This window comes from Lactuca serriola, chromosome 4, assembly GCF_051521515.1.
Source record: "Lactuca serriola cultivar US96UC23 chromosome 4, Lser_US96UC23_V15, whole genome shotgun sequence".
Lineage (NCBI taxonomy): Eukaryota > Viridiplantae > Streptophyta > Magnoliopsida > Asterales > Asteraceae > Lactuca > Lactuca serriola.
In genome coordinates, this window is record NC_136411.1 from 118,762,669 (window position 1) to 118,834,757 (window position 72,089).

The 72,089-nt window shown below is 35.6% G+C and overlaps 3 protein-coding genes across 3 annotated transcripts; 1 reads left to right on the top strand and 2 right to left on the bottom strand.

Moving 5' to 3' along the window:
• Nucleotides 1-15,049: 15,049 nt before the first annotated feature.
• Nucleotides 15,050-16,675, bottom strand: LOC145098765 (uncharacterized). The gene has a single exon (XM_079036372.1). The coding sequence runs from the start codon at nt 16,673-16,675 to the stop codon at nt 15,050-15,052; it is 1,626 nt and encodes a 541-aa protein (XP_078892498.1).
• A 10,224-nt stretch (nt 16,676-26,899) lies between these two features.
• Nucleotides 26,900-30,471, bottom strand: LOC145098767 (uncharacterized). Its single transcript, XM_079036373.1, has 6 exons — nt 30,421-30,471; nt 29,890-30,099; nt 29,143-29,302; nt 27,917-28,819; nt 27,639-27,805; nt 26,900-27,556 (listed from the first exon to the last, which is right to left on the bottom strand). The coding sequence occupies exons 1-6, from the start codon at nt 30,469-30,471 to the stop codon at nt 26,900-26,902; spliced, it is 2,148 nt and encodes a 715-aa protein (XP_078892499.1).
• Nucleotides 30,472-36,739: 6,268 nt separating this feature from the next.
• LOC145098768 (uncharacterized) lies at nt 36,740-37,447 on the top strand. The gene has a single exon (XM_079036374.1). The coding sequence runs from the start codon at nt 36,740-36,742 to the stop codon at nt 37,445-37,447; it is 708 nt and encodes a 235-aa protein (XP_078892500.1).
• The last annotated feature ends 34,642 nt before the right edge of the window (nt 37,448-72,089 follow it).

Consider the following 72,089-nt stretch of genomic DNA (forward strand, 5'->3'; position numbering starts at 1 on the left):
TAGTTTACGGCTGAGTTTACGGCCGTAAACACCTTACGACCGTAAACTCATTTACGGCCCATTTGTTTTTTCCGGCCCATATTCAAGTATAAATAGAGGTGTTAGGGTGAGGAGTAGAGATTGATGAACTAGAAGGAGTTTACGGCCAGAGAGAATAGAGAGCATTTTGTGTGAATCTTTTGTATCTAGAGCTTTAATTCATATCAATACATACAGAGATTCATAATATTCTTCTTCTCCTTTTCTTCTATTTGATATGATATCATCCGTTTGATTGGGATTCCGCACCATCAAACGGATCTGACTGATACACGGGCAAATTAGGGACTTACAACTCGATCCAGTCCTCAGCTGCTACAGACCCCCTTGTAATGCCAATTAGCCATACCCCGAATACCATCACATGTGACGAGGCTCAGATAATCCTTCGAGTACCCAACTCGTCCCTACAACGGTTGGACTCAAACAAGAGCTGCACACTAGGATCAAATCCGGTACTCTAAGATTATTCAACCCTGATCACATGTGACGTGACGTATTTGCCTAATGGCTAATTCCGATTATTCAGAGTCCCACATAGCACGAAGCAAGCAACATTCAGACAAGGGTAACAATCTCAATCAACTCTATCTGCTTACAGGAACTGTACTAGCATAAAGTGCTAAGCTCATACTATCAGGCATAACCTAATCAGGCTATCCTACTTGCTGTCTAATCAATAACTAGCATGCAATTCTCATACAACTGAACACATAAAGCAGGCACATAAGGCATCACTCCTAGATCCTTAGTCCTATTCTAGCATACTATTCTACAAAAGCTGATATACATAACATAAACTTGTATGGGTACTTTGGGGAATACTTACTTGAGCTCGGCCGGTCACGCACATCACACACTTCGTTCTTTCTCGAAACTCTTTTCTCAATTTTTTTAGAAAACATTTCCTTTTAGAAAATCTTTTAATCCCTCGATTTGAGTTCAGACACCCCGAAGGTGTGTCCGAATCCCTCAAACCAGGGCTCTGATACCAACTTGTAACGACCCAATTTTCACGTCCAAAAATTTCGTTTTAAAACATTACTTTAAAAAACATTAATAATTAAAAGCATTGTTTGATCAAACCACAACACAACATAAACCATGTATAAAAGCCAAATCATACAACCAATCGAAATATTAGAGTATAAATCCCAGAGAAATCTCGTAAATGCAGAAACCAGTGTGTGTGCATGATGTGCCGCTACCGCGCCGGCTCCTTCCCCTTTGAAGAAGAGGTACCTGAAACCAAAATTGTAAACTGTAAGCACATAGCTTAGTGAGTTCCCCCATCGTACCACATACCAAACAAACACATAACATACATACTGCCAGGCTATTCTGGGGTGCCTGACTACCCGATACGGCCATTCTAGGGTGCCGACTACCCGTGCGGCCATTCTGGGGTGCCGTCCTACCCGTGTCACGCCATTCTGGGGTGCTGACTACCCGTGTCAAGCCATTCTGGGGTGCTGACTACCCGTCGGTCCTGACAACCGATCCTCGGGGACTATTTCATCCCCTACTGCTATTATTATCACATATCAATCATAATATATTATCAGACATATCTGGGGTGTCTGAACTACCCTTCAGTACTAGCAACCGAACTCAGGGACTGCTCCCCTCCTACTACCTCTAATGCATATAACGTAACAAGCCAGCATGCAAATATATCATCACGTACTATCAGACATTTCTAGGGTGTCTGAACTACCCTTCGGTCCTAACAACCGATCTCTACTTCTATCACATATAACATATCATGCTAGCATATAACATATCAGGTAGTAGTAAACCTAGATGATATTACAAAGACAATCATCTAACATACGACTCCTACTGGTGGGTCGGCATTGTGGCCGTAGACCCACCGCTACTGGAAGGTAACTCACCTCGAAGTAGCTGCTGATCTGATCGGGAACTGACTGTCTACTGCTGTTGCTGCTGCTCCGGAAATCCTCCGGCTACAATTTCCACAACATACTCAATCAATCACTGCTAACTGACCTCTAGGTAAAATGACCATTTTACCCCTGACCATGTCATAAGTCAAAGTCAGAGTCAACTTTCAGTTGACTCGACTCGCCGAGTTGTCCCTCCAACTCGCCGAGTCCCTACCCAGACGATTGACCTGAATCCCGTTTCTACTCGTCGAGTTAGGCGATGACTTGACGAGTTCTCCTTCTAAACCGATATTCAAGTCCTTCATCCCACTCGCCGAGTTGTATGAACAACTTGTCGAGTTCATCTTCATCTGATGAACACTTATGCTGCGACTCGCCGAGTTGTATGAACAACTCGCCGAGTCTGTTCTTGATCTAATGAGATTGCCTTGAACTCGCCGAGTCAGGGCATTGACTCGCCGAGTTCCTCCAGGGATGAGTTCAGCTTCCAACTCACTGAGTCACACTCCGTGACTCACTACATCCACTCGACACAACGAAAAGGGGACAACTCGGAGACTCGCGAACAGACTCGCCGAGTCAGATGAACGACTCGTCGAGTCGTCGCCATGCAATCACTGAATACGCGATTTTGCTCGATTCCAGTCCATGTCATTTACAGATCTAGGTTCCTAGAGCATGAATGACACGTAAAGTTTCCAACTTTACATGTAGATACTCACCAATGAGGGATTTAGGGCTCAAAGTGCCTCAAAAGGGTAGATCTATGGTGAATAACCAACATGGGTCCATAAAGGTAATAGATCTGAGCTCCTGGAGCTCAATCTTGCCTAGATATAAAGGCCAATCAACCTATTACGCCTTATATTGCACATACAAGTTTGGGGATTGGCTCAAGAATGACTTAAATGAAGTAATAAGCATAGAAACAGGGGGAAAACGGGTTATACCTCAAAGGAACTGCTGAGAGAGCACAAAGATGCTTGGATTCCTTCCCTTCCTCTTGGTCTACTTCCCTTTTTGCCTCAAAACCTTCAAGAACACACAACAATTGCTTCAAACTCTCAATGAACAAGCTTAGAACGAGGGTTGGAAGCTCTAGGGGGAATGGGGGCTGGCTTGGGGCGGATATGTTGTTTAAATTGGGTGCAAACCCCTAAAACTTAGGGTTTCATCCAACAGCGGCGACTTGTCGAGTCCGGAATATGGACTCGCCGAGTCACCAACTTAAACGCGTCCCGGGGTCCCGTCCCTACTCGACGAGTCGGACCTATGACTCGTCGAGTCCAAGGCTAAAAAGGAAAATACTCAAATAAGATTTATGTACTAGGAACCAGGTGCTACATATATAATGGGAAGTCTAGACATGTAGGTCTGTGTCACAATTTTTTAAGACAACTAATTGAAAGTGGTACCTTCAAGGTTGTCTATGTCAAGACAAGTAGGAACTTGGCAGATCCGTTTACCAAACCTTTGACGAGAGATTTGGTTACATCTACCACGAGAGTCATGGGTCTAAAACCACAATAGAATCGTTTAGTGATGGAAACCTAACTTGTCATTAGTGCTCCTAATTTTTCAAGTTTAAAGGGTAACAACGAAATCACTAACGATAGAAGGTACTATCATTCATGATAGATCCATGTGAGGTAGGATAGTACGTCGTTGCCGAGAATGAGGTTGAGTTACGACTCTTAACATAGTTTTGGAGACATCTAAGCAACGAAGATGTTGTAAAACTTTGCCTATATGATCTAGAGGTGGTGCCGCCTCAAGTGAAGATTAGTGGTTTATCTGATGGGTTTTGAGCATTCTAACACTTCCTAAGTGTACATGCAACCCTAATAACCTTGGATCTATGTTTGTCTAATTATCATGCAAAGTTGAATTCCAAGGTTATATTCCTATCTAGCATACATGGGGAACAATTTTAACTTGAATCATAGATAGAATAACTTACCTTGTTGTTGCTTGTGTTCCTTGAAACCTTGTGAGCCTAGCACCCCAAGTGTGATGCCTCAAATGCTTCACACAACACCAAATGCTCTTGGAAAAACTCTTGAGATAACACACACTTCTCAAAATCGGCCAAGCCCTCTAGTTTCTTAGTGTTCAACTTGTGTGTCACTTGTGTAGCCAATTTTGTGGAGAATGGGACTCTTATATAGTGTTGGCACATCTAGGGTTACACCATGTAAACCCTAATGTGTCATGACTCTTCATTTCCATGACCCATGGGTTTGTAACTCCCATGGAGCATCCATGGAGCATCCTATGGGTAGAACCCAACTTGATAATCCATGGAGCCTCTTAGCCCACTATACAAGATATGAATGATTTACATAATCAACCCATATATTTAATTAGTTATCCTTTGATCACTTAATTAATTCCAAATTAATTCTTTGATCAACTAATTAAATAATATTATTAATATATTAGAACTTATAATATATTAATAATCTCCAAGTGTTATTTCTCTCATTTAGTCTATCCAATTGCATGGTGCCATGCAACCCAAATGGACCATGCCAGGTCGGGTCAAGTACAAGCCCGAAATAGTTATGGACTTAGACACCTTATCCAACAGTCTCCCACTTGGATAAGTCTAATAACTATATCTCTAGTACTTCAGGAACCGACCGGCAATCGTAGCTCTTTCAAGGTCTCTCGGAACTGAGAAGATGATGATACGCCATTTAAGATAAGTGATCATATAATCCTTTGTTCTAGATATCAGCCGGACAAATACATGGAACACGTCTTGCTTATTGTCCAGCATTTGTTTCCCTATTTCCGATTTGTTTGACATAGAACTTAATTGAACACATCAACTTAGTTCTGACCGGGCCCGGTACATGGGTCAAAACAAAATCATCGAGGGGCCCAGATATCAGCTTCTAATCCAAGAAGGAACAGATAAACTTCGACTCATATGTTTGTTCTACCACTTATTGAATTACACACAAAAGTACGTTTTATAACATCGAGTTACCAATGCGGTTTCGTACAGTCAATGCATAACCAGCTTGTAAGTAACAAATCATATCTCTAGGTTTGAAGACTTATATGATATTACCGTCTCACAATCACTCGAGATAAAATTCCATGAAGTGATTCCAGTGAGCGTGGGTTGAATCCAATGCTCAGAACTTATGAGCACTCATGATTGTTGTAGCCTTGTCCAAGACCTCTACAACCAAACATGACAGTCTTGATTCATATCTACTTCCAACATATGACCGACTGTGGAGGTTTGAATAATATGTTATACCGAACAAAATTATTCTGGAAGTCAAAACATGCAAAAAGAAATATAGTAAACGATTGACAAGAGATAGCAACACTTTACTCATAAATAAAACATGTTTTATTCATCATCTAATGTCAATTACACTTTACAAATTTCAAGATTATCTAACTACTAAATCTAATATCATCCTTCAGCCCTATGCTCCGAGCATGCTGAAGATGCTTAACCCTACTCAGTCCCTTCATGAGGGGATCTGCTGGGTTCTCATCTGATGATACCCTCTTAGCCACGAGGTGTCCTTCTTCGATCCGATGTCTAATGAAATGGTATTTTCTGTCGATGTGTCTGGATCTCCCATGATCCCTTGGTTCCTTGGCTAAGGCAACAGCACTTTCACTATCACAGAAAATTTCCATTGGCTCTTTAATAGCTGGTACAACTCCAAGGTCTCCAATGAAGTTCTTCAGCCATATCGCCTCCTTTGCTGCTTCACTAGCTGCAATATACTCTGATTCACAAGTAGAATCTGCCACTGTCTCTTGCTTGGAACTCTTCCAAGAAATTGCTCCTCCGTTTAGGGTAAAGACCCAGCCCGACTGAGAGCGGAAATTATCCCTATCAGTCTGGAAGCTAGCATCACTATACCCAACAACTCTCAAGTCATCACTCCCACCGAGGGTAAGGACCCAGTCCTTAGTCCTCCGCAGGTACTTGAGGATATTCTTTACCGCAGTCCAGTGTGCCTTGCCAGGGTTCGCCTGATACCTGCTAACCATGCTCAAGGCAAAAGCTACATCGGGTCGAGTACACGTCATAGCATACATGATCGATCCTACAGCCGAAGCGTAAGGTGTTCGACTCATTTCTGCTATCTCAGCCTCAGTGCTAGGGCTTTGTGTCTTACTCAATCTGGTGTTACTCTGGATGGGTAACTCTCCTTTCTTGGAGTCCTGCATGCTGAATCTCTTCAGCACCTTATCCAAGTAGGTACTCTGACTAAGTCCAATTAGTCTTTTACTCCGATCTCTCAAGATTCTTATCCCTAAAATATAGGCAGCTTCACCAAGGTCCTTCATAGCGAAACACTTCCCAAGCCAGGACTTTACTTCCTGCAGGGTTGGAATGTCGTTTCCTATGAGTAGTATGTCATCCACATACAATACCAAAAAGCTAACTATACTCCCACTAGCCTTGACATACACACAAGATTCATCTTCACTCCTAGAAAAGCCAAATTCCTTGACCTTTTCATCAAAGCAAAGATTCCATCTGCGAGGTGCTTGCTTCAATCCATAAATGGACTTCTCAAGCTTACACACTCTATTAGGGTACTCGTTACTGACAAAACCCTCTGGCTGACTCATGTAAACATCTTCAGCCAACTTTCCATTAAGGAAAGCGGTTTTGACATCCATCTGCCATATTTCATAGTCATGAAATGCAGCTATGGCTAACAGAACCCGAATAGACTTAATCTTGGCTACTGGAGAAAAGGTCTCATCATAATCCACTCCAGGAATTTGAGAGAAGCCCTTTGCAACCAGTCTAGCCTTATAAGTGTGTACTTTACCATCCATGTCGGTCTTCTTTTTGAAGACCCATTTGCACCCTACTGTCTTACGACCTGGTACATTTTCAACCAAGTTCCAAACTTGATTGTCATACATGGATTGTATCTCGCTATCCATAGCCTCTTTCCATTTAGCAGACTCGGGGCCTGCCATGGCTTCCTCGTAGCTGTTAGGGTCATCTTGACTTACTAGTGTTTCATCACTAATAAGTGTCTCACCTTCTGCAGTAATATGGAATCCATAGTAATGCTCAGGTGCACTCCTAACTCTCGTGGAACGTCTCAGAGGTACAGATTTGTCAATTGGCTCAACAGGAGTTTCCTCCTCAAGTTGAGGGCTAGAGTTTGAAGTTCCTTCACCGCTTGATTCTCGAATTTCTTCAAGATCAATTTGTCTCCCACTGTCTCCTTGGCTCATAAATTCTCTCTCTCGAAAGACTCCTCTTCTTGCTACAAAGACCACATTGTCACTAGGTCTGTAGAAGAGGTAACCAAAGGATCGCTGTGGGTAACCGATGAAAATACACCACTCGCTTCGAGGTTCGAGCTTATCATGAGTCTCGCGTCTCACGAAAGCCTCGCAACCCCAAATCTTGATGTGGTCTAGTTTAGGTACTTTACCAGTCCACATCTCGTGAGGAGTTTTGGCAACTTTCTTTGTAGGGACTAGATTAAGAATATGGGCGGCAGTCTCCAAGGCATACCCCCAGAATGAGATTGGTAGCATAGCTCGACTCATCATGGAACGAACCATATCTAACAAGGTTCGATTACGCCTCTCAGCCACACCATTCAACTGTGGTGTCCTGGGAGGTGTCAATTGTGAGACTATCCCACATTCCCTTAGATAGTCGAGGAACTCTGAACTAAGATACTCACCACCACGATCGGATCGAAGCATCTTAATGTTCCTGCCCAATTGATTCTCGACTTCCTGTTTAAATTCCTTAAACTTCTCGAAAGTCTCTGACTTATGCTTGATCAAGTAGACATATCCATATCTACTATAATCATCAGTAAAAGTCAAATAATAACGATTAGCATCCCTTGTGGCATGTTTGAATGGTCCACACACATCCGTGTGTATAAGGTCCAACAAACCTTCACCCCTCTCACACGAACCTGTGAAGGGTGACTTTGTCATTTTTCCAAGTAAGCATGATTCGCAACTATCATCTGACTTTAGGTCAAACGACTCCAAAACTCCATCCTTTTGGAGTTGGCCTATGCGTTTCTTGCTTATATGTCCAAGACGACAATGCCATAAGGATGCTTTATCCAAGTTATTATTAGTAGAATCAATACACAAAACATTATTTCCTAAGTTATCAACAACAGATACAGCTTCATACACACCATCACAAGGTAATGCTTTAAAATAAAGAACATTATTAAAGAAAGCATCAATAGAACCAACTTCATTATTAAATGAAAAGGTAAACCCTTGTTTGTACAAAGCATGAAAGGAAATAATATTTCTTGCCATTCCTGGCGAATAACAACACTTATTCAAATCTAAACTAAACCCACTACTTAGCGATAAAGTATAAACTCCAATCTTGGTAACAGGTATAGCTTTCCTATTCCCCATGATCAAGTTTATCCTTCCTTGCTCCACATCCTCACTTCTTCTTAGTCCCTGCAAGTCACAACAAATGTGAATACCACACCCGGTATCAAGGACCCAAGAATTAGAATGGGGTGAGTTATTAGAAATGATAGTGTAAATACCTGCATGGTTGGGTTTAACTTTCCCATCCTTCACATCTTGCTGGTATTTTGGGCAGTTCCGCTTCCAATGAGCTTTTTCATGGCAATAGAAGCATTCAGCCTCTTTTGGGTCAGAAGAAGGAGTAATGAAACCTTTCTTGGTTCCACTTGAAGAAGAGCCATCAAGGGTCCGAGCCTTGGTACCCTTAGAAGAGCTCTTTCTCTTCCTCCCTCGACTTTTCCCGATTGCCAAAACCGGAGTAGAGTTTTGAGTAGGAGTGATAGCAACCGACTTCCCCTTAAGACCTGTTTCTGCGGTCTTGAGAAGTCCCTGAAGTTTGCTGAGGGTGACTTCTTCCTTGTTCATGTGATATGTCATGCGGAATTGATCATAGCACGATGGTAAGGAATGCAAAATAATATCTATTGCAAGATCCTCCGGGAAGTTCACATTAAGCTTCAGCAAACGATCCACATACCTTTGCATTTTCTGCATGTGGCTCGTGACGGATTCCCCGTCCTTCATCATGGTTGTTATCATGGAGCAGATGATTTCATACCTCTCTTGTCTTGCACTTTGATGGTATCTTTCCATCAAATCTTGGTGCATGTCATAAGGGTAGAAATCCTCATAAGACTTTTGGAGTTCTGCTGTCATCATGGCCATCATGATGCAGGCTACTTTCGTAGCATCCCTTTCATGTGCCCGAAATTCAGCGATCTCCTGAGGAGTTGCAGTGGACTCATCAATCTCCTTAAGCTCCTTGTCAAGGACATATTCTTTGTCCTCGTAGCGGGTAATCATCCTGATGTTTCTGATCCACTCATTGAAGTTGGATCCATCAAAGGTGACTTTCCCACACAAGTTCATAAGGGTAAAGGAGCCATTAGGATTAGAGCCAGAAGCATTGTTGAAAGACATCTGAGGGAAGGAGGACAAGATTAGTTTAGATATAAGAGAGTCCTTAATAAAACACCCAAATGTAATATTAAGGCTAGGATCCAATCACAATATAATATAACTTAGAAGAGGTATGTCGTAATCTAAGCTATATCATATTTGAAAGGTAGGTGAATGACGATTCACCAATTTCCACCACGAAAACCGCAATATTTTAGTATTAGGTTTTGAATGGTTCTTAGAAATTCCTAGATTCTTTGAGATTCAATGAACTTTTCAAAGGCATGTTTCAATCTCGAGTGTGCCCTCCAAGTTTTGTGACTGGGATACCGAGGATCACAAAACGAGGTGTGAAGTAACCATGCAAATCACTTGGTACCCTTAAAGTTTATCACTCAATCGATGTGCCGGTTAACCACACACGCTCCATCGATACTATAATAAACCCTAAGTCACCCTTTACCTACCTTGTTAAGTCCAAGTTAGTGTGCCGGTTAACCACACACGCTCCACCAACGACTTAATCAAAGTGTAAAGTGTAATTTCATGGAATAGCACCTTATTCACATTTTTCCTAAAGTAACTAAGATTGGGAATTTAATAAAACATTTAGTTACTTTATAATATTCATCATACTTTGAATGAGAATTAATAAGTCCTTGTCTTACCCGTTCGGCTAACGACCCTCCACCGATCAAGCAAGCGGTGGGTGAGAGTGGACACCCATTAAGTCACCATTTTATAGGCAACAACCTTATACCCACCTTATAGACCGGCTTCGTGAATGAGGCGTACTAGCGGTAAGACGACTTTGTTCTTATACATATATATATAATTATTAAATCATAATAATATAAGTATAAGGGTTGAATTTTAACTTTTAAAATTCTAGGGGTTGGAACTAAAGTTTTAACTTAACTTTACTTGTTCCAAAACTTGAGGGCAAGTTTTGTAAACTTTCAAAACTTTTCATTTCTTGTAACTTATGAGTTTAATAGAGTAATAAAATGAGGACTTTTCATTTTTCCTAACTCTTGTGTTCTTTTAATGGTTTTTAATCCAAGAGACTTTTGGTTTTCCATAACTTGAGGACAAGTTATGGACTCCATTAAAACACATTATGATCATGAATTAATCTACCACATAGGTTACAAATAATTCCTATGATCATCTAAACATCATAAGAACAAGAATATGAATATGAACACTTTCAAGAATCAAAATCACATTTAATCTTTGTAATTTTGATAACTAGTTGTTGTAAATGAGTTAGAAAAGACATTACACCTTCTAAAATAAGTTTTCAAGTACCAAAACATTTTAGGGTAATGATTCTAATCCATTTCCAGCAACTCAAGTCGAAATTCTGCACTCTGTCGACCCTACTCGCCGAGTGCATAAACCTACTCGCCGAGTAGGTTGAAGATACACATGAACTCGACGAGTCCTCCCCATGGACTCGCCGAGTCCATCAGTCAGACAGCAGAATTTTCGACTTTCTTCAACTTTTAAGCACAAATAACAAACAAACAAGCCTAGGCTCTGATACCACTGATGGGTTTTGAGCATTCTAACACTTCCTAAGTGTACATGCAACCCTAATAACCTTGGATCTATGTTTTTCTAATTATCATGCAAAGTTGAATTCCAAGGTTATATTCCTATCTAGCATACATGGGGAACAATTTTAGCTTGAATCATAGATAGAATAACTTACCTTGTTGTTGCTTGTGTTCCTTGAAACCTTGTGAGCCTAGCACCCCAAGTGTGATGCCTCAAATGCTTCACACAACACCAAATGCTCTTGGAAAAACTCTTGAGATAACACACACTTCTCAAAATCGGCCAAGCCCTCTAGTTTCTTAGTGTTCAACTTGTGTGTCACTTGTGTAGCCAATTTTGTGGAGAATGGGACTCTTATATAGTGTTGGCACATCTAGGGTTACACCATGTAAACCCTAATGTGTCATGACTCTTCATTTCCATGACCCATGGGTTTGTAACTCCCATGGAGCATCCATGGAGCATCCTATGGGTAGAACCCAACTTGATAATCCATGGAGCCTCTTAGCCCACTATACAAGATATGAATGATTTACATAATCAACCCATATATTTAATTAGTTATCCTTTGATCACTTAATTAATTCCAAATTAATTCTTTGATCAACTAATTAAATAATATTATTAATATATTAGAACTTATAATATATTAATAATCTCCAAGTGTTATTTCTCTCATTTAGTCTATCCAATTGCATGGTGCCATGCAACCCAAATGGACCATGCCGGGTCGGGTCAAGTACAAGCCCGAAATAGTTATGGACTTAGACACCTTATCCAACATTATCTTCTAAAGGGTTGTGACACAAATATGACTTGTGATGTGTGGGGGTAAACCGGAGAGGTCATTAAGGTTCATGGTTTAAACCTATAAGGATACCATTGAATCCGCCTCTTCTTGTTTGTTCTCATTAGACTAGGTTTTAATCTTCGTGACACCCGAGTGACATCATCTGTCTGAGTGAAAGGAAACTTACCAACTTGGTGGGGGATTGTTGGAACTTTATATATAAAGGAGTTGCAAGTTGGCAATTTCCTTTGTATCCCAATTTGGTGGGGGGGGAAGAAACTTTTGTGGGTTTATAAGCCTATTCCCTTGGTAAGCCTTCAAAGGTTTTAGTGGATCAAAGGAATGGGCCAAGCCCACGCGCGCCCCTAGCCTAGCATAGCACTAGCCGACGCCGCGAGTGCGCGAAATGGTGCGATTTAGGCGCACTTTGCACTTCGTACGACGCATCAGTCGCTGGGAGCTGAGGAGCTTTTATTTTTTATGGGTTCGGGTCAAGCTGGTTTGACCGATCCGGTCAAATGGTTGACCGTCGTTGACTTCGTGGAGGCCAAGTCAGGGTATTCTAGAAGGATCAGGAAACGGCTTGCTTGGAGAGCAAGCTGTCGCCCTAGGGTTTCTGGGGCCGGCCTATGGGGGCCTGTTTGATGCCTTCTAGGGTTACAATACCTATAAATACATCTCCCTAGGAGCTGCATGGTTCGGGTCAAGCCGGTTTGACCGGTCCGGTCAAATGGTTGACCGTCGTTGAGTTTGTGGAGGCCAAGTCAGGGTATTCTAGAAGGATCAGGAAACGACTTGCTTGGAGAGCAAGCTGTCGCCCTAGGGTTTCTGGGGCCGGACTATGGGGGCCCGTTTGATGCCTTCTAGGGTTACAATACCTATAAATATAGCTCCCTAGGAGCTGCATGATCACCTCACGAACTCTGAAAGCTCTCACCCTCTCTCTGCGTTTTTTCTCTTCTAGTTTCCGAGTAGTCACTTTGTGTTTGTCGATTTCCAGTGTTGTTGGAATATCGATCAAGCTACATTAAATCCTGGGGTTTTACTCTGTTGCTTAGAGCCAGTACAAGCGAAGTAAAAACCTTTAAGGACATGAGTCTGATCCGTGCAGTTGCTTCAAGATCAAGATCAGCAATCAACAGGTCGGTTTTTACTTTTATGTCTTGTGGTTAATTCGTCCAATAACAGGACAGTCTTCTTCTACCTTTCTTATAATCAGATCTAATCGATAAGGATAAATCTGATTTCTAGACGAAACTTGGTAAATATAATAATAATAATTGAATCTATTATTCGCAACTAATCGACATATAATTCTCAATATTGTTTGTCGGTTTCCTTGTGCGTCTATTAGTTTGTTTTAAACAATAAGGAGAAGCAATAGGAAAAGGAGTGTAATCAATATTGAATGAAGTTTATGCAGACTGAAAGCTTAGTGTTTGCAGTTCCTAAACATTTTTTTGATTTGTAATATACATCAAAAACTTCATAAACCATCCGACAATGCCACAATAATTTTCTTGTAATGTTCTCCAGTCACAACCTGGTTCAATATCACATAACCAAGCACATTGAGATTGACGTATATTTTGTTCACTACAAAGTCACGACGGTTCAAAGTGTTGCATGCTTGTATTTTGCTCAATATGCCGATATATTCAAGAAATACCTACCTTCCACCTTCTTTGTTGACTTTTGGTCCAACTCGATTGTTCAGAATCATCATCGCTTCAAACTACATGGGTGTTAGTATAGGATTTATAATTATTGTGTTTTACCATGAATGTAAGTGGCCCTATTTGTATTGTCCATTGCGTTACGTTTGTATCATTACTATAATATTTTCAAATAATGAGAAATGAGCATTATAAAAACACTATATCATCCTTTGTTATATAATTAACAATTAATTTCAAGATTATATATTTTAGTTAGTTTTACAAATACTAAGAATTGTTGTGGATTGATCATATGATTAGGTGCTTTGACATTCTTGTAGCCACACCTTTGCATGCGCTGGGCTTTCTGTTGCATAGAATTTTGTTGGTGCACCTTACTCTTTTCTCTAATTTCAAATACTTCATTTTCAATAAATCACTAGGCATTTTCAAATTTCAAGGACTGTTTCGATGTTAATATTTATATCATTTTTCAAAAGTCTCCGCTACATAAAAAAGTAATTACAATTCAACTTTGCAAGTTCATAGTAAACCAATAACCATAAATAATATAAAATCGACTGGACACGAATAGAAAACTGTTGGATAATACAAATAGAATATGACTTATGTTGTAATGTTTTTCATGTACTATAACAGTTGAAAAAATATATACACTCAAATTATAAGTTTCTATATAAATTTTAATGTCTTTTAAGACGTACAAACCAAATTGTAACTAAAACAGAAAGCTCGGCGCATAATTAGATCCATAACAAAATTCAATTTAAACAAGTTTAACTATTTAATAAAACAAAAAAGAAATACTATTTATTACTTCATTTACGATCATAAACTGTTAATGATTTTCTGTTGTATTTATAAATGTTGTATTGTAGAATATAAGTCCCTCTTTGCAAGAAGTTAGCAGCCAGCTTTATACCAAAGTTGTTTCTGGTTTACTCAAATCAGCTACAAACTTCATTCATCCTTTTCACTTAGACTTTGCGGCATCTAACATAGGGGTGAAGCCAGGATTTAAAGATAAGGGGGGCTTATATATAATTTTTATAAAAAAAAAATTCGAATAACATAATCGAGTATGTAAAATTGAAAGAGAAACTGATAAAGAAAAAAAAATCGTCTAAATATGAATTGTATCAATCTTTGCAAGAACCAATCTTCAAAAGTTTTCAAACGATCATAAGCACCGATTCTCATACATTAACATGTTATTATTAAAAGAACGACTTAGAACATAGATACATATGATATTATGTTCAAATTAGAAGAATAAAAATAAAAAATTTGTAAAAGTATAACTAATAGTACCTTTCTCACTTTAAGTTGTGCCCGTCTTTACTTCATAGAAGAAAAATCATCTATAAGTTTATCTGTGGAAAATGTATCAGCAATCTCCCTCTCAATGTTAATAAGCATACAACTTTTAAGAAAATCATCATTCATGGTATTCCAAAGTCGCGTTTTCACGATTTTCATTGCTCAGAATGCTCTTTTAGATGTCGCAGTAGAAACAAGAAGCGTCAATATAATGCGAATCAATCTATCAAACAAAGGATAAGTACCAGCCTTTACAGTTTCATGTAGACCCCTGAATTTTTCAATTGTGGGTGATTGCGTACATCTAACTCATAATGTCATAACTCAAGTTTCAACAAATGAATTTCGTGCTCTGTAAAGTCCAAAGGATAATAAGTTGTTGCCAATTTACATATATCTTCAACATTCAAGGACTTTTTTGGATCTAGTGCAACACTGAGACGGAGAAGCTCTGTTACAGACTCATTAAATCTAGAATTCAACTCTTGTAACTGACTGTCAATAGCAGCAATAAACAATTCAACTCGGTAGTGATGCTCTGCAGTGATATTTTCTTTATCACGCCGTGTCCGAATTACATATTTGTAAGTCTCATTCATATCAGGGACCAAAATGTCACTTCTTTTACAAAAACAAACCACTTGATCCAAAAGTGATTGCCAACCTTCATCTTTCAGTTTTTGAAGCAATATTTTTGTTGTGGAAACCAAGGCCAATGCATTAATAACATCTATAGATTTTTGTTGTAAGGATTGGCAAAGCTTGTCAGTTATCCACATTATATCTTTCATCATATGCAAAACAATGACAAAATCAAATGACATTGCATGTTTAAGTGCAAATATTGCATCACCTTTTTGAGAAGATGTAGAACCTTTTGTAGCAATGTCAGTCAACACTACACAAGATGGACCAAAAAGTCTCATCAAACTACATATTGATTTAAAATGAGAACTCCACCTAGTATCTCTAGGTCTTTGTAGTGTTCGTATTTGATTTTTTCCTTTTCCACTCTCAATCTCATCAACCTCAATTAAATAAGAAATTTCAGCAATCTGAGCATCTTGCAATTGATCATGACGCTTGGAAGAAGAAGTTATGACATTAACTATAAAGTTTAAAGTTTTGAAGATGTTATGTACCTTGGTCACATCTTTAGACATTGCAACTTGAGCCAATTGTAATTGATGAGCAAAACAATGTATGTAATAAGCATAAGGGCATTCCTTTAATAATAAATCTTGCAACCCATTCCATTCTCCACGCATGTTACTAGCTCCATCATATCCTTGACCCCGAATATCTTGGACACTAAGTTTATGATAAGACAATGAGCACATTATCTCATTTTTCAAGGTCGATGAAGTTGTATCTTTGACATGAATCAAATCCAAAAATCTTGCTTTGACATTTCCATCTCGGTCAACAAATCTCACAACAATAGCCATTTGTTCTTTCTTAGATTCATCTTGAGACTCGTCAACTATCAAACAAAATTTTGCAGTCCTGATTTCATCACGAGTTGCTTTTTGTACATTGGTAGCTAAAACACGCAATATTTCTTTTTGGAAATCCGGTGATGTGTACTTTGCATTTTGAGGAGCATTTTCTAACACAACATCATCAATAGTCTTGTTATAAGAAGCAAGCAACTTTATAAGTTCAAGGAAATTTCCTTGATTTTTTGAGTCAGGTCCCTCATCATGACCTCTTAAAGCACATGCTTGAAATGTAAGCCATTTGATAGCCTCAATAGAAACTTTAAGACGTAATCTATTATCCATAACTTGTTGAGTTGTTTGTTTCTCTATCACACTCTCTATGTGACACAACTTGTTTTTTAAATCTTCATAGCATTTGATAGAAAAATTATGTGCTGAGGCCGGGGTCTTACCTTCATGGACGATGAAAGCACAATCTTTTCCACAATTCACTTTTTCCATTTATTAAACCCCGCGATGGTAAATGTATCTGACCCGACTCGTCCAATAGGTTTCTTATTGAAAAGAAAGCAAGGGAAACAAAATGCAACATCCTTTTTCTCAGAATATTCCAACCACCAAATTTTTTTAAACCAAACTTGTTGAAAACTACGCATAGAACCATTTGGACTTGAAGGATACTTTGATTTTTGAATTTGGTATGGTCCAAGTTTAATATATAATCGTCTAATCTCATCACGTTGGTGACTTGGATAGCTTGAGATTAAACGTTGTTCTCCGGGATCACGAATCAAAGAATCTTAGTTTACCTCTCTTGAATTTGAAACATCATTTTTTTCAGGTTCAACATTAACAGGCTCTTCCATATTGCTATTTCTTTCAGGTTGTGGGTCATTAGCATCTTCTTGTGGTTTGAAAAAAGAATCAATTGTTCTTTTGTTGCTCATGGTTTACCCTATAATTATAAAAATTAACAAACCAATTAACCAATCATAATATTATCATTAATTACGAATTATACTATTCAAAATAAATATTAATCACAAGTTACAAATGTTAGATATAACTATTTGAATCATAGTTAAGATGGAAATCGTAAAATATAAAGCAACCAATTACCTTGAGAGTGCCAATGAATTAAATTGTAATTGATGCTCTCCTTTGAAGTAACTGCCGAATAATTAAACTGTAATTGATATTCTCCCTTTGAAGTAATTGCCGGCAGCGATGAATTCTAAATTGACGTCTCCTAAATTGTGGTAAGTGATGTACTTTGTATCTTTATTAAATTAAATGGGCTATAGGAGGGGCATGGGCTTAAATTGAATTTTATTTTGGGCTAAAAACAATAATATATATATATATATATATATATATATATATATATATATATATATATATATATATTTCTATTTATTAGTATATAATGGAAGTAAAGAGGGGGGGGGGGGGGGGGGGGGAGCACACCTGCTAGCCCCTGTGTTGCCTCCTCCCTTGATCTAACACGCGGTGCGTGGGGCCTACGTGGCTTGCACTATAAAACACATACACCACCCCCCACCTTTTGTGGCATGGTGATTTGTTACCATCTCAGAGTTGCCCACTTCACACACATGGGGCGTGCTCTGGATGGTGTTGCAGTGGTGGAAGTTGGTTGTGTAAGGCGGAAAGTAGAGGCTATACCCCACAACCTTAGGTTCTGTAGGCTCAGTTCAGGTCCCCTAAAACTCACACTCACACACACTAAAAAACTCACGTACGTAATGTTAGATAGTGTACTTACTGCTTGAACCACTATCATTGATCTTACTTTTTAAATTAAATTAGAAACAAATTAACAAACTAGCTATTAAGGCTAATCGGAGTGGAGTCACTATTGTTTTTGGCTATTGTTTTCTTTTTTTCGTTTTTTTCCTCCAAAATCATATCTATTAAAATATCATGCTATCATTCATTATCTTTTTTTTATGCTACACTGGTTAAGCCTACGTGCCAAAATGGTAGAAGTGTTACCACACCCTCCAACCTAAATAAGACATTAAGAAAAGAATAGTTAAGCATCAAAACCCACGTTCAGCTTCTACTTTTCTCGTCAACCAAGACCAAGTTTCTGTTGATCCGAATCTACCTATGACACGTGATCAACGACCCGCTCGCCCATTGACTCGTTAAATAAACCGATTAACCCAACAGGTTCATCCCTAAAAACAATAAACACAATAAGTTAGAACTTTTTATAAATAAGATTAACATATTTTTTTATTATTTTTAATGATTATTACAAGTTCATTGTTTGTCCATTTACAAATCGAGATGATGCAGATTGTTAGTTTTTCATTGTTTGTCCTATTTACCGGTCCAAGTTAACATTTTCCGGAGATCTTGTATGTGACGTTGTTGATCTTAGAGGCAGGACTGTCGATCCTCGTTACGGTACCCTGTCTTAATGAGATCCTCAAAGTCTAATGTTGCTACTTTTGTTATATACTATACTTAACAGAATTAGTGCTAAACTGCTAATATAAATTATCGAGAAAAATAACTAAGTTATCATGTAATTTTAGATATCACTGAATTAGAAAACAAACTAATTAACACCGCCTTTTAAGAGGAATGAACGAAACACATATCCTCATATATAATCTATTATGTTGATTACTAGAATAATTGCATACACCATAGATCTTAAAATCCGTTGCTAAAATTGTAAGTTACAATATGCTAAGTTTTACATGAAGAAGAATTATCTTATATATTATTTAAATAATTTCTGCATATGTAACTGGATATTGATTCCGTTTCTGCTATAAAAATCACCCATACAAAGAATAACTAAAATTGAATTCTTTATCTTAAAAAACAATTAACTAATAATACTCAAAACTCTAGCCTCTGGTATACTTTGAAGAGCAGGCCTCCAGTAACTCCCACAATTTCGATTCACTTGCCTGCTTCTTTGAATCTGGAATCTCTTTATCTCCTTCAACCTTCGATCTAATGGATTTGAAACTGATGATCTCATTAATGGTCGGATATTCACATGATTCCCAACATTGTCATTTTTCTTCACAGCTTGTTCAAGAATTTTCTGCAGTTGATGTCTTTTCATCAGGATTTTCATCCTCACCACTCCATCTTTCCCACTGTCCGTGAAACTACTCCTCCCGGAACCCCTGTGACATTAAGAACTTTGAGATTTGTAGTAGCCATTTGATTTCTCGACCTTGCAATATGAGATGAAAATATCGATTCTATTTTGTTTAGATATTGGATATAAATAGTTATGTTTATGTGCCAATGAATTGCATGGTTTATATAGGTGTGTGATGTACCTATAAACCTATAAAGTCTAATAAATAAATAAAAACACAGCACATTAGAGTTGGTTGATCAAATGAAATCAAGAATGTCAGACACATTAACTGTACAATTATTAAAAAAATGAAGTTGTTAGTTATTTGGCATTGGCATTTAAATTTTTTCGACCTTTAAGCATTATACTTTAGCCAAACTGTCCTTGCCTGAAATATTATTATTAATGTAATTGTTCGTTATTTTACAATGGTGTTTGATTGAATTTTGTTCAACAACATATTAATTTAAATGGTTTGATTTCCGGTAGAATAAAGAATTATTTGCAACAAAAAACAGAGGGACAGATATTTTCATCTTTTTCACATAATACCAATATATATTTTTTTATCACACTACTAGAAACTTGAGTTTCAGCTACGGATTTAGAGAGGAATTAAATCTGTAGCAAATTTTAGGCTTATAGAGAGGGAATTACGAGAGATCTGCAATGGTTTGAACAATTATTTTATTTATTCAACATTTAGCATATTAGAGAGTGTTTAGCTAGGGATCAGCTACAGATCTCACAAATCGGTGGAAAATGAAGGTATTTGGTGAGGGTTCAACGAGGGAAAGAAAACGGTCGACTTTTTGGCCATTTGGGCGAGAGAATGCCGAAGGAGCATACGCACGTTATGTTTTTATAATTGACGATCCCACACTGAAATTGACGCTCCGATTCCAGTTCCGCGAAGTTTGTGTGAGTTTCCTTCCGTCCCAAATCAGATTTGTCACTCCAATTGAACATGATCTCACCCAAATCTGAAATTGACGACACTCTCGAGTTGCAACTTGCTTAACCTAATCTCACCCTTTCTGTTCAAACAGATGACGACACCACGGACCATTGCAGCTTCCGATTCCGACAGCCTCCACATTTTTAAAATCTAACATTATTCTTTGTTAACTTCCGATTCAGGTATATCTCTTGATTTTATTTGCTTTAGTCATATATTAGGTTAGGTTTGGTTCAGTTGCACAATATATTACGTTAGGGTTTAATTTCTCCATTTTTTTTCCTTTTTCAACCGTTATTCTTCTTATGGTTTGGTGGTGTTTGGTGTTTGGATGTCCTCCTTCTGGGTTCTGGCTTCATATCAAGTATTCTTCATGTGCATCTAGTCTATTGTTAGATTAGGAGACCTATGAGTTTATATTGTTTGCAAAACCTGTAAATCCATGTGTTTTCCATGGAAAGGCTATTGATTTTTACTGATCGATGGGTTCTACCTCTTAGTTATGAATGATATAAATGTAAATTGGAGCAGGTTCTGGTCTTTATCTGATTTTTCTTCCTACTACCTTAAGAGCATCTGTTCGGTTGGTTGATTGTGCCCACGATGTGAAGCTTATATTTGTGTATATTATAACACTCTCCATATCAAAACCAGCAATGAACAAATGGATCTAGCTGCACAAGTAGGTGCAACATAATATTATTTTATTGCTGTTGAATTAGAGTTGTTGATGATATCTTTCAAAGTTAGCTTTTAGAAAAGGTAAATTCTAAAATCACCAGGGATTAAGTTGTGTGATTGTTTTGGATGAGAGCATTCTCATTAACACCATAATCTACTACATTGTTTGATATTGTGTATTTTGATTTCAATGATAATTCATTTGGTCAAATGCAAAAGGGTTAAATGTAAGAAATAGCAAACTAATTTCATTAATCTTTTTATTATAGCATTGTAGTTTCATTTGTTCTCTATTAAAACATGTTAGTATTGTATTGATGTCTATATGATTCTAAAATCTAAATGGGTTGTCTCCAATTGATGGCCTTCATGTGTGGAACACACAGTCCTTAATTTCCATGAAATTTGAACCTAAAACTAAAAGACAAAATTAAAGATCAAGAGTTATAATAAACAACCCCAGTCCCAAGTAAGACTGATCAAAGACTTGAAAGTTTATGAACCCGAGAAGATATCTAGTTTAGTTGATGGGTAGGCTAATTACTAATTATTTAATATGTTATTCTAACATGTATCATATAGAGCAAAATGAAAGTTATATTGAGTATACTTCCATGTATTTTTAAATTTAATACATGTAAGAAGAAAATAATTTGTCATAATCATAATGAGCATCACAATTAAGGCTTAATTATGTATGTACATACAAGAAGCACAATATAACTTAATCATCTTAATAATTAAAACATCATTAAACTTTCACAATTATTTACATCTAATAAACGAGCAAAAATAAGTTTTTATATAATAATACTCATATCAGTTAAGAACTAGTTATAGACATACATATATGAAGCAGAATCTATGTTTGGCTTTTCTATTTTCTAACCATTACCCCTAGACACCAATGCATGGATCTTTGCTCTATTTTGGTAACATGATTTTAGAAAGGTTCACATAGTTTATGTAAGAAACTTACTTGAAGAGAAAGATCATAAGCCCCTCTGCATTTTTTTTTCTCCCTATGGTTTCATTTTGTTTTGGAATTATATGGTAAAATGACGAATTTGCCCTAAATTTTGTATTTTAATAGAAATTTGATAAGGGCCTAAGGGGGGATAAGATGGTCATTATGCTTGTTATTTTGTTTTGGAATTATATGTTTAGGTCCATGGAATTTACATTTTGCCATTACGATTTTTTATTAGAGCATATCTAATCTTGGTAAAATTATTGCATTTTCACAAATGAAAACATTTATAGTTTTCAATCATTACTGCATTTTCAAAAATTTAATCATTTATGCCATTGTACTTTTAGTTTTTAATTATTTTAAAGTTTTGAAATTTTAAATGTATTTTTTTTCAATGCATTTTAATTTCAAAAAATCTTCAAGTTTAGTGCTCTAAGTTAAAAAATCAACACATTTTTAGCATTGTACTTTTAGTTTCAATATGTTATTCAAAAATTCAAATTTTCTTTCATATCAAGGATTTTTACTTTTAAAAATCAACCCATTTTAACATTGTACTTTTCAATCATTATTAGATATTAAAAATTTTAACAAATATCGCACTGTAATTTTAATTCTTATTTCTTTTAAAGCTGTGTAATTTTTAAAAGTTCTTTTTTCAATGTAATTTTAAAACTGTTTTTTTTTTCAATGCGTTTTTATTCGAAAAACCTTCCAATTTGTCATTCCACTTTTCCTATTATTAAGACACTGAATTATCAAAAATGAATCCATTTTAACATTGTACTTTTAGGTTTCATTCTGTTATTGAAACATCCAACTTTTATTTCATATCAAGGCCTTTTACTTTAAGAAATCTACCATTTATAGCATTGGACTTTCAGTTTTTTTCTTTTCCTTTTTTTTTTAAATTGTATATTGCATTTTCAGAAATCAAACTGTTTATAGCATTTTACTTTTAGTACTCAAGTCTTTTAATGTATTGTCTTCTTTTTAAAGCTTTTTATAAATGCCTTTTCTTTGAAAAATCTTCCAATTTAGTACCCAGCTTTAGTTTTCTTATTATTAGCACATTGTATTTTCAAAAATCAACCCATTTTAGTTAAGAAATCTACTTTTCTTTTTTACTTCAGGAGCAACTATTTGTTTTGTATAAACTTCAGACTCACACAGAAGGACCCAATGAATGAGGCACGAAATATGAAACACGTGGAATGCCTGCATCATTGTTGTATAGTATTACATTCAATAACAAAAGATATGCAAATGACACTTTAGGTCCCTATAGTTTTAATTTTCTGGAATTATTTTCTGTAGTTTTTAATTTGCATGAATTACATTTCTGGTCCCTGTAGCTTTAAATTTCAGGAATTACATTGTCACTATGAAAGTGGGAAATAAGCAAAAGACACTTTTGGTTCGTATAGTTTTAGTTTTCCAAAATTATATTTTTGGTCCCTGAAGTTTTTAGTTTGTTGTCAGGGTGTCAGACTCAGCCCAAGACCCGCCGTTGTATATGAGAAGTTCCTTCTAGGAGTGGTAAGAAGTTGCTATATTATTTATTTATGTTTTTGTAGGCTAAATGTCTGCTGGATGCCTTACCAGCAAGTGATGGAGCTTGATTTTAGGGCGTCCTCACCAGGATTTTTTGGATATTGCCTTGAAGGTTAAAATTTTGAAATAAATACTATGTATTTTCTATTCACCACATGCTTTTATGTATTTCTCCTCACTTTTATGCATCCTGAAATGCAGTGTGTTGTTCATCCAAAAGATGAAATCCGCGCAAAAGCTATACGACTGGTAAAACTTTTACATTTTTTTTTTTGTTTTTTTGATACACAAAGTCAAAACTACTTGATGAGTGAATTTTTGCTGTAAACAAACTTTATGTAATTAATTTCATCTCAGAGAAAATCGAGGATTTTGCCACAAACAAATTGCTCTCGGCTGTTAACAGAGCAGTATCAGCCATCAGGTGCTGAGCTGTCAGTTTGTGGGGCCAATGAGCGAAAACCTCAAGGGCAGGTGTGCTACGAATGGTAATGGTAATTGAAATACTTTATCCATTTTCAGATGGTAATTGAAGGTTAAACTTTTTTCTGTTTGTACCTCTTTTGCATACTTTGGATTTCTTGGTGGTAAAATGTTCTCAACCGTTGGGAGTTTGATGTTATGTGGATAGTTTTGTTTTTAGATGTTTTTTGAATGATATTTTGGTAAACTTTGATAGTTTTGGTATTGTAATGTTTTCTTGTATCATTATTTGATTATTTGATGTTTTTTTAGTATAATAATTTGATGATTGTAGTATTTTTTTCTTCTAGAATCATAATAAAACAAATGATATTACAAGTTTGCGACAGATTGGCGACAAAAAAATAATAATTTAATGCATGAATTTTGCGAGGGGTTAGCTACGGAAAGAAAATCATTTCTAAAGTTTGCGACGAATCAACGACGGAACAAAAAAAAAATTAATGTATGAATTTTGCAATGGATTAGCTATGGAAAAAAATCATGTCTAAAGTTTGCGACAGATCAGCGACGGAAAAAAAAATTTAGTATATATGAATTTTGCAAGGGATTAGCTATGGAAAAAAATGATCACTGAAATTTGCGACAAAACAGCGACGGAATGACTTTAACATAATTTGTCGCCAATGCCCTAAGTAAATGTATTGACTGACATTTAGCGACGGATATTCTGTCGCTACATTTGTCGCAAGGAAAAACCCATCCGTAGCTAAAACCCTCGCTGAGAAATTAGCCACATTTTAATTACCTATGGAGTGAATCCGTCGCTGATCCATCGCAAACAACCTTTAGCGACGGAATAGCGATGGATTCTTCCGTCTCTAAAACCCATGTTTCTAGTAGTGGTTGTGATACCGTACTTCACCAATTTTACCAGTAGCATAACTACCGCGATTATCATTGCATTTCCATTGGTTTGTAGAAAATCTTAGAGCTCAACAATAGAAGTCAATCGTTTGAGCTCAGAATTTCTTATAAGAGGTTTAATGTTCAAACCTTGCACAATATTGATATGGCTCCACAATTTATCCCCACGTGGATCTTGGGACATGTACAATGTAGACCATCCAAATGATAGGGTTTGCTATTTTTATAGAACAAAAACTGATATGTACGAGTAGTCTCTAGGACATGACCTCTTATTAATCAATCGACGTTGATGATGAAGCATTGATGGTGAAGCGAATTTCATTAAATTTTAGTTAACGGTTAATTTTTAATTTTTCATTGAATTTAACTTTAAACTAAAATAACAAGTTATGGAAACTAAAAATCAAATCAAAATATAAAAATACACATGTTAAGTTCAATCTTTTAGATTTTTCTCATTCCCAACATCTCAATACGTACAAGTGTTGATATCCTTATGTATGGGAAATACATAATTATCTAAAACATTTTATAGGATTAGATAATTTACAAAGATACTGAATATATATTACATGAAATGATGTTTATCACTAATAGTCCCCCACATTCAAAGTAGAAGGTGGACAGACTTGGAGACAATCTCGAAAATCATCAAATAAAAATAAATGGGGGTCCATTTGTGATGTTTTGACAAGTTGTTAACAGGGAACATGTAATACATAAATTTCACCATTAGCCACTTTTCCATAAACAATATGTATATTGATCATTTCGATGTGCTTTGGTGTGATGTTAATTAAAACGGATTGCCCGAAAGGTAAATGGTACTACATTGTCACACTAAACTATAGTGACTTCAGTAAGGGAAATGTAATTCAAGAAGCAAATTATGTAACCAAGAAATAAGATTTTGGTCGACAAATACACAATAGCGTAAGGTGGAACGACGAGCGTCTGGACACCCCGCCCCCAATTTGTATTAGTGTAGCGTAGGAGATTCATGGAAACTGATTTGAATATATATAAATCATAAGAGAAAGTGCCTTTTAAGTATCAAATGATGTGCTTAAGGGCATCCAAATAACCAATGTGTAGGTTGTGCATGTGTAAGAAAAATTGTTGCATTGCATAGGAAATATGAAGTCTAGTTAAAGTAAGATACTGTAAGGCATATGCAGGCTACAATAATCGGTGGGTCTGAATAGCAATACCCTGTGGTGGAGCTCAAGCTCAGCTTAGTATTTTTGTTAATGGGTGTATGGGATGGTTTGAAAACATGATGTCATGTTTAATGATGTCTTCGACGTATTAGTTTTGTTGAGAAACATATGATTGTCACAACAGTTAACTACACTGCCCAAAAAATAAATAAGAAGGCCATGGTCCTTCATGGAAAATTCAGAGCCTAAGAGAATCATACATATATAGTAAAAGGTAAGCAACATTATTTCCATGGAAATATATAAAATACAATCAATGGCCACATTTTATTGTGGATGAACCAAATTATAGAAACATAATTTTTGAACCACTTGTACCAAGCTTGTGGGCCTTTCTTAGGCTGTATAAGGACCCCTTGAAGAGACATACAAAGTTTGGATGTGATGAATCTTAAAACCTCATTGGTGGATGCATGTACATCATTGCATATAAATTATGTATAAGAATATGCTTTTAACATCCAAATTATGGATTGGTCATGACTTTGACGATGCAAGCCTTAATAAGATATAGAAAAGGGTTAACTTGACAACTAGGATAAAGGTTTCGTGGTAGTCAACTCTCAGTTGTCTGTAATAGCCATCAGTAACAAGGCAATCTTTATAAGCAACCAAAGGACTGTCAGTATTCATTTTGTGTTGAAAATCTATATAGAGAGGATAACATTCATATACACTAGTACAAAACCTATTTAATAGTGCGATGCAGGGGCGGAACACAAGCACTACAAGTAGGGGGGCCGGAATCAAAACTTCATAATTAAAATATATAAGCAAGTTTTATTTTGTGCAAAACTATGACATATTAAAACTGTAAACATGAAAACTAATATAAATATTATTACATCGTTTTTCAAAGTGGAACGTGACGATCTTTTGCATTTTTTAAGTCTTGTACAATTGTGTCTAAACTAATCTTTTCAGCAAGTTCTCGTTCGAAGTGCAAAACCATTGAGTCATTCAAAAACTCGTCTTCCATTTTATTCCGTAACCTTGTTTTAATGAGGTTCATTGCCGAAAATGACCTCTCCGTTGTAGCAGTAGAAACTGGAAGAGTAAGTATGAGACTCACTACTTGATAAATAAGATCAAAGTTCGCCACTCTTTTTGTCTTTATCAACCATTGACACAATTCTGATATAGATGTCAATAGTTTATAATCTACATGTTGAATGACATCAATCTTATAATCTTGAAGTTGTATCTTCAAAAGTACTTTCTCTTGTTCATTGAAATCTTCGGGATAAAACTTCTCTACTAACTTAATCACATCACCACTTCGAAAAGGCTCAACGACACTTTTAGGATCTAAAGTTGTTGAAAGTCGAAGCATCTCCGTTGATATATTATTTAATCGATGATTTAGTTCAATTAATTGACAATTAATTGCTTCATAAAATATATCCACACGGTAATGATGCTCAAGTGTATGATCACTATGCTCATTACATGCTCGAGCCCCTGTACTAAAGTATGGAGAAGACATATCAGGGGTATCAATGTTGCGTTCCTGAAAAAACGACATAACAAGAGACAACAAACCATCCCATATTTCATCTCATTTTTTGCAATAACAATTTGGTGGATGCAACTAGCCTCAATGCATTACAAATATCTTGAGATTGTCTTTGTAAAGCTTGACAAAGTAAATCGGTAATCTCCATTATTTCTTTCTCAAGATGAAGAACAAAAATGAACTCAAATGTAGTAATAGCCTCATATACTGAATCTGTGTCGCCTTTGATTGGACCGGTGCCATCTTTAATAATTTTAAGTAAAACCTCACAAGTTGGACTAAACATTTTAATTAAGCTTGAAACTGACTTGAGGTGAGAACTCTATCTAGTATCGCCAGCTCGTTGTAATGTACCAATTTGATTAAGACCTCTACCTGTCTCTAACTCATCAATAGAAATCTTATAAGCAATTTCCTCAGCTTGTGCATCTCTAAGTTGGTCGGTACGCTTGGAGGAAGCACCAACAACATTGATAACAAAAGATAATCGAGTAAAAAACTTCTGTAATGCAACAACTCCTTGGGAAGCATCCATTAATGCTAATTGTAATCGATGTGCAAAACAATGAACATAATATGCGTATGGACAATCATTTGAAATCAATGCTTGCAAACCCTTGAAATGACCTCGCATATTACTTGCATCATCATAGCCCTGACCACGAATTGACTTAAGATCAAGATTGTTATGTGACAATACAGAATAAATTGCATTCTTAAGAGTTTGTGATGTAGTGCCAGGTACATGAACAAGCCCAAAGAAACGCTCCATAATGAAGCTATCTTTATTTAAGAATCTCAAAACAATTGACATTTGTTCTTTATTAGACTGATCATGTGCTTCATCAACAACTAAACAAAATTTTCCTCCATTAATCTCCTCACAAATCATCCTCCTCACCCTAGTTGAGATAAGGTTTAAAATCTCTTTTTGAATTGATGGTGATGTATATAATGCATGTTTAGGAGCGGTACGGAACAATTCTTCCATCTCTATATTAAAAACGCCAAGTGCCTTCAATATTTCACGAAATTTTCCTTTGTTTATGGAATCTGATCCTTCATCGTGACCTCTATATGCAATTCCTTGAAATACACATAAACGGACTGTATAAATAGTAGCCTTCAATCTCAATCTATTATTTTTACGCTCCTCTTCTGTAAATGCCTCAAACACATTTCGTATATTTTGCACCTCATTTAACAAATCATCACATGATTTTTGTGCAACATTGTGAAAAGATGTACACTCAGTTCCTATGTGATTCAAAAAGAAGCAATTTTTTCCACCACACTCTTCCAGTTATGAAATCCATCTATAGTAAATGCTCGTTGGCCGTAGTGTCCCATTCCAGAAGGCTTGTTGAATAGAAAACATGGAAAACAAAACCCAACATCTATGCTCTTTGAATATTCAAGCCAAGGATATAACTTAAACCAAGAAGCTTGAAAACTACATTTATGGGTTTCTGGTCCAGATTTTGGATATACAGAAAGTGTTTGTTGAAAGGGACCACGATTAATATATGCTCGTATAATAGTATCTCGTTGATTAATTGGATAATCATAAATTTGCTTACGCAAACCCGGATCTCGTTCTAATGTACTAAGATCAATTTCATTATTTTCAAGATGAGATTTTATGAAACGGTTTTCAGTAGTAATAGGAACATCAGGCGTGGTGGTATCTTCATCCAAAACAATCTTTAGTGTGTTTTCGGAATCTTGAGTACAACATGACTATTTTCTTTTGAAAAATCCATCAATAGTAGATTGTTTTTTCATGTTCATATAAACTACACAATCAAATTTACAAACAATTAACAAATAACAATAAACAAATAAAGTTTTTAAAAAAAAAAAAAAGATAATATAAAACACATATAATTTTAATTAATTAAATATCATAACAAGTGACACATATACATACAAAAATATATGATAATATATTATATACACATGTCATCGATTCCACAAAATTTATATGTTAATAAATCAATTATAGAATATTATATATATATATATATATATATATATATATATATATATATATATATATATATATATTCGTTCCTATGCAAATAAATCAACCCATTTAAAGTGAATAACATACTAATAAATTCTAAGTGCAAAATATATATTTCTTTAATTCAACAAATATTATCTGTCATTGTGTCATAGACTCATAGAGCTTATGTGTATGAACAGTATCAATTCCTAATTTATTGACTAAGGGAGTGTGAGAGAAAAGGCATTAAATAGAAATATAAATAACAAGAGAGAGAGAGAGAGAGATAGAGAGAGAGAGAGAGAGAGAAGCCATATACCTTAGGAAATAAGAACGGAGATGAAGAACAGGCGAAGAAAACCTTAGGGGAGGCAGCATCGACTGAACACTCAAGCACACGGTGGTCAGCGGAGGTCAACAATCCGGCGACTGGAAAAGTGAACAAGACAACAGTCTTAACTGGCGGCGTTCTTCCGGTGAGTTTTGAGAAGTAATTTCCTGACGGCCCGATTAGATTTTGGATTTTAGGCTAACAATTATCAGTTTTCTTAAACTCAAACTTGGGTTGAATTGTTGTAAATTTGACAAGATTTTGGGGTTTTTATAGATTTTTAATAGATATTTAGTTTCCTTATTTTATAAATTTATAAAGAAACGAGGTTTGTTTTGATTTTCTTATTGATCTTCCTCAAATTTTGATTTTCGGTTATTCCTATCTTAGATTTGCATATTTTAAGATGTTATGTATATGTCATGATGTGGAAACCGGGGGGAGGGAGGGGGGGGGGGGGGAAGATATGATTCCAGATAAATTTTCAATTGGGTAATATAGATACAGGTATTAAGAGACCCAAAAGCGAGGAGGCCATGGCCCCCTCCGGCCCCTATGAGGGTTCGCCATTGGTGCGACGGGATTTTTTTTTAATACGGTGGTCGCATAAAACCGCATCATTAAAGTGTTTTCGCATTAATATACTAAGAAATCGCATCATCTAACATATTTTTTTTGAGGCGGTGTCTATAAAACCGCATTAAAAGCCATTTATTATTGTGTTTACTTCAAAAGCGCATTATTAAACATTCAGTTCCTTATTCCCTCCTAATATTTGGTTCTTGGCAGTGCTTCCCTTTCAATTTTTCCATTTCCGGCGCCATGCATTTCCTACCAATATCTACTTCTTCATCTCTCACCCAAACCGCAGACAACACAACAAATGTCGTCGACTTCCACCTCCTGCTCCGGTACAAAATCGGAAAACCCTAGCTTTTGATTTTTTCTGATTTTCTATTAATAAATAGTTAAATGTTTTGATTTTTCGTGTCTTCGCTGATTTCGCTTTGGTTCGTCCAATGCACGCCTCAAAGACCCTTCCCCTGTATGCTTTCTTCTCTTGCCGATGTATTACCCCGACAATTTCATCGATTTCTACCCACCCGCAGTAAGGTAGCCTCCACGCTGGCACAACAACCCCTTCGAACGGCGTAATTTCATCAAGTGTAAAATTTCTGACTTTAAGCGGTTTAAAGAATGGTAAGTAATAAAAAGCCTCTCCTTCTGTCTTTTAATTCTCTACATGTAACGTCACAACAACATTTGGAATTAGGTTGTCTATACGGATCTCAATTTATTCCTCAACATCATTGTTGCTCGATATCAGTATGACATCTTCTTTTCACAGAAAAAGTATGCCATAAAGATACTAAACAGGGCTAATATGTTAAATCTCAAACTTGCTTGCACGTCGGCTGACATCTTGGCCATCTCGATACATCCAACCTTGTTATCTTAGATTACTCCTTTTACTATAACCGAGTTTTAAGATTGTAGTCCCTTACTTTCATTAGGTCCGATATCATCTATGCAGTTCAATAGATGTGCCTTCATATACATTATCCTCAATAGCCTCAATTCATAAAAGTTAAGAGAATCATACGCTACGTATGAAGTACCACTACCTATTAGTTGTAAAAATTTCCTCTTCTGCTCGTAGAATCACAGCCTACTCCGATGTGGATTGGGTTTGTTGTCCAAACACCCAACAATCCACATTTAGGTATTATGTGTTCCTTAGAAACAAGTTTCTATTATGGTCTACGAAATGAAAGAGCACCATTTCTTGGTCCAATGGTGTTGCCAACATTGTCATTGAAATGTGTTGGATTCATAATCTTCTTCATGAGGTTTACAAACCATCTAACGACACCACCATTGTCTATCATGGTAATGTTTGAGCATTCTACTTAGCTAACAACTTGGTTCATCATCACAGAACTAAGCATATCAAGATAGATTTTCACTTTGCTCTTGAAAAGTTTCCTTAGAACAAATTAGAGTGTTACATGTTCCGTCTTCATCTCAGTAGGAAAATGTCTTCACAATGAGCATGTAGTCCACCTTATTCCTTGATTCTCGGTCCATCTTAAACGTTCGGCACATACGCCCCATTCAAACTATGAAGGGTGAGGATAGAGGTTAGTATATACTTACTATTAATTTCATTTAGATTATATATGTATTCAACACATAATGTGTAGTCTGGTACTCGACATACAAACCATTAAGTTTTTTTAAAATACGATTTACCCTAACATCGTTTTTTATAGGTTTTATAGATAAAAAATCATATTTTTGGCGGAAAACATAGAACCCTAAGTTCGCATACACCCTAAAGGATCTATGTTCTCATTATGATATTCAAACAACAATTTGAATTCAAGAACCCTAAAGTACACTGTTATTTTTTATTTAGGAGAAGGGATAAGAGAAAACATACATTTTAGTTTATTATTGTAAATAAACTACAATTCCTTCTTTGTAGAACTTCAAAAAGCCAACACCAGAAATCTTGTGCCTCTAATGGCTCACACCCAAACCCTAGCAGTTAGAGGCTAAAGAGGAAAGATGGGAAGGGAAAGTATTTTCATAATTTCTTTTGGAATTATGAGTGCCAATAATATGAAACTCAAAGGGGGTTTATATAGATGACTAGATGGGCTTGGACAAGGCAGGTTTTCTTGGACAGACCTTATCCCTTTTGCTTTACAACTAGTTTCCTTAGAGCCCAAGAAAAGCTCTAGAAACCATCTAGAATCCATCCAACCCTCTTGGGAGGTTCTAGAATTAGTCAATGCTCAATTTTTTAGACATTGTCACATTTAGTCCTTTTACTTTTAATTATTCCAATTAATCTCACAATTAATTCCAATTAATTTCTGATTAATTTTTAATTAAACAATATAATTTTGAATTCATATATTTTTCTCAAAACATATTAATAAATTATTTATTTTGACTTCTAACTAATTTATTTATCATATAATAAATTAATAAATTTCTCTCTCTCTCTCTCTCTCTCTCTCTCTCTATATATATATATATATATATATATATATATATATATATATATATATATATATATATATATATATATATATATATAGGTTTAGACTCTATTATGGAAAACAAAAAAACCCTAAAAAAAACTCTAAAAATTATAAAAATGCATAAAAAAATACTTAGAGATCACTAATTTTTTTTTATTATTATTATAAAAAACCGCAGGTTTTTGTTAAAATTCGCTGAAAAAAAAAACAAAAAATCTTTTTTTTTTGTTAAAAAAAAAAGTTTTTTTTCAAAAAAATTTTCACCGATTTTGTATAAAAAGCTGCGATTTTTTTCAAAAAAAAAGTTTTGTGATCTCTAAGTACTTTTTTTATGCATTTTTATGATTTTTTGGGTTTTTTTGTTTTCCAAATAACCCTATATATATATATATATATATATATATATATATATATATATATATATATATATATATATATATATATATATAGGGCAAGTTTATAATGTAGATGAATAACTATTATGTAGACGTGTGAATAATGCTATTTTATAAAAATTATTAAGAGAATATGTTGTTTAGTAATGTGAATACGTTCAATCTCACAGAACTATTCTTATTTTAATGGATTCTCACCAATTTTAATTCATTTTTGTTCTTATTCATCGTTTTTTAATTTTTTTAATTCATATAGAATACGACTCAATAAACATCTTGATAACATTCTGACAGAATGATAATAATTAAAAAAAAATTGTATAATAATCTTATAGACGATTTAATTAGTGAAAATATTGAATAATTAAAATAATTATATAAGATTGAACGTATTCATATTATCATATAACATATTTTCTTTGTAATTCTCACAGAATAACATTATCCACACGTCCACACAATAGATGTCAATCCATATTTGAACCTAGCTCTCTCTCTCTCTCTCTCTCTATATATATATATATATATATATATATATATATATATATATATATATATATATATATATCTAAATAGCATTCCAGTCTCTTACTAAGTTTTGCTAATAATTTTAGTTTATAATAATTTAGTTAATGGCTTAGACGCCTAACTCATCAATCTCCCACTTGGATAAGTTTATAACTAAATTACAACATCCAAATTAAACAACAAAGTGTGCTTTCCTAGGTAACTGCTGAACTTTGATCTAAGTAGACATTCGTCCTTAAATAAGTGATCAAATATTCCTCTGTTCTATTAGATATCATACAAACATGAGATATGGGTTAGAATCAATCTCATTGTCCAAGTTTTTTTTTTCCCGATTTATGATTTGTGACGACAAATAAGACTTCAAATTGAACACATCAATTGAGTCCTGGCTAGACCCAGCACTATAAGTCAGCACAAAATCACCGAAGGACCCAAAGATATCGTTTTTCCTATTAGGGTAAAAGGAACGAATAAGATTTAACTCATATGCTTGTATCCTTACTCAGAAAATCATACATAACACTGCGATTTATAACATCATGTTACTGATGGGTTTTCACAATAACAATAAACAACCGACTTGTAATTATCTTATTTCGTGAAAGTTTTAATCTTTGTGAGAATATATATAATTTTTGTTTTTCTTTAACTAATTGCTGGTTTTAGGATGTAACATTTTGTTTAATTTTTTTTATTTTAGGTTGTGAGAATGATAATTTTTGTATTTTTAACACCTGAAAATTAAAATTTTAAATCTTAATTACAATGTTTGTTCTATTTCTCTGTCATCTAATTCCATTATATCCAAAATAGCCCTAATAGTCTATTGTACTGTTTAACAAGTGAAAAATGGAAACCTCTATTAGGAGATGCACCAAATTATTTAAGAGAATCCATAGGGAGAAAAACACAGTTCGATATTTTATTTTTAAATGATATCCATTTTTTTAACATCTTTTTGCTCGTGTACCAACGTTATGAACTTTTATTTTGGAATGCAATCTATTTGCCATATAACCACCATTTGTTGGCACAATTCAATTAAAAACTATACGAAGCATAGGTCTCGTCACTAGTTAACAATTAATTTCAAGATTATATATTTTAATCAGTTTTACAACACATTATATCTAAGAATTGTTGTGGATTGATTATATGATTAGGTGCTTTGACATTCTTGTAGCCACACCTTTGCATGCGCTGGGCTTTCTGTTGCATAGAATTTGGTTGGTGCACCTTACTCTTTTCTCTAATTTCAAATACTTCATTTTCGATAAATCACTAGCTAGGCATTTTCAAATTTCAAGGACTATTTCGAAGTTAATATTTATATAATTTTTCAAAGTCTCCGCTACATAAAAAAATTAAATACATTTAAAGTTTGCAGGTTCATCATATGATCGTTCATAGTAAACCAGTAACCATAAATATATAACCTAATATCTGGACACAAATTGAAAACTGTTGGATAATACATATAGAATATGATTTATGGTGTAATATTTTTCATGTACTATAACAGTTGAAAAAAATATGAGAAATTAAATATACTCTTATATTTGATTTTTCCTTATCCTCCTACCATATTAAATGTTAACATATGTCATATTTAATAATTTATTAATTACATTGATAATATTTGAATCCACATATTATATTTAATGTGGATATTAGGATATTAGGTAGGAAGAAAATGTAGAAGGATATTTAATTTCTCAAATATATATATATATATATATATATATATATATATATATATATATATATATATATATATATATATATATAGTCAAATCATAAGTTTCTACATAAATTTTAATGTCATTTTATGCTACACATGTTAAGCATACGCGGCATAAAAAACTAAATAATCCTACATGGCAATATGCTATGCTAAGTGTGTTACCACTCCCTCCGGCCTTAATAGGACATTAACAAAAAAAAAAATAGTTAAGCATCAAAACCAACATTCAGCTTCTAATTTTCTCGTCATCCAAGACAAAGTTTCTGTTAATCCAAATCTTCCCATGACACGTGATCCACGACCCACTCATCCGCTACCCGTTGACTCGTTAAACAAACCGATTTACCCAACAGGTTCATCACTAAAAACAATAAAGACAATACGTAATAACTCTTTATAAATAAGACTAACATGTTTTTTTATTCATTCTAATGATTATCACACATTCATTGTTTGTCCATTTACAAATCCAGATGGTGCGGTTTGTTATTTTTTTAATTGTTTGTACTATTTACTCGTCCAAGTTAACATTTGTCGGAGATCTTATATGTGGCGCAATCGTTCTAAGAGGCATTATTGTCTATATCTGTTTGTGATTTTATCATCAAATATATTTTAGTGTAATAGATTTAGCTAGTGTTTCAAGAACAATATTTTAGTTATAATATAAGTTAAGAGGTGCAGGAGTGCACACTTGTATATACTAAACATTGTTAACTCTAATCTACTGTGTCAAGTCGGGGGATCCCGCTATCCGTTGATTGGATAAATTCCGGGAAAACGAATTCATTGAAACACAGAAAACCGGGAAATGCTTCCTGATTCATCTTCTTCAATTGATTTTGATTTTTGTGCCTATAATCAGAACTGCTGCATCAGGATTTATCCTAAGTTTGGATTTCGTGATACCCAAGACATATAGGGTCGAAATATCAAACAAGGAAAGTGTTTACACAATTCCTGTTTGTAATCCAGATTTTCAATAACCCTATTTTCGTTTTTCCCTAACAATCTTGTTTGATATTTTCGTTTTTTGGAAAAGATGGCTGACAATTCACTGAAAGACATGAATATTTCGTTTGGTAAATTGGAGATTTAGACGTTGGCAAAAGAAGATGCACTTCTGGTTGACCACTTTGAAGGTTGTGTATGTTCTATCTACTCCAAAACCAAAAGAGGTTGAAGATGCAAGTCTGGAACAGATCAGAAGCAGAAGCAAATGGGAGAATGAAAACTACATCTGCCTTGGTCACATTCTGAATGGTATGTATGATTCCCTCTTTGACACTCATCAAAATATTGAAACTGCAAGTGAATTATGGAACACACTTGAAGCAAAATATATTGCAGAAGATGCTTCAAGTAAAAAGTTCGTTGTTTCTGATTTCAACAATTATAAAATGGTTGATTCTCGATCTGTAATGGAACAATATAATGAAATCCTACGAATTTATGGTCAATTTAAACAACACTACATGTCTATGGATGAATCCTTTGCTGTTTCAAGTGTGATTGATAAACTTCCACCGTCATGGAAAGATTTCAAGCACCATCTGAAACATAGAAAGGAAGAGATAAGTTTGATTCAACTTGGGAGCCATTTGAAAATCGAAGAAGGACTTCGTGATCAAGAGAATGATAAAGGAACTGGAAAGGGCAAATCTGAATTTGGACAGCCCCAAGTTCATATGGTTGATTGTGATAAAGAAGACAATTCTAATCACAAGGGCAAGGGAAAAAACGTAAGTATGAGGGTAACAACAAAAAGTCCAACAAAAAACACAAGGATTCCAAGGAACTTGTGTGTTGGAGATGCCATCTGAAAGGGCATATGAAACGTGACTGTCAGGTGAAACTTGGAAACAAAGGTGCAAGTGGTAGTGGAAAAGATGCTGGTGGTGGCAGTGGATCTCATGATCAATCTGCAACCAAAGGTCAAATTACTATTGATCTTGTAAGTTCAGTATTTAATGTTATGTTACTAACTCCAAAAGTTTCTTTTGTACAGGGGGTTGATACAGATTCATGGTGGCTTGATACCTGTTCTACACATCATGTGTGTAATGATGAACGGTGGTTCACGAAGTTGAACCTAGTAAATAAAGGTTTTGTCTTACACATGGCGGATGAAGGATCAAAGCCAATTTTAGGAACTGGTATTGTTAGTTTTATGTTTACTTCTGGAAAAACAATTAGTTTGTTTGATGTATTATATGTACCAAAGGATCGAAAGAAACTTGTGTCTAGTGGTTTGTTGAATTGTATAGGTTATAAACAAGTTATCGAGTCAAACAAGTATGTGTTGTCTAAGTGTGGAATATTTGTGGGATTTGGTTATTATTGTGATCGTGTTTTTAAGTTAAATATTATAAGTTGTGCATCACATGTCAAATCTACTTGTATGACTTATGCATCTAATATTGATAATACTATGTTATGGCATAATAGATTAGGACATGTTCATGTTAAGAGAATGATTGAAATGTCAAAATCTGGATTGATTCCAACTTTTGATATTAATTCTGAAAAAATGCAAAACTTGTATGTTAACTAAATCACAAAACAACCGTTTTCAAATGTTAATAGAAAACAGAAGTGTTGGAATTGATCCATAGTGATCTATGTGATTTCCATGCTACACCTTCCTTGGGAAATAAAGAGTACATTGTTACTTTTATTGACGATTCAAGTCGTTTTGTTATGTGTACTTGTTACATTCCAAAAATGAGGCTTTGGAAAAGTTTAAAGTATATAAAACCAAAGTGGAATTATAGTTGCGTTTTTCGATAAAATGTCTTAGGACGGATAAGGGAGGAGAGTACATGGATTCTGAATACTTTCAATCAGTTGGAATCATTCATGAAACCACAACTCCTTACAATCCACAACAAAACGGTATTGTTGAACGGAAAAATCGAGTTTTAAAAGAAATGGTAAATTCGATGCTTTCTTTTTCGGGTTTAAGTGAAGGCCTTTGGGGTGAAGCTACGCTCACAGCTAATTATGTGCTAAATCGGGTTCCTAAGAAATGGAACAAAATTACTCCTTATGAACTTTGGCACAAGAAAGCACCAAATTTGAGTTACTTTCGATTTTGGGGATGTCAAGCAGTTGTGAAATCACCCGAACCTAAAAAGAAAATTATGGGTGAAAGAGGAATTCACTGCATATTTATTGGATATGCAAAACATTCCAAAGCTTATAGGTTTTATGTTATAGAACCTAATCAGGTATATTCTGTTCATACCATCATAGAATCGCGAGATGCGATCTTTGATGAGCTACGGTATTCTTCAATTCAAAGACCAAAGGATCTGATTACAAGCACAAATGAGGTGCCTAAATCAGATGTTAAGGAAGTTTTTTCAATTCCAGAAACACAGCAACTTCGTAAAAGCAAACGATGTCGAGTCGCGAAAAATTTTGGCGAGGATTTTCAACTATTTCTGGTTGATGGATCGAGGGATAAAGTGGAGAACCAATACTCATATTCCTCTCATATTGAGACCGATCCAAAGACTTTTAAGGAAGCTATGGAGTCTCGAGATGTTGCATTTTGGAAAGAAGCTGTTGATGAAGAAATGGCATCCATTATGGAGAACAATGTTTGGGTGTTATCTGATTTACCTCCTGGTTCTAAACCTTTCGGATGTAAATGGATTTTCAAGAAGAAAATGAAGGTAGATGGAACCATTGATAAATTCAAGGCTCGTCTGGCTATACAAGGTTTTAGACAAAAGGCCGGTATCGATTATTTTTATACGTATGCACCGGTAGCACGAATTTCTACCATTAGATTGTTGCTAGCTTTGGCAGCTATTCACAATCTAGTAATTCATCAAATGGATGTTAAAACAGCTTTTTTGAATGGTGATCTTGATGAGGAAGTTTATATGAAGCAACCAGAAGGTTTTGTTTTGCCTGGAAATGAGCAAAAAGTGTCTAGACTAATGAAATCATTGTATGGACTTAAACAAGCTCCAAAACAATGGCATTTGAAGTTTGACGAAGTGATTTTGTTTAATGGTTTCTATTTAAACCAATCTGACAAATGTGTGTATAGCCGTTTTGATTCATCTGGATCAGGTGTGATCATTTGTTTGTATGTAGATGATATGTTGATTTTTGGCACTGATCAAAATCAAGTTAACGCAACTAAGAATTTGTTATCTTCAAAGTTTTCCATGAAGGATATGGGGGAGGCGGATGTAATCCTTGGAATAAGGATTAAACGGGTGAACAAGGGACTTGCTATTACACAGTCACATTACATTGAGAAAATTCTCAAACGGTTCAATTATAGTGATTGTACACCCGTTAGCACCCCTATGGATTCAAGCATGAAGTTGATGCCTAATAGAGGCAGATCAGTTTCTCAACTTGAGTACTCGCAAGCTATTGGTTCTTTGATGTATGCTATGACTAGCACTCGCCCAGATATAGCTTTCGCAATGGGAAGATTGAGTAGATTTACTCATAATCCTAGTACTCAACATTGGCAAGCGGTTCATCGTGTTTTCAAGTATTTGAAAGGAACCAAGGATTATTGTTTGTGTTATTCAGGATTTCCTTCGGTCTTGGAAGGATATTCTGATGCAAGTTGGATATCCAATAGAGAAGATCACTCTTCTACAACTGGTTGGGTATTCTTGCTTGGTGGAGGTGCTATATCATGGGCATCTAAAAAGCAATCTTGTTTAACAAGTTCAACAATGGAATCTGAGTTTATTGCATTGGCTGCTGCAAGTAAGGAAGCAGAATGGTTAAAGAATTTGATTTATGAGATTCCATTGTGGAGGAAACCGATTTAGCCATTATCTATCCGATGTGATAGTATTTCTACTTTGAGTAAAGCTTATAGTCAAGTTTATAATGGTAAATCGTGACACATTGATGTTAGACATGGGATGATTAGAAATCTAATCATGGATGGTGTGATTTCAATTGAGTTTGTAAAATCACAACAAAATTTGGCGGACCATCTCACAAAGAGTTTGGCGCGAGACTTAGTGCACAAATCTGTTATAGGGATGGGCTTAAAGTCCTTATAAATTCTTAAGAATGAGACACCTAATTCCTCTCTAATACAATGTTAGAGGTTGAATTCAATGAGGAAAGCTTATTTATATGAATTGAAACACACATTAAAACATCCCAAGGTACGTGTGTTTGAACTTGTAGAGACCAGGATGAATTTGATTTCTTAATGATTCTTTTGATAAAATGTATACAAGTACATGACTAAAAGAATCACCTATATGATCATGAAGTATAGCCGTACTTCAAAGAGCTTGGGACTTGGCTTTTATACGATCAAGAATGGATTGCGACACACGGCTTTATAATTAGTGTCAAGTTATTTTGTTTTAGATGATTGTTAAATTAATGTGTATATTATCTTCAGATATTCAAACGAGTTGATGGGTTCAATCTTTAAGATATCGTGATTTCTCGAATGTTTGAAATGTGTAATATACTAACATGAAAATTCAATCATATCGATATTTTCATCTATGCATTAGTTTTGTTTCTTTTTGTTTTAAGTTTGTTAATTCAAGGATTACATTAAAATAGGGGAGGACTGTTGGTGATTTTATCACCAAATATATTTTAGTGTAATGGATTTAACTAGTGTTTCAAGAACAATGTTTTAGTTATAATATAAGTTAGGAGGTGCAGGAGTGCACACTTGTATTTACTAAACATTGTTAGTACCGAACCCTAATCTACTGTGTCAAGTCGGGGGTCCCGCAATCCGTTGAGTGGATAAATTCCGGGAAAACGACTTCATTGAAACACAGAAAACCGGGAAACGCTTCTTGATTCATCTTCTTCAATTGATTCTGATTTTTGTGCCTATAATCAGAATTGTTGCATCAGGATTTATCCTAAGTTTGGATTTCGTGATACCCAAGGAATATAGGGTCGAAATATCAAACAAGGAAAGTGTTTACACGATTCCTGTTTGTAATCCAGATTTCCAATAACCCTACTTTCGTTTTTCCCTAACAATATCTACCTCCTCCTTATGTTACCTTGTCTTAATGAGATCCTCAAAGTCTATTGTTGCTACTTTTGTTATATACTGTACGTAACAGAATTTGTGCTAATAAAAATTATCGAGAAAAAATAACTAAGTAATCTTGTAATTTTAGATACCACTGAATTAGAAAACAAACTAATTAACACAGCCTTTTAAGAGGAATGAACGAAACACATATCCTCATAAGTAATCTATTATGATAATTACTAGAATAATTGCATACACCATCGATCTTAAAATCCGTTGCTAAAATTGTAATTTAAAATATTCTAAGTTTTACATGAAGAAGAATTATCTTATACATTATTTAAATAATTTCTGCATAGAACATATGTAACTGGATATTGATTCCGTTTCTGCTATAAAAATCACCCATACAAAGAATAACTAAAATTGAATTCTTTATCTTAAAAAACAATTAACTAATAATACTCAAAACTCTAGCCTCTGGTATACTTTGAAGAGCAGGCCTCCGGTAACTCCGACAATTTCGATTCACTTGCCTGCCTCTTTGAATCTGTAATCTCTTTATCTCTTTCAACCTTCGTTCTAATGGATTTGAAACTGATGATCTCATTGACGGTCGGATATTAACATGATTCCCAACATTGTCATTTTTCTTCACAGCTTGTTCAAGAATTTTCTGCAGTTGATGTCTTTTCATCAGGATTTTCATCCTCACCACTCCATCTTTTCCCACTGTCCGTGAAACTACTCCTCCCGGAACCCCTGTGACATCAAGAACTTTGAGATTTGTAGTAGCCATTTGATTTCTCGACCTTGCAATATGAGATGAAAATATTGATTCTATTTTGTTTAGATATTGGATATAAATAGTTATGTTTATGTGCCAATGAATTGCATGGTTTATATAGGTGTGTGATGTACCTATAAACCTATAAAATCTAATAAATAAATAAAAACATAGCACATTAGAGTTGGTTGATCAACTGAAATCAAGAATGTCAAACACATTAACTGTACAATTATTAAAATAATGAAGTTGTTAGTTATTTGGCATTGGCATTTGATTTTTTTTTTCGACCATTAAGCATTACACTTTAGCCAAACTGTCCTTGCCTGAAATATTGTTATTAATGTAATTGTTCGTTATTTGACAATGGCGTTTGATTGAATTTTGTTCAACAACATATTAATTTAAATGGTTTAACCCCTACAAGGAAAAAGACATTACCGGCGACAAAAGTCGCCGGTAAAAGTCCCAAAAGTCGCCGGTAAAACTAATAGCGGCGACGCGTCGCTGAGTCGCCGCTACTGCTTCGTCGCTATTGATCAGTTTGTCGCCGCTATTGACTCGGTCGCCGCTAATGATTATTGTCGCTGCTAATAACCTAGTCGCCGGTAATAACTTCTGTCGCTAGTAAGAGTGTCGCAGGTAATTTTTTTTCAATTTTTTACTTTTTTTTTAATTAATGATTTTGGTTGCCGGTGATAACAATATTCGATTAAATATCAAAACCAATAGTGTCGACGTTGATTACAAAACAAACATCCTATTAAATATCAAACATAATAGTGTCAATGCAAATTACAAACAAACATCCAAATACAATTAAATATCAAAAGTCATAATATCCGATTAGCAAAACAACAAAATTTTTACAATCTACCAAGTAGCAAAACGTGACAACATATGCAAATAAAACTCATCCTTACATACCATCATCGTCGTTCCCATCGTTTCATTGATTATTTTGGGATTGAAAAAACGAATAAAGCTCATCCCTACATGTCGGATCGGCGAGCATTGCACGAAGGTTTTCCAACTACATAATTAATAACAATATATATAAACTTATAAGTTAGATCGTCAAACATAAACAAAAACTATCAAAATACATTGCTATTTTTAAACTAAGATAGAAAACCAAAGTACATTGCTATTTCTTGCACTTGGGACAAAAACCAAATTACCAAACCTTTTAGCAAATAATCACCACAAAACCAAAACTACCAAATCAACATGCATTTTACGATGCTAAAGTAGATTGCTATTTTTAAACAAAGATAGAAAACCAAAGTACAATGCTATTTCTTGCACTTGGGACAAAAACTCAATTACTAAACTTTTTAGCAAGTAATCACCACAAAACCAAAACTACCAATTCAACATGCATTTTACGATGCTAAAGTAGATTGTTATTTTTAAACTAAGATAGAAAACCAGAGTACAATGCTATTTCTTGCACTTGGGACAAAAACTCAGTTACCAAACTTTTTAGCAAATAATCACCACAAAACCAAAACTATCAATTCAACATGCATTTTACGATGCTAAAGTAGATTGCTATTTTACCTGTGATAGTTGTGATGGTTGCGAAGGTTGTGGAATCGTCGGGAGACCAGAAGGTTTGTGGCCAATTCCTCTAATGTGGCCACGTCGCTCTCCTAATACTTTCTCGAACGTAGCTCTTTCTTGAGCGGATGTTAACTCACTTTCACCTTGAGTTTGTTCTAACAGCTCTTTAACTAACCGATTCTGTAACTCCCAAAAGTGAGTAACAATTAAGTATAAATAAACATTTAAATATATAATAAAATTATAATTAAATACTTACAAATTGTTGTTCCGATTCAACAGTAACAAATACACCATTCTTATCGGTATGAGCTTTGCGAAATGTTTCCACTCTCTTAAGGTTCTGTTTAACTTTAAAAATTAGATTATATTTTAAATAAATAATTACATGTATTGTACGGTACCTTCTGATAGCAAGTACTGCTATACGAGCTCGAACCCCCACGATTCACATTTGTTTGCTTTTCACGGATTTTTTTGTTCCTTTCTGAAGCAATTATGTGTTCGTCAGTTTGAAAATACTCAACTGCCTTCGCCCAGTTATCAAGAAGCATACCATCCGGAGGATTGGCCAATTCTCTTGGGACATCTTCATACCCTCCGACCTTCTTGAAATATTCTTTTGCGTCGGCTTTACGCTCTCGATAACCTTTTAACAAGGCTGCTTGAAAACCCCCTGTCAATAGATTAGCTTGTGCATCCTGGTACATTTGATTGAGATCAAACTTTGTCTACAAAAAAAAAAAGTTAACCAAGTAAAAAAACAATTATAGTTAACCCTATAAAATATATTTAAATAAATAGTTACCGCTAAATGTTGTAATACAATGTCCTTTATATAAGGGGAAACTCTTTTCCAACTCCATTTGTCAAAAGGGACCATCTGCCACATTGTTTTTCCAACTTCTCGGGAAAACGTGTCTCCCGGCTCTCCTACGGGATTAAATATGATATCCCTATCATATTGCATGGCAATTGGTTTCCCGTGGTTCTGTAAGATTGCTTTTTCAAGCTTTATATTTTTAGCTTTTCCTCGAACTATCCTTCGGGCACGTTCCTCAACTACAAATGTAATTAAAAATTATTAGAAACGATATTTAATTTATGATAATTGAACAAAAATAGTAAATAAAAATTCATGATAAGATTTACCGTCCTGCTCGTGCTGGCCAGGACCTCTACCACCTGGGAAAGGTGGGTCCTAAGCTCCGTCTCCCCCATGTCCACGACCCATGACAGCAGCCATGTTAAACATAAACAAAAGCCACACTCTCATCATTTCCTGAATAATTATAAGATATACAAATACAATTTTTATTACATATACACATTACATAGAAATAAACAAAAGCCACACTCTCATCATTTCCAATTATAACAATAATTAATTTTTATTTTCTTTTCAATTATAGCATCCTACTTATAAGAAAACCACATAATTTTACATAATATATAAGAACATGAAATTCACATACTTTTACATACATATTATGTTGTTGTGTTGTTCTTTTTTATCGTCGAGATTAAAATATATATAAGTTTTTAAACAATTTTATAATTTTTTTTGTGTTTTTTTCCAATTATAACAATAATTTATTTATTTATTTTTTCAATTATAGCATCCTTTAACCTATTTTTATGGTAACCGATTATTATTGGTTATAGAAATATAACCTTATGAATTAATTTGAAGATTATAAGTTAACTATATAACTTATTGGTTAATTAATTTGGAGTTAGCTTGGGTAAAAACTAGAAACTTTCTAGTTTTTGTATATAAGTTTTTAAACAAATTTATAATTTCTTTTTTTTTTTTTTGTTTTTTTTTCAAATTATAACAATAATTTTTTTTTTTCAATTATAGCACCCTACTTATACCAAAACCACATACTTTTACATAATACATAAGATGATGAAATTCACATACTTTTACATACATATACCACATATACACCAGATACAAATATATACACATACACACAAAATAACATCCTACTTAAACCAAATACACATAATTTCACATATAGATAATAACATCCTATTTATACTAAATACAAAAGTTTCACAATCATATACCACATTTACAACAAACATACATACATTCATATACACACAATAACGTCCTACTTATAACAAATACATATCATTTTTACCAAATACTCATATACCACATATACATTAAATACACATACATTGGCATATATACAACAAATTCACATATATTCAAAATAAAAGTGAAATTACCAAATGAACTTACCTTTCTTCAAGAAATGGAGTTAGAAATTGGTCCCAAAAGCTTTAACCACACCTAGAGAAATTTTCTTGGAACAATGTGGGGAGAAATTTGATTCTAATCCAAAACAACACCACCAAAAACAAATATATGAACAATTTATTACCATTCAATCACTAGATGAAGCTAAAAATCGAAATTAACATACAAATTGAAAAGAAAATTACAAAATCAACTTACCTTTGTTGAAGAAATGGAGTTAGAAATTGGTCCCAAAAGCTTTAACCACACCTAGATTCTTAATAGGACACAATGTGGGAAGAAATTTGCTTGGAACAAGCAAATAGAAGTGAAAATCGGAAGAAGCTGGAAATGGGGAAGGAAAGAAGCGCAACAAACAGAAAGCAAATTGAGAAATGAGGGTTCGTCCTGCGTTTTTTTTATCTGCGAGAGGCAATAGCGGCGACAGCTAGAGCTTTACCGGCAACTTTTAGCAATAGCGGTAACAAACAGGAGGGAAGGATACCGCGTGTTTTTTCGTTAACTATTAGTGGCGACTTTTTAACTCTTTAGCGGCGACAAATATGTCGTCGGTATTAGGTTAGATACGATAAGACACCCCACCCGTTGGATTAGATATCTCATCTCATCTAGAGTCGCCGCTAAAGCCCCTAGTCGCCGGTAATAGTGTCGCCGCTAAAGAGTATATTTCTTGTAGTGTTTGATTTCCTTTAGAATAAAGAATTCTTTGCAACAAAAAACAGACGGACAAATATTTTCATCTTCTTTCACATAATACCAATATTTTTTTTTTATCAGTTGTGATAATGTACTTCATCAATTTTATCAGTAGCATAACTACCACGATCTTTATTGCATTTGCATTGGTTTGTAGAAATATTAGAGTTCAACAATATTAATAGAACTCAATCGTTTGATCTCTTAATTTCATATGTGAGGTTTAATAAGGGTGAGCATTTGGACCGACCCGGACCGGACCGGACCGAACCGGCTCTTGGACCGGACCGGTTATGGAGAATTTTGTGGACCATGGACCGGACCGGATGAGTTGTGTCCGTGTCCGTGTCCGTGTCTGGGTTCAGGTCCGGGTTTTCCGGTTTTTGGACCCGTTTGGATCGGTACAACTTTAATTGCATAGAATATAATAAGTAATCTACATTGATGTATAATATTATAACTTGCAAAATTAATATGTTTCCGTTTCATGCCTAACTAATCTACATTGATGTATAATATTATAACTTGCAATTTGCAAAAATTAATTTTCCAAATAAAAGCGACTAGCATATAAATCAAGTTCACCAACAAAAGTTAAACAATTTTAAGACAAACATACAAAAATATTATCGTAACAACAAAAATCATAGTTTAAACTTTAAAATCAATCAAACTAACAAATTTTATAAACTCATAATCTAATCTTCCATTGGTCTCTTCCCCATATCATTGTCATCCATATGTAACATATTTAAAGCTTGTGCAATCTCTACATAAACACAAATGAAAATGTTGTTATTATTTAATAAAAAGTAATAGTCGTATAAAAAAAGAATAAAGCTTGTATTTTTTTTTACCCAAAGCTATATCATCATCGTTCAAGATGTCATCAACGTTGTCAACTATCGGATTTGTAAACGTTATCACCCAATCTTGGGTGCATAACGAAGCTTCAACTATCAATGTCGATAAACTAGTCTGATACTCACTTACAACTCTACCACATGTGCTAAACGCGAACTCGGAATTATAGTATAAAATAACACTAAAAAACTGAAATATTTCAGCTTTGATAGCTCTACTTTGAAGGATTATAACTCAATGAATATAATACCAAAATAAACAAAATTATAGTCTAAATTCATCTACAAACTGTAAACTAAATGTTGGAAAAAACCATTGGTCAATCCGACTTAAAACGAATGAGTTATGGATGTTTAAAAAACATCACAGATTACAAAATCTTGCTGAAAAGCTGAATTTTTTCAGCTTTGATGGTTCTACTTTGAAGGATTGTAACTCAGTGAATATAATACCAAAATAAACAAAATTATAGTCTAAAATCATCTACAAACTGTAAACTAAATATTGGAAAAAATCGGAGGTCAATCCGACTTAAAACGAATGAGTTATGGGTGTTTAAAAAACGTCACAGATTACAAAATGTTGCTGAAAAGCTGAATTTTTTCAGCTTTGATAGCTCTACTTTGAAGGATTGTAACACGGTGAATATAATACCAAAATAAACAAAATTATAGTCTAAATTCATCTACAAACTATAAACTAAATGTTGGAAAAAACTGCAGGTCAATCCGACTTAAAATGAATGAGTTATGCGTGTTTAAAAAACGTCACAAAAATCTTAATCATGTCCAACCGGTTCTAAACCCGGTAAAAACTGGACCGAACCGGGAAAAAACCGAACCGGACCGGAGAGAAATCTTAGAACCGAGAACCGGCCTGGGGGTCCAAAAAAACGGTCCGGTCCACCGGTCCAAATGCTCACCCCTAAGGTTTAATGTTCAAACCTTGCACAATATTGATATGACTCCACAATTTATCCCCACGTGGGTCTTGGGACATGTACAATGTAGACCATCCAAATGATAGGGTTTACTATTTTTATAGAACAAAAACTGATATGTACGTTTAGTCTCTAGAACATGACCTCTAATTAATCAATCGGCGTTGATGATGAAGCATTGATGGTGAAGCGAATTTCATTAAATTTTAGTTAACGGTTAATTTTTAATTTTTCATTGAATTTAACTTTAAACTAAAATAACAAGTTATGGAAACTAAAAATCAAATCAAAACAATAACTACACACATGTTAAGTTCAATCTTTTAGACTTCTCTCATTCCCAACATCACAATATGTGCAAGTGTTGATATCCGGATGTATGGGAAATACACAATTATCTAAAAGGTTTTATAAGATTAGATAATTTACAAAGATAAGGAAGATATATTACATAAAATGATGTTCATCCTTAATAGTCCCCCACATTCAAAGTAGAACGTGGATGGACGTGGAGATAATCTCGAAAATAATCAAATAAAAATATATGGGGGTTCATTTGTAATGTTTCCACACGTTGATAATGACAGGGAACATTGTAACATCCCGATGTTCAGGTACTTCTAAATTCATCCCTATAATTCCATTTCATGTCAATTGGTCAAGTGGTAGCATTCTTGGGCTTAACTGAGGTTTGGACACGGTGTGTTGGAGGCACCAACACGGCGTGTCTGAATATTAAAAGGTGCGGGTTTTATTTGGGCAACTTAGGTGTTTCTTCTTGGAACACGGCGTGTTGACTGCTGAGAATGAAACCCTAATATTTTGGGTTTTTCTCCATATTTAAAGGAATGTGGAGGCTAGGGTTTGTTCACCCTCAGCCTCCATCAGCCCCTTAAGCTCTAAAAAATACCATAATCATTTCATGTCCTTTTTCTGAAGCTAGTTGGTGTTTGGAATGAAGAAGGTGAAAGAAGGAAGCAACGATCCAGCAAGCAAGCCCCATTCTTCAGTTTAACACTCTCATGGACCTTTATAAGTGTCCAAATCCCGATTTTTATCATTCAACGTTATTAGATCTTTAGTTTTTTCCTTTTTTCTCCTTGTTCTTAGATGTTGCAATGGATGGATCTCATAAAGTTTGCAACTTTATGAATCTCCAGCTCAAGGTAACCTAGTAGTGGGTTAGATCTATTCTATAACTAACTTAAGCCCTTGCATTGTCAAGCTTGTGAGTTGGGTTCTTGGACCTTTTGGTAGTCCTAATGGATAAAGTTGGAAACATTACCCTTCCTAATCACATTGTAGTATAGATCAGAGCTTTGGAACTCGTATGGACAAAAAGGACAGCTAAATGTATTAAGTTGTTGGAACTCTGGCGAACACGACGTGTTGGCTGAAGTTTTCCCGTATGTTCGTATGCTCACGGAACACGGCGTGGCCAGAAGGAACACGACATGTTGGGTCAACATAGACTGTTCACCTTAACCATTGACTTTGACCAAGTTGTTCTTTAAGGGCATTTTGGGATTTCGATTGAATTGGTTACTTGGTGGATTTAGGTATTGTGTTGTGAGCTGAGATTCGGAGTCAGCCCTCATCAGTTCTATCCGGTTGCAAGGTGAGTTTTCCTCACTGTACTTACTGGTCGAAGGCACCAAGGCCGGTCCTTTGGATTGTTATCCTGATTTATCATATGATTGTGTACTGTAGTGATCTGTTAGATCTGCATCGTGGTAGATAGGGTGATGCTATGCTTAGTGATATGTAAGACATGTCTATTTGTTTACTGGCTGGTTATTGTATGCTTATCTGTTATTTGTTCACATGTGTGGTCGGAGGTTGAGGCTTCACTTCTTTGTGCGTAAGCCAACAAGATGGGGCATTCCAACCTAATGGTTGAGGGCCTAGGGTATTCTATCTTAAGGATGATTGGACCCATAGGATGTTGTCATTCCAACCTGAGGGTTGAGTTGGTGGGGTATTCCAATCCGATGGTCGATTGGACCCATAGTATGTTGGCATTCCAACCCGATGGTTGAGGAGCCAAGGGTATTCCAACCCGATGATTGATTGGACCCATATTATGTTTTTATTGTATAAGTTTTATTTATTGTGTGTTGGTATTTTTGGGGAGACTCACTAAGCTTTGGGCTTATAGTTTTGGGTTATGTTTCAAGTACTTCAGATGATCGTGGAAAGGCAAAGGCCTGATCGTGCACTTCCTCATGTTTTGTTTGATGATTTTAGGAAAACTCTGGTTATAAAAATATTTTGAAAACTATTTTGTAAACAATGATGGTTTGTGGAATTGTTTGAAAAGTTTAAATTTTCCATTAATTTTATGGTTGTTACAAGTTGGTATCAGAGCCTTGGTTTGAGTGAATTGGAGGAACACTCGTGTAAATCCATTCTCAAACTAATGAGGAAGATTTTAAAAACGATTTTTAAAATGTTTTCAAAATAATCAAGGAGGATGTAATGTGTACAATCAACCTGATTATATGATGCCTAATAGCCTAGGGTTCTTCTTATATGGGATTAACATCATTACTATAGTTGCTTAATGTATGCATCATGGTTATACATCACTAAGATTCTATAGCCTGAGAATGTTTGGTTTGGCCTTATATCCTGTTCTTTTTTTATGAAGTGCTTAGGGTAGGATCAGATATTCGAATGTTCATAGGGTCCATTGTTATGTATGATTAGCGTACACGAGTGTTGCAGGGTTGGTGGAAGTTTCATGGATGAGTTGTACGGGATCAGCCAGCCAGGTCCGAGATGATTAGCCTTTCCTCAAGGGTGTGAGGATTGAGTGTATGGTTATGCTGGTGTGTATTGTTAGGGCTATTGTGATGATCCTTTGAGACAAATATGGGTAGGTGTGGAAGGTAGTATGAGCCTGTACTACTGGAAGCATAGGACCCGTACGTGTAACAGGGAAGTCACAACCCCTAGGGCGTTGTTGGGAGTTGGTTTCCCTGATATGATTAGCATGTTATTTGATATTCCCCTGGTTTATTTTTAGTATGGTGACGATGAGGCGAGTTGAGACTGGCTCTGGAACGGGATCAGGAGCAGGCAGTCAGGTTAGGTTAGCTGCATTGGATGACAGGATTAGGGAGATTCTCCGTGAGGAGGTTGTGGCTATTTCCCGGGATCAGATATCGGAGTTGTTTGGTACTATTAAGACCGTGATGATGGAGTTCTTTGATGACAGATACGCAACCGTTGCTGAGACTGTTGCTGGTGCAGCCTCTGCAACCGTTGCGGTTGCAGGTGTTAGTTCGAGTCGGGTTTTTCAGTATCGGGACTTCGACAATACGAAGCCCCTGACTTTCGATGGAGTGCAGGACCCGATTATAGCCATGAGGAGGCTGTCTGATGTTGAGGGATGCGTTTTCACCTGCTCATGCCTAGCTGACCATAAGGTCAGGTGCACTCTGAAACTTTTAAGGTCCAGAGCAAAGGATTGGTGGAGAATTGTTACTAGTTCATTTTCCGCTGAGCAGAGAGCTGTCGTGTCTTGGGAGCAGTTCTTAGATGTTCCACTCTCGATAAGTGTCGTTGGTGGAGTGTGAGAGGTTGGCCCAGGAGTATCTGGATTTGTGGCAAGGGTCGGAGTCGGTAACAGAGATCACCAAGATGTTTACTGAGAGGGCCATGTTTTGTCCTGAGTTTGCTACATCTAAGCAGGCTCAGATGACCTGTTACTTGAGTATGATCAAGATAGATATTCGTTAGTTTGTATCCACCTAGCGCTATGGTTCTTTGTTGGAGTTATAGGAGGTCACTAGGCAGTGTGAGATTGAGCTTGAGTTACAGACAAGGGAGCAGAGACCGGCCTCGGCGCAGTCACAGCTTGCGCCGAAGCGGTTTAGGGACGCTTATTCTAGATCGGGGAGTTATAGGGGACACACTTGTGGAAAGTACGGTAAGATGCATGATGGACCTTGTCGATCTTCTTCGGGATGCCAGAAATGTGGCAAGCAAGGTCATATCACGAAGGACTGTCGGCAGTAGGCTCCAACTCTGGTTATCAGACTTTGTTATCATTGTGATTAGATGAGCCATATGAAGGCCCAGTGTCCCTTGCTTGCTGTCAGACCAACACAGGCTCCAGCACCAGCTACTTTGAGGATCACTGATAGGAGTCAGGGCAGGGTGGAGCCCCTGAGGGCTGGAGGTTACGCTTTCCAGCTCACCACTGAGGAGGCCAGAGCAGCCCCATATGTTGTGACTGGTATTTTTCTATCTATTTCTCTATTGATTATGTCTTATGTTATGCTTATTTATGTGCCTCTTTTAGGTACGTTCCTAATGAACTCTTTTCCTGATTTAGTGTTGTTTGACTCGGGTGCGAATTGGTCCTTTGTATCTTTATTGTTGAGTAGGGAGTTTGATATGCCCATTTGGGGAGTTGGAGTGTCCGTTACGAAGCTAAAAGGAACTTCAAAATCTTCTTTTTGAAACTATTGTGGTTAAAAAGATAAAAAAAACTTCAAAAAGTGAAATTTTAATTACATGCTTTTTAAAATATCATTTTTAAAACTATTGGAAAAGATATTTTAAAAAGTGCTTTTGAATTTTTCAAACACTTTCTTTTTACTTATTAACTTTTCAAAAACAAATAAGTTAATAAGTAGTTTTGAAAAACAAACTCAAACACCTTAATGTTTTTTTTCACACCTAAAATTCGTTGTAGCTTAAATTTTCTAGTTTTGCATTCAACGTTTTTACGTAGGCTCACTATAGTACATTTTTGTCTAGTTTATTATTAATGTATTTGTTCTCCCCTAGCGTCTCCTAACCTTTTTATGACACTTGTCGTTCAAAGAAAAGTTTAATGTTAATTTATGATATTGACGTTAAAACAAAAAAAAAAAAAAAAAAAAAAGCTTAATATTCTTTCATTATAGGCACAAGACATACATACTGATAATGTTTTAATAGAGAACAAGTTATAATCTTCATGAACTGATGAATGCACTAATGTCACTACATGGCTATAAGCTGGTATACACACAGGGCCTAGGGACGTTGTTTTTTCGTCTCGCCCTGGGTATGTAAAACCAATGAATCGACTGGACGAAGAATAACATTAGTGGGTATAAGAAGAAGTAGTAGGAAAAGGAGTGTAATCAATATTGAATGAAGTTTATGTAGACTGAAAGCTTAGTGTTTGCAGTTGCTAAACATGTTTTTGATTTGTAATATACATCAAAAACTTCATAAACCATCCGACAATGCCACAATAATGTTTGTGTAATCTTCTCAACTCACAACCCGGTTCAACATCACATAACCAAGCACATTGAGATTGACATACATTTTGTTCACTACAAAGTCTCGATGGGTCAAGTGTTGCATGATTGCATTTTGCTCAATATGCCGATATATTCGTGAAATACCTACCTTCCACCTTCTTTCTTGACTTTTGATCCAACTCGATTGTTCATAATCATCATCGCTTCAGACTACATGCGTGTTAGTATAGGATTTATAATTATTGTCTTTTACTATGAATGTAAGTGCCCTATTTGTATTGTCAATTGCGTTACGTTTGTATCATTACTATAATATTTTCAAATAATGAGAAATAAGCATTATGAAAACACTATATCATCCTTTATTATATAATTAACAATTAATTTCAAGATTATATATTTTAATTAGTTTTACGACACAGTATATATACTAAGAATTGTTGTGGATTGATCATATGATTAGGTGCTTTGACATTCTTGTAGCCACACCTTTGCATGCGCTGGGCTTTCTGTTGCATAGAATTTTGTTGGTGCACCTTACTCTTTTCTCTAATTTCAAATACTTCATTTTCAATAAATCACTAGGCATTTTCAAATTTCAAGGACTATTTCGAACTTAATATTTATATCATTTTTCAAAAGTCTCTGCTACATAAAAAAGTAAATACAATTCAACCTTGCAAGTTCATAGTAAACCAATAACCATAAATAATATAAAATCGACTGGACACGAATAGAAAACTGTTAGATAATACAAATAGAATATGACTTATCGTGTAATATTTTTCATGTACTATAACAGTTGAAAAAATATATATACTCAAATAATGAGTTTCTATATAAATTTTAATGTCATTTAAGACGTACAAACCAAATTGTAACTAAAACAGAAAGCTCGGCGCATAATTAGATCCATAACAAAATTCAATTTAAACAAGTTTAACTATTTAATAAAAAAAGAAATACTATTTATTACTTCATTTACATCATAAACTGTTAATGATTATCTGTTGTATTTATAAATGTTGTATTGTAGAATATAAGTCCCTCTTTGCATGAAGTTAGCAGCCAGCTTTATACCAATGTTGTTTCTGGTTTACTCAAATCAGCTACAAACTTCATTTATCCCTTTCATTTAGACTTTGGGACATCTAACACGGGGTGCGTGGTGCCTACGTGGCTGGCACTATAAAACGCATACCCCACACACACCTTTTGTGGCATGGTGATTTGTTACCAATTCAATGGGCTGCAACATGACTCTCTCTTCTTTCTTCTCTATTTTTTTTTCTGCTTCTTCACAATGTGGTGGAGCTGCCCCCCATCACACACACGGGGCGTAGTGTGAGATGGTACTGCAATAGTGGAGGTTGGGTGTGTGAGGCCACTACAAGAAAGTAGAGCATTACCGGCGACAAGCGTCGTCGCTAAAAGTGCGGCTTGTCGCCGCTAATACTATTAGCGGCGACGTGTTGTCGCTATATAGAAATACACATATAAATAATAATACTTTCCACTATCGCATCCTACTTTGTTTTTTTGTTTTTTTTTTCTTCATTTTTTCATTATAGCATTCTAGTTTCCAAATTGCATACAATGAATACACATATTACATATACATAGAAATTGTAAAAAATTAACATATTAAAAAAAACTTATACATACATTTCAATTACAAATGGTAAAAATTAACATAATAAAATACACTTACACATACATTTCAATCACAAATGGTAAAAATTAACATATTAAAAACACTTATACATACATTTCAATCACAAATGGTAAAAATTAACATATTAAAATACATTTATAAATACATTTCAATCATAAATGGTAAACAAACATACATATATAAACATATTGACTTATACATACAAATTCATATACACATATGGGAAATGAAGATACGTACATAAACATATATAATTTTTTCTGTTTTCACCATATATACATGCATTTATACATACATTACAAATATACATACATTATATATACTTACGAAAACACATACAAATACATATGTACATACACATAATGTAAATACAAAAATACATAAGTTATAAAGGAACCTGGTTGTGTAATCTAGTGGACAAGGGTGGTGATGACGTATTGACATAACTTTCTGACAATTAAGTTTTTTCCGGCAAAATTCCGGCACAAAACGTAAAAAACCCGCTAGAGATTGAAAAAATCTACAAGGGCTGCAACAATATCACTCTTAAATCTGTAGGAGAAGAAAATTAAAACAAAAAAACGATGGAGAAGGAGGTAAAAACCACCTGTGGTCGCCGGATTTACTTCCTCGTCGCCGGTAGATGTAACAACCCGAAGTTCGTTCCATTGTCGAAACTCGTTTTCGCCTATAAATTCGTCTTTTTCAAATCATTTCCGTCTACGTTTTTAAAATTTAGTCATTTATTCCGAGGCTTCTATTATGACTTAATTAGTATTCAAACCCATTAGAAACTCAAGAAAACACCCCTATATGATAATTAGATAGATTTTAGAATTTGTCCCGCCGGGTTCCAAAGACTTAATCGGGTGCAACCAAAAGCCCCGTTTAACGTCGGTATCGAGTAGAATTTCACCGTGTCCCGAATTTAGGACCTATTTAAAGCTCAAAAGACTTCATTTGAAGCCTTTCCTCTCTCTCACTACTCTCTCTCTAACCTCTCTCCTCAAATCAACTCTAAGGGTCCTAAATCATCAAATTAAGGCTTCTAATCATCAAGGTATCTTCCCTAACTCCTAGTATATCATCCTTAGCATTCAAATTCGAGTTCAAATCATGAATTAGGACCTTGTTCATGTGTTTATGGCCCTAGAGCATGCTTGGGCCGTAAACACATATAAAGGGGGTATTTATGCCTTAAAACCGCTCCAAAACACCATTGAGACTTAGATATGGCTTGTAGAATTATGGAATTGGACTTAGAACACCTTGAATATCAATTTAGAGGAGTAACCATGAGTTTACTGCCCAAGAACATGCTTGGGCCGTAAACTCATTAGCATGGAGAGTAAACTCATTTTAAAGTGTTAAAATGTCATTTAAACACACCAATAGCCTTGGGATAAATTCTAGAAGTAACCACATATGAATTAGGAGCCTAAAACATAAGGAAACCACCCCCCCCTAAGGAGTTCACGACCATAAGAAGGATTCATGGGCCGTAAACTCCTAAAACCATGTCAAATGATGCCCAAATTTCACCACTAGACTTGTAAAATAGCTTGAAATCACATATGATTAATTGTGGACCAACAAGAAGCATTTTATTTATGTATCCAAGAGTTTACGGCCGTAAACATAGAGTTTACTGCCGTAAACTCCTCATATGGTCCCTAATTTACTCAAAACACTTTTCCATGCCATGAAACCAACCCTAGAAATTCCATCTTAATTGATTCAAGCCATTTAGCAACCAAAAGCACCCCACCATGAGTTTACGGCCGTAAACTCATGGGGAATGGTACATTAGGGCCGAAAACTCTAGTATGAGTTTACTCTTGAAGAGTAAACTCTATATCCAAGCCTTATGTGTCCTCAAATGTCACCCGGGTCCTTCCAAACACTTGTAATGAAGTGTTTTCGCATCTAGAAGCATATGTCCTCATCAAATAAATAATTTAAGTCCTAATTAGATAAAAATGTGTATATTCTCTTAATACATAGGAATCTTGTGCGTTTGCAAACCCAGAACTGACGTTTAGGATCCAAACCGACACATTCCTCAACCGGTGAGTTCATACCCCTACTTTTTTTCAAATGTTTTCAGGGGGGGGGGGGGGGGGAATACAAGCAAAAGTACAAGAAAATCTTGTACTCAAACTTATTATTTCCAGTTCAAATGTTTATATTCTGTATGTTTTAATATCGAATAACTGTGTTAAACAAATAGTTCGAATTATGTAGTTAGCTTTCAGACAAATCATAGATTTCTTGATAAAGTGATACAATCTAAATTATATTTTATAATCTACGAACAATTCATACTAATCATCAATTAGAACTAATACGAATACGAATACGAAAGTACAACTAGGAATTCGAACGAATACGAATATACAACTAAAAATAGAACGAATACGAAAGTATAACTAGGAATAGGGCGAATACGAAAGCATAACTAGGAATAGAACGAATAGGAATACTAAAGTAGTAATCTGAAAATAATAATGCGAATACGAATACGAATACGAATAGGATTAGGATTAGGAGTAGGAATACGAATACGAATGCGAATACGAATACAAATACAAATAGGATTAGGATTAGGAGTAGGAATACGAATACGAATACGATACGAATAGGATTAGGATTAGGAGTAGGAATACGAATACGAATGCGAATACGAATGTGAATACGAATAAGATTAGGATTAGGAGTAGGAATACGAATACGAATGCGAATACGAATACGAATAGGACTACAATTATAAATACGAATACAAATAGAAAATACGAAAATAAATATGATTAAGAATATGAATACGAATACGAAGGCACGCATCTAGGTACATTCAAGTGTAACACAATTAGGATAACAGAATACCTAGCTAATTTGACAAGTATAATAGATATTAAAATATTACATTGGTGTCCAATAACTAAACTAAACTATTAGGAAAATATGGGATTTTCCTGGGGTAACATACAACACGTAATCAAATTGGTAACAAATGATAACTAAACTGTTTTACATAAGAAAATATGGGATTTTTTTGGATAACAACTTTTTCAGAAAACAAAGGAACTCATTCTTTTCAAAACAAAACCGCTTATGAACTCACCAGCTTTATGCTGATTTTCAAATTGCTTGTATTCTCAGGTCCATTTTAGACAGGTACCCAGCGATCCTTTTTGGAGAAGATGGAGCGTACAGAAGACTCGTCTTTACTTTTGTCTATATATATATATATATATATATATATATATATATATGTATCATCACTTGTAACACTTTGCTTTTGAACAGATGTAAATTCTAATATGTAATGTAATGGTTGTTTACTTGCTTACTATGTACATTGGATTTGATACTCAACGTGGAGTCAGCCCCGGAAATGTTTCCGCCTTCGGTTTTCGGGGTGTGACAGATTGGTATCAGAGCCCTTGTTTATAGTGAACTAGTATACCAAACCTTACATGGTATAAGACTATAAACACTAAGGGGCCTAAGTGCTCTGAACTAAAAGTATACCTCAAAATATAAGTATTTTCAAAAGTATACAAGTATACCTAACCGTCGAAATCCGTAACTACAAGTAGAACAAAACATAAGTAAATGGGTGTTGTACGTTGCGGTTAAACCTGGGCAGTTATGTAGTCGTGTCTAGGATCAATATAGCCTGGCCAACTATATTCATTCGAGACACGGCCAACATGTGCTTGGGAGTGACTGTGGTATGCGGCATCCCTAAAACTTACCCAATACCCAAAAAATAAGTCGTCGTTGCAGCGAGACATGAAATACTATGGGAGTATTTCTCGAGCCAAATCCGTTATAGAAATCCTCATTCCAGCGTTGCTCCCCAATCATTCCTTTAGCAATAACTTATCTGCTTCGATAACTCTTTCCTGCTTTATCGCTTAATAGAAATTCTATATCTATCATAATGAGGCATCCCTTGTATCATATCTCTCGATTCAATTCAGAAGACTTACCATCCTCTCTTTCCTGGTCTTTATAGATTAAGATGCCTTCGAGAAAGAGACCCAGCTCAAAGACTAACAACCCTCCACCACCACCTTCTCCTCAAATCGATCTAGTAACACTTCAGGCAGCCATTACTGCCGCAGTGACAGCCGCCATGTCACAAATGAAACCTGGTAATTCAGGAGGTGGTCCCCAACCCCAAAACCAGTAAGGTAACCAGGGACACCGGAAGGAGTGTTCCTATAAGGATTTTATGAGTGTGAAACCTGCGTTCTTCGATGGCACAGGAGGTATCATTGCTCTAACAAGGTGGTTAGAGAAAATCGAATCTATCTTCGAGATCTGTGCTTGTTCAGAATCAGACAAGGTAAAATTTGCCGCCTGTACTCTCACCGATAAGGCTCTGACTTGGTGGAACGGCCGAGTCAAATCCCTAACTCTACCTGTAGCCAATGCTATGGGTTGGGAAGTTATGAAGGAACTTCTGCGCGCGGAGTATTGCCCTCGGGGTGAAATTCAGAAGCTGGAGCATGAACTCTGGAACCTGAAGATGAAAGGTTCCGATATCGCCGCTTACACTTCAAGGTTTGACGACTTGGCACTTCTTTGTCCGGGGATGGTTACCCCGGAAAGCAAAAAGGTAGAGAGGTTCATCTGGGGGTTGACCCAGCCAACCAAAGGAAATGTTTTAGCTGTGAAACCGGATACATACGACAGCGCCAAATGCGTAGTGCAAATCTTGATCGAACATAGTGAGGAAGTAGAGGAAGCAGCCACCACTCCTGAACCGACAGAAAGAAGTGGTGAAAAAAGAAAGTTTTGGGAGGTAGGGGAGAAATGTCAGCCTTCACAGGAGTTCTCAAAGAAAAAACAGATGGTGGTAGTCCATGCTGCCACTACCCCTGTTGTTGTATATGTCATCGGTTCCTCAGCCCAAGCACCTATCACTGGATATGCCGGTGTTCTCTTGTGGTGTAACTAGTGCAGTTACCACCACTACATCCCCGGTCCCTGTCGTGTGAAATTTTGAAAAAATTATGGCCAAGAGGGTCACCTTGCGCGGAGTTGCAGAACACCAGTCAGGCCTGTTATGGTTGCGGTAAAGTCGGGCATTATAAGAGAAACTGTCCCAATGCAGCGACAACTGGCAACACTGGAAGAGTCCTAGCTATAGGACAAGGTGAGACAGCCGCCGATCCCACAGTTGCCTCAGGTATATTCCTCTTCGACAACCCTTCTGCTTGCAATCCTTTAGTCCTGAAAGATAAACTGTTACCTATTCATACGAATCTCTTCATAAGCATAGTCCTCAATTAGTAACTGAAACGTCCACCATCAAGGTAGCCAACAATGAGAAAGATGGCGTGTTACATTCTGAAACGCGTATCCCAAGGAACATAGAACTTTTCGAAATCCTCATTAGGATTGATTCCGTAGCCTCCAAACTCCGACTACCCTTAGGACTTAGCAGCATCCATCCGGTATCCCACGTCTCTGTCCTTAAGCAGTTTCTACCCGATGAAACCCTAGTAATTCCTTCAATAATACCGAAATCAACGAAAGTCTAAACTTCATGGTAGAACCAATTGAAATCCTAAATCGAGAGACTAGCGTATGAGACAAAGTCATATCCCAACAGTGAAGATTCGCCGGAAAGCCGCAATAGAACTCGAATTCACTTGAGAGCGCGAAAATCCAACAAAATAGAAGTATCCGTATCTCTTTCCAAAATCCTTGAGTCACATCTAAAGTTTTAATTTCGGGACGAAATTCCCTCTAACGGGGGGATAATGTAACAACCCGAAGTTCGTTCCATCACCGAAACTCGTTTTCGCTTATAAATTCGTCTTTTTCAAATCATTTCCGTCTACGTTTTTAAAATTTAGCCATTTATTCCGAGGCTTCTATTATGACTTAATTAGTATTCAAACCCATTAGAAACTCAAGAAAACACCCCTATATGATAATTAGATAGATTTTAGAATTTGTCCCGCCGGGTTACAACGACTTAACCGGGTGCGACCAAAAGCCCCGTTTAACGTCGGTATCAGGTAGAATTCCACCGTGTCCCGAAGTTAGGACCTATTTAAAGCTCAAAAGACTTCATTTGAAGCCTTTCCTCTCTCTCACTACTCTCTCTCTAACTTCTCTCCTCAAATAAACTCTAAGGGTCCTAAATCATCAAATTAAGGCTTCTAATCATCAAGGTATCTTCCCTAACTCCTAGTATATCATCCTTAGCATTCAAATTCGAGTTCAAATCATGAATTAGGACCTTGTTCATGTGTTTACGGCCATGGAGCATGCTTGGGCCGTAAACACATATAAAGGGGGTATTTATGCCTTAAAACCCCTCCAAAACACCATTGAGACTTAGATATAGCTTGTAGAATTATGGAATTGGACTTAGAACACCTTGAATATCAATTTAGAGGAGTAACCATGAGTTTACTACCCAAGAACATGCTTGGGCCGTAAACTCATTAGCATGGAGAGTAAACTCATTTTAAAGTGTTAAAATGTCATTTAAACACACCAATGCCTTGGGATAAATTCTAGAAGTAACCACATACGAATTAGGAGCCTAAAACATAAGGAAAACACCCCCCCCCCCAAGGAGTTCACGGCCATAAGAAGGATTCATGGGCCGTAAACTCCTAAAACCATGTCAAATGATGCCCAAATTTCACCACTAGACTTGTAAAATAGCTTGAAGTCACATATGATTAATTGTGGACCAACAAGAAGCATTTTAGTTATGTATCCAAGAGTTTACGGCCGTAAACATAGAGTTTACTGCCGTAAACTCCTCATATGGTCCCTAATTTACTCAAAACACTTTTCCATGCCATGAAACCAACCCTAGAAATTCCCTCTTAATTGATTCAAGCCATTTAGCAACCAAAAGCACCCCACCATGAGTTTACGGCCGTAAACTAATGGGGAATGGTACATTAGGGCCGAAAACTCTAGTATGAGTTTACTCTTGAAGAGTAAACTCTATATCCAAGCCTTATGTGTCCTCAAATGCCACCTGGGTCCTTCCAAACACTTGTAATGAAGTGTTTTCGCATCTAGAAGCATATGTCCTCATCAAATAAATAATTTAAGTCCTAATTAGATAAAAATGTGTATCTTCTCTTAATACATAGGAATCTTGTGCGTTTGCAAACCCAGAACTGACGTTTAGGATCCAAACCGACGTATTCCTCAACCGGTGAGTTCATACCCCTACTTTTTTCAAATGTTTTCAGGGGGAAATACAAGCAAAAGTACAAGGAAATCTTGTACTCAAACTTATTATTTCCAGTTCAAATGTTTATATTCTGTATGTTTTAATATCGAAAAACTATGTTAAACAAATAGTTCGAATTATGAAGTTAGCTTTCAGACAAATCATAGATTTCTTGATAAAGTGTTACAATCTAAATTATATTTCATAATCTACGAACAATTCATACTAATCATCAATTAGAACTAATACGAATACGAATACGAAAGTACAACTAGGAATTAGAACGAATACGAATATACAACTAAGAATAGAACGAATACGAAAGTATAACTAGGAATAGGGCGAATACGAAAGCATAACTAGGAACAGAACGAATAGGAATACTAAAGTAATAATGTGAAAATAATAATGCGAAGACGAATACGAATACGAATAGGATTTGGATTAGGAGTAGGAATATGAATACGAATGCGAATACGAATACAAATACGAATAGGATTAGGATTAGGAGTAGGAATACGAATACGAATAGGATTAGGATTAGGAGTAGGAATACGAATACGAATGCGAATACGAATGCGAATACGAATACGAATACGAATAAGATTAGGATTAGGAGTAGGAATACGAATATGAATTCGAATACGAATACGAATAGGACTACAATTATAAATACGAATACAGATATAAAATACGAAAATAAATATGATTAAGAATATGAATACGAATACGAAGGCATGCATCTAGGTACATTCAAGTGTAAGACAATTAGGATAACAGAATACCTAGCTAATATGACAAGTATAATAGATATTCAAATATTACATTGGTGTCCAATAACTAAACTAAACTATTAGGAAAATATGGCATTTTCCTGGGGTAACATACAACAGGTAATCAAATTGGTAACAAATGATAACTAAACTGTTTTACATAAGAAAATATGAGATTTTCTTGGATAACAACTTTTTCAGAAAACAAAGGAACTAATTCTTTTCAAAAAACCGCTTATGAACACACCAGCTTTATCCTGATTTTCAAACTGCTTGTGTTCTCAGGTTCATTTTAGACAGTTACCCAGCGATCCTTTTTGGAGAAGATGGAGCGTACAGAAGACTCGTCTTTACTTTTGTCTATATATATATATATATATATATATATGTATCATCACTTGTAACACTTTACTTTTGAACAGATGTAAATTCTGATATGTAATGTAATGGTTGTTTACTTGCTTACTATGTACATCGGATTTGATACTCAACGTGGAGTCCGCCCCGGAAATGTTTCCGCCTTTGGTTTTCGGGGTGTGACAGTAGAATGATTCGTCGTCGCCGGTGATACGAGTCTTCGACGAAATTGACGGAATGGAGGCTGAGTCGGCGGTGTTGGCGGTCTTGTGGCAGGAATGATGGCTGCCGCGATTGATCGTCGAACGAAATTGAGCCGGCTGGGAATCACAGACACGATACACAGAAAGGAATGGAATGGAAGCTGGAAGGGGGGGGTTATCTGTAAAGGGCTTTAGCGGCGACGTGTATTAGCGGCGAAAACCTAGAGGGAAAAGTCAGCGCCTTTTCTTGCTCCGTTTAAACCCTATGATTGAAACCAAATCGAACGGATGGGGCTCGTTTGACACGGATCACTAAATGGGCACATTAGTGGCGACACCTTTAGCAGCGATGAATAGCATTAACGGCGACATGTAACACATCAATTACATGTCGCCGCTAATGCTAGGCGTCGCCGCTAAAGGTGTCGCCACTAATGCCCCCATTTCTTGCAGTGGGCGGAAAGTAGAGGGTATACCCCACAACCTTAGGTTCTGTATGTTCAGGTCCCCTAAAACTGACACTCACACACACTAAAAAACTCACGTAATGTAGATAGTGTACTTACTGCTTGAACCACTATTATCATTGATCTCACAATTTACATTAAATAAGAAACAAATTAACAAACTAGCTACTAAGGCTAATGGGAGTGGAGTCATTAAAGGGGCTCGCTATGCACTTGCTAGGAAGAACACCGCCCCTACACTACAAGGATCGAGCCCTATGCAGACGATAATTAGGGACCCTGTGCCAACGACATGTTATACCGACGACTTGTCGTCTATAAAAAGTCGTCAATACAGATCCGTCGGTAAAAGTCGAAAATGTCGTCGGGACAGGTGTCGTTGGTATAGAGTAACTAATCCAGACGACAAGTCGTCGGCAAAGGATTGCCGGGATTGATTTTCGAGGAAATAAGAAAACATTTTATTCGGGACCTATACCGACGACTTGCCGTCGGGAAAAAGTGAGAACTTATACAGACGACTTGTCGTCGGGAAAAGTCTGTGTAATACCGATGATATGTCGTCGGTGTAGCCTAGTTTTTTTTTCACAACTTTTTTTATATATACCAAATTTGTTTCTTAAAACAAATCCAAAATAGATATTTGCATAATAATATAAATATAACATACCATTAAAATCCAAAAACACTTAATAAACCTAACATACCATTAAAATCCAAAAACACTTAATAAACCTAACATACCATTCAAATTCTACTACATACCATATCATTCATATTCTACTACATAACCAAAAAAGCAAGTTTTTACTAAACATTGTTGTCACTATCGTTCTAGTTCTACTCCTCCTCCTCCTCATCATCATCATCATCATCATCACCATCACCAACATCATCATCATCATCATCATCATCATCCTCTTTGTGTTCATTGGATGTTTTGGGGTTATTTTGTGAAAACATATTGGGATTAAACTGGAATTGTGGCATTGGTTGTGGTTGGAAGTTTGGAATGACGGACGCGAAAGTGTTATTAAACATTTGGTTCATTTGTAGCATTTGTTGTTGCATGATTTGAATTTGTTGGGATAATACAGCAACTTGGGGATTATCTGAAGATTGGGATGTGGAAGCTTGGGAACGTTTGGTACGTTCATTTGGAAATAATTATTTTTGATGCTTGGTTTCCTTCCAATTCCGCGCATATGCCCACGTCTCTCACCGAGGGCATGAGCGAGACATTGTTCTTCATTTAGCTTTTCGTTCTCCTGAAGCTCTGATTGCATCAACATCTTCACTCGTTGAATGTTTTCCTAAAATAAAGAAAAAAATTAAAATAGATTAATTTAAAAAAAAAAATAACTAAATGTATACACTAAAATAATAATAATAATAATATACCTTAAACTAACTATAATAATAATAATAATAACATATTTATCAAACAACTTATTAACTTTGTTTATTACTTACCCAAACTACTTATGCTTGCGGTGTACACCAACCCCGACTTTCTTTAAATCGCATTTGTCTCCAACCATCGATATGTTGTGGGTCTTCTCCTTTTTCTGTCTATAATAAGCCAAAACAATTAATATATTTATATAAACATTCAAAAAAATTTATAAAATACAAATAAATTTAATTACCTCCTCGCGTCGACTGTTTGCATATGTTCTACTTCCATGAGAACTCGTAATTTAAAGTTTGGACCTGCTTTCTTTATATTCTTTGCACTGCTTCCTATAACCCTCATCCAAAAAAAGAAGATCAATCATATTATCCCAAGCTTTGTCGTCCATATCATCCGGTGGACATTGTCTAGCACCTTCAACATCATTATACCCACCAACACTATCAAAATAATTTTTCACTTCATGTTTGTGCTCTTTATAAGCTCTTTAACAATCGCTCTGTACAGTCGCTCGAACGGCTTCCCACAGATCTGCACTCCGATATATATCAAGATTAAAATATGTCTGCAATAAAAAAACAAATTTAATTAGTAAAAAAATCTTTAAAAAGTATAAATTTTTCACATATAAAAGGTATTTTGTACTTACTTCAATCTCAGGATACATAGCTTCATAGTAATGGAAAGGAACACATCTCCAAGTCCTATAATGGAGTGGTACATGATCTGCCACAATGTTTGAGATAAACCTTGTCAACATTTTGCCATTTGTATTTATGAATCTATAGGTCCCCCCTCTGATATCAATACCCACTGGTAAAGGTTGGCTGCTGTGCTTGAACTTTTTTCGCATATTTAAGTATCTTCCTTTTCCACGTCGACGCATCGCGTTTGCTACATTGACACATAGAACTAAAAATTTAGAAATTTAAAACTTTAAAAATATATCCAATATATTTATGAATTTCATGTAACTTACAAGATTGGCAACCCGTCGGTATCTTGCATGCACGCTTATGTAGAGGTCGTTCCCCGCCGTCTCCTCCATGCCCCCTCGCAACATTTGTAGCCATTTGTTTAAAAAATATTAGAATATTTACTAAACATACTTAAAAAAAACTAATAAACATTTTTAAGCAATCAAAATGTATAACAACCGTAAGATACCATCAATCAGAATCATCACTAGAACAATATACATGTACAACATCATCATTAATAATTCGTCATTATTTATGAAATCGTCATCATTATCTAAAGAGTACGTACCACCACCATCATCGTCATCATTAAAAAAAATTGTCATCGTTTATAGTAGGAGCCACACTTGATTCACCATCGTCATCATTATCTAAAAAGTACATATCATCACCATCAACGGAGTATGTATCATCATCATCACCTAAATTGACAGCCAAGGGAAAATCATTTGATCGAGTGTCATTCACTACATCTATCTCATTAACACCGATACTTGGATGATCCCAAAGTTTTTGATGATGAACATCTTCCACAACTCTCCAGTTATTATTTTGAGTAGGATCTTGGAGATAAAACACTTGTTTAGCTTAAGTGGCTAAGAAGTATTGTTGATCGTCATACCATGTTTTACCGACATACCATTCATGACTGGTATCGAAGTTGCATCTAACGGTGTAAGAAGTTGCAGGCGGTGTAAGAAGTTGCATCTAACTGACCATTGATCTGGCCGAAGCCCATATTTTTCAAGTATTCTCTTGCTTCTTTTTTGTCTTTGGTTTTTTCATTCATCAATGCAGTATATACAAAATTCTCGTCCACATTTTTCTCCACATGCATAAAATCTATATTGTGTTTTAGCTCGAGGGAAGACCAATACTCAAGCTCAAAATATATACTACGTTTCGTCCAATTCAACTCTTTTTCTTGTTTAATCATTGCGCTTTCTTGTTGCACCCCTGTGCTTAGGATGTTTCCCTGGAATACGATCAGGGAGACAAGCCAACATAAGACATCTTGTTGGTGACATGAATGGAAGACGTGTCTGCGTTACAAGTAGGACATGCTAAATAACCTTGACCACTCCATCTAGACAAACTTCCACGTGTTGGAAAATCATTGATAGTCCATAACAACATTGCACACATGTTCAATACGGTGTTGGTTGATGCATCTCTCATTTGGACTCCTTCGACCCACAACATTTTCAACTCATCCACCAAAGGCCTCAAGAAAACATCAATGTCCTTTGAGGGTGATTTAGGGCCAGGAATCAGCAAAGATAGCATGAAAGAAGACTCTTTCATACATATCAATGGTGGTGTATTGTAGGTAGTTAATATAACCGACCAAGTACTATAAGTACTATTGAAGTTGTTGAATGGATTGAAGCCATCAACAGCTAAACCTAGACGAGCATTTCTAGGTTCTTTAGCAAACTCTGGATATCTTTGATCAAAATCTTACCATGACTTCCCATCAACTGGATGATACATCATACCATCTATTGAGCGTCCAGTATTATGCCAACTCATATCCTTAGCTGTGAATCTGGAGCTATACATTCGTTGAAGTCTTGGAATCAAAGGAAAGTACCGCAACACTTTTTGTGGTACTTTCTTCCCCTTTGTAGTTGTGTCCATCCATCTACTCTCCTTACAAATCGGGCAATTATGCATGGAACCGTTCTCCTTCCAAAACAAAGCACAATCATTTTTGCAAGCATGGATCGATTGATATCGTAACCCTATCTTTCTCAACTTCTTTTTAGCTTCATAGTGTGAAGCTGTCACACCCCAAAACCACGAACGGCGGAAACGTTCACGGGTGGAGGACGTCATGTACAGTATCACAACAGTGTAATATAATAAACAAGCAACAACATCATCCATTGCATTATAAATAAAGTTTTAATACATGTGTGTTCTTCATTGTAATAAGACACAAAAAATATACAATCAAAATAAAAGACGAGACTTGTCTGCTCTGTCTTCTCAAAACCTGGCCTCCGTACCTGTCTACTGATGACCTGAGAATACAAGTTCTTTTGAAAGAGAGTATCAGCTTTAAAGCTGGTGAATTCATAAGTATATAAGTGTCATTGCCTTGCTTGCTAAAAGTTGTTTTAAAAGTCATGTAAACCTTTAAATGAAAATGTTGATGTAAGTATGAAAAACCCTAGAAAATCCCTTATTTTCTATCAGTTTGAGATGTAGTCTTCTACCAAGACCCGAATGTTTTGTTTATGACAATGTACTCTTCTACCAAGACCCAACTGTTTTGTAAGTAAAATGATAGTTTTTCCTTTAATTGTTTAGTACTAAAGTACTTAGTCTAACTCATCGTTTATGTGAAAGTATCACAAAATAAAGTAAACAGGAAAATGTACTACTGTAAGTGTTGTCACTGGGTACTAGGACTAACACAACATCGCATTAAGCGAAACATGTAACCTAATGAACATCCGAAGATTGTCCAGAAAAAGTATTAATGTAAGTGTCATCGCTGGGTACTAGGAGTAACACATCATCGCAATAAGCGAAAGGTATAACCTTATGAACAATCGAAGATTGTCCACTTGTCCTCTGTAGCAGCAGCAGGTGGGTGGAGGGGTTAGCCCCGGTTATCGATCTTCCTAGTATAAGTAGTAACCTTAGACCTCTGTAGATGGTCATCGACCACTGGTGCTAATCAGCGGGGTTCGGAATGGTAAGTCCCGCCTAGATATCCCATTGAACCGGGATAGGAAAGATAATTTACACAGAAAGTACTAATAAATTATCCTCGTAGTTCTAAGTACAAGTATCCAAGTAAGTGAATACAGGATAATGCACCTATGTAACAGTGTTCATGTATGATATTCATGTAAGTGTGTTCATGTAACAGGTAAGTATATGTATATGTACTAAGGTATCAGGAAATGTACTAGTATAGACTCATGAATGAACTGACTCTTGTGTGATTCCTTGTAATAGGAGTAATGTTTGATATCTTCAAATTATCCCTATGATAATTTACTAAACTATAATTGGTTGATCATGTAGGTTTATACACTCTTAATACTCAAGGGTGTGGGAACGGAATGAAAGATGTAGACTATAACATCAATACATATATAAGAATATGAGTGTATATGCATAGTTTAGTTCAAGAATGTAAAAATGGTTTCGTAAGACATCTTATGGGTTTTGAACAATAATTAACAATGACTTGATGTCATTTTAATAAACATTTCAAAAGTAAAACATTTGATAACAACGTATTTTTAAGATTTAAAACCATTTCATGCATCACATTTTGTAGTATGTGAAATCTGTTGAATGAAAAACACAGTTATAAAATACATATCAATGATTTAATAACATGTTTGTTTCTACTTGTATTCCCCCCCCCCATTACAGCATTTAAAATCATTTAAAACATTGATTAGGGGTATGAACTCACCTGTAGTTGGTGATTGGGATGAACTAAACGGTATATGATTTCTAGGTGTCAAGCGAGGACTTGTACACACACTACGATCCTAATCAACATATAATCACACATATATGCATTCAATTAGTCTTAAATCACTAATTGATAATGTTAAGACATCCTATACATAATAAACACTTTATATAAGTGTTTTAGGCCCTAAGGATTGCATCTAAGCTAATGTGGGACAAGGCACTTGTGTTTAGGGTTCCAAAGGACCCTATATATGAGTTTACTCCCCATATATCATCACACATGGAGTTTACGGCCGTAAACTCCCAACCATGGGGTATTTTTGTGTTTTGAAGTCCTAAATGATTCCTAGAATTATTCCAACTTGGTGGTTCAATTCTTGAAATGGTTTAAGGCATAGAAACACTCCATTTAGGAGTTTACGGCCCCAAGGCCATTTCCCTTGGAGTTTACGGTTGTAAACTCCCTTGGGGTGTTGTTTTTGTTGTTTTCAAGCCTCATGCATTTGAAGGATAGGTTCTAGACATTTGTTTAAAGCTAATGAGGACCCTAGGCACACTTTGGTGCCCTTGTTGGGTGTTTACGGCCTAGGAGCATTACCAAGGCCGTAAACTCACTTCAAGGGGTGATTTTGATGCTTTCAAGTCTCTTGCACATGTGGTATAGGTTCTAGGCTTTTATTCCAAGCATATGAAGACATTAGGCACACTTTGGTGCCCTTCATTCATGTTTACGGCCCAAGAACCATGTCTTGGCCGTAAACTCACTTTGGTAGGTGATTTTGATGTGCTTTGGTCCTTCAATTAAGTGGGAAACAATTCCATGTAAAGGTCTAGGGCTTTAGGTGTCTTAAAAACACCCTTTTGTCCATTTCAATGGAGTTTACAGCCTAAGATTGCTCTTGGGCCGTGAACTCCCATGTGTTTGTGTTTCTTGATTGTTTTCTTGTCCTAAATACACATACAAATGAGTCTAGGGTAGTAGCATAATACAAGGAACAATCTAGGTTCGGTTTCGGGAGTTTACCGCCCAAGAACACCTTGGGGAGTAAACTCCTAGATCTAATGATTTAGCCATCTAAATCATGTTATAAGCACATAAAAAGCTTTCTAACACTACTAGAAAGAGTTACTCATATTTTGGTATAAAACCCCGAAGATCCGTGAGAGAGAAAATGGCTTTTCTCTAGTTGGAAATGTGAATAATGAATGAATTTGGTTCAGAAATCTATTTATAGTCCTGAGATATTTTGGCAGAAAATATTTTTATTTCTGAAATGATCTCTAATATAATAGAGTGTTGGAATAATAGTGTTGCACAAAACCCTAGTGCACCCACTCTCCTGAAATTTCCTGATATGTAAACCCTGAATTACTCAAACTTACGCGAAAAGTCTGAAAATTAACTGTGACTGCTATAACTTCTATTGAAGTGATATAGTTTGTACATAATGGAAATTTCGGGTTGTCACATCATCCCCCCGTTAGAAGGAATTTTGTCCCGAAATTAGAATTTATGTAAATA

Excerpts from the sequence above, each read along its gene's own strand:
- LOC145098768 (XM_079036374.1), top strand. The coding sequence starts at position 36,740 with ATGCACTTCTGGTTGACCACTTTGAAGGTTGTGTATGTTCTATCTACT.
- LOC145098767 (XM_079036373.1), bottom strand. The coding sequence starts at position 30,471 with ATGGCGAACCCTCATAGGGGCCGGAGGGGGCCATGGCCTCCTCGCTTT. Across the intron at positions 30,100-30,420 it reads CATGGCCTCCTCGCTTTTGG|CCTAAAATCCAAAATCTAAT; the intron begins GTCTCTTAATAC and ends GATAATTGTTAG. Across the intron at positions 28,820-29,142 it reads AGAACGAGATCCGGGTTTGC|GAACTGAGTGTACATCTTTT; the intron begins GTAAGCAAATTT and ends TGAATCACATAG.
- LOC145098765 (XM_079036372.1), bottom strand. The coding sequence starts at position 16,675 with ATGGAAAAAGTGAATTGTGGAAAAGATTGTGCTTTCATCGTCCATGAA.